The sequence below is a fragment of the Prunus persica genome, chromosome G3 (genome assembly GCF_000346465.2).
Source record: "Prunus persica cultivar Lovell chromosome G3, Prunus_persica_NCBIv2, whole genome shotgun sequence".
Lineage (NCBI taxonomy): Eukaryota > Viridiplantae > Streptophyta > Magnoliopsida > Rosales > Rosaceae > Prunus > Prunus persica.
The window spans coordinates 1,572,348-1,625,689 of record NC_034011.1 but is presented as its reverse complement, the minus strand read 5'-3'; the positions used below and the strand labels follow the sequence as shown (position 1 = coordinate 1,625,689).

The window sequence follows — 53,342 nt, the reverse complement described above, 5'->3', positions numbered from 1 at the left end:
CCACTTGTGACGTTTATGTTGTAGCAGTTCCAGTTCCTGGTTCCTTCAGGGAAGCTCCTTAGAGACCAGTAGGGTTGTTGATAGTCATCTCTAAACTCATTCAACACGGATTTACTTTCACTGGTGTCTATGAAGCTTGCGTCTGAAATCTAGCGAATTTTTGTTGTCGTTTCGGTATAGGTAACTTTCTGCAGGCCACAATCTATGCTAATGAATTCTGAGATAGACACACACATACAAAAAGACAGAGAAGCTTTCATTAGCTATGTATATATTATAGATAACATTATTTCCTTCAAAATATTCCTACCTGATTGTCTTGATCATCCTGGGAATGAACTAGGAGCAGAAGACTAGGACCAAGGTGCAGTGTGAAGAGGAATTGCTTGACTGTACCGACATAATTAAAGTTTGAGAAGCAAGACATAAATGTTGGTCCTTTCTTAACCATATGTAGCTTATCACTGTCAGATAAAGTTCTCTTTACATTATCTCTGTCTGATTTTTCTTAAAAAGAAAATTAATCACTATTTAAATCAGCTCGTTCAAAGCCTTCCTTCTGTGGAAAAACATGTCACATTCTTGGCTTCTTCCCTCCGGTTGTCCTCCTAACCATGGAAATTCTTAAAAAGTCAAATGTATATTTTTTTTTTCACAAAAAAATAAATTAATGACGAAATTTCGGTTACGTCCTCAAATTAGCCATCGATACAATAAAATAAAATCAACTGACAGGTTGGGGCCCAAATACAAGATGTTGACTCAACAACCGTAGTCCAGAACACGGCTGTTTCAGTTGAAACTTGAAATGCATATCCTCCTTGCAAGAAGAGGTCGCTGAAAGATCCATTACCATTAGATTAATCATGACTTGCGTAGGTCAATGAGCTTGATAGATCCATTATTAGTTTTTTTTTTTCAGTCTTAAACCACTACTAATTGTTAATATCCCATCATTTTTAAACTACTAATAATAATGAGTGGATTTATTAATATTGCATCTTCCAAGCACTATCAAGAAAAAGAAAAGCACTTCAAAGGACCCACTAGTGTAGTTATTTGAAGTAATTGTTTTCCCATACAAGGTCCTGAGTTTGAGTCCTAGCATCCGTATTGTGTGTGTGAGTTTAGTGTATTATCGCCCCTCTCAATATACTTTTCTTATTAGTGTGTTTGGCAAAATTGATTCCAATTTTTTATATTTTTACAACTGATAGTCTAATTAATCTAATCTACCAGGAGTATTCCACATATGTGAAAGTCTAATTAATCTAAAAGAACTTTTTTAATTTTTTCATATGTGATGTAATTGGATAGACCCAGGGCTTGTGTTTAAATAGAATGGTTGATGCCTTAAGGACAAACCCAATCAGACAAAAACATTATATGATATTTGATTTTAAAAATAATTCAAATAATTAATTAACTAATCAAGTGGGTCCTAAAGAAAAATTCCATAGAGGGGGAGGAGGAAGAAGCACTACCCCTCCTCCCCCTCCTCTCTTCTTGTCTTTTCCTTTTAGGTTAGTGAATAAGTCCACTTTTCAAAAAAGCCTCTTGTGGTGGTTTCTTCTAAGCCATTGTTAGATTGAAGTTCCCTATCACCCCTTTTAGTCTATATTCTCAATCAAATCCTACTCCCAAAACTCGTTCCCTAGCACCGCTCATGTTCTTTAAATTTGATTATACATCGTCTTTAACGGAGGTTGCTGTAAATTACCCAATTATTCTTTGACAAAGTTGTTTTCGTTCATTTGTTCGCTCTTATGTGCAGGTAAATTGCCGGAAATCATATTTTCCCCAGATCTGTTACGGATGCAGTGGTGGGTGTGGCCGCAACGACGCTTCTTCAGTTGGTGAAGGTAGGGTTCTTTTGGGCTCATGGGTTAATTTAGGGTTTTCGTTATGTTGGGTTTGTGGGCTTTGTTTGGGCTTATGGTTAATTGTGGTGATGTGGGCTAATAGTTTTAGTGCGGTTTTTATCCACGTTAGTTTTGCTTTTAGCATGTTAGTTTGTTGCCCCTCTCTTGGGATTGGTATTTTAGATGTTTTGTTGATGTCTTTGATTATATATTTGAAGTTTATCTAATAAAGTTTCTATTTAATCAATATATATTAATTAACCATTGACACAACTAATTAGGCATTAACCCCAAAGGACATACCTACAAGCCACTCAATTGGTTCACTTGCATAGCCAATCCAAATTATTCTATTTCCAAAAGTTAGTCTTATAAAGAGCTCCAAGAAAACTCTAGTATTCCAATGTGGGACTAATTTCAAATCAAATCAAATGTATTTGCAATAATATGTAAAAATTATGCGTATAATACGTGAATTCTGTGTGCATTATTAAAATTTTTATAAAAAAATATGTGTATTAAACATGAAAAAATACGTATATGCGAATACAATACGAGTATTATACATTTGCTTTTTAAAAAACTTGTAATTTACCGATTCTTTAAGACGTATATAGAGAACGGATGTATTATTGAAAAATACATATGTACGTGTGTATCATACAAGTATTAAATGTGAAAATGCTAAATCCTTTATACTGGTAATAACTCTGGGAAAGTAAAAAATCAAAAGGGGATAATAGAGACTTCTGTAATGGCATAATAGTAATGGATAATGATCTAAACAACTCTTATAAATAGTATAGCCATATTGTTTTATTTTATAAAAAATAGTATAGCCACACGATGTTACTAGGGTAATATAATAATAATAATAATAATAATAATAATAATAAAAAATAGTATAATCGATCGCTATACTCTTTATATATATTTTGAAGATCCTTTTTTTCTTTTAAATTTTTTTCCCGATTTTTGTTTATCGATAACAGTAGTTTAGAGCATTATCTATTACTATTTTGCCAATAACCGAGTGTCCCCTTTCCTTTTTTACTTTTCCAAAGTTATTACCCGTATAAAGAGTTTACCACTTTCACGTTCAATAATCTATTATACATGTACATACGTATTTTTCGATAATACATCCATGTTCTATACACGGCGTAATGAAATTAGAAAAGTCGGAGTATAGCCGTCCGGCTATACTACTTTAAAAAAAAAGAAAATAACCTTGTACATCCGCCCGGCTATACTATTTTTTTAAAAAAAATGGCAAGAAACCCAGTATAGCCGCGCGGCTATACTATTTCTTTTTAAAAAATTCTTTTCAAAAATTTTTTGAAACCCCGGTATAGCCGCGCGGCTATACTATTTCTCTTTTTTAAAAAAAAATTAAAACCCAGAGTTTCTGCTGCTAACTTGCATTTCGCAACAAAGTTGATAGTGGATGTACTCTCACACATGCACACACACACCTTAAGAAGCTTGCAGGCAAAACATAAGAAACTTGAGAAACTGAATATTTTACAGAGGGAATTTATAAACTTGGTTCCCTTTAATCCCTATTAATTTGTGGTGTTTCCACAGTGTTAATACTTAGTAATGACCATCGAGGGTTCTTCTGGCCCTGCAGGTTGTTGGAGCCTTTTGGTACTTGTTCTCTAATAGAAAGAAAAGCAGCATGCTGGCGACAAGCATGTAAAAATCATGCTGGTGATTACCGTTCGTTATATTTTGATGACACATTTGGAAATTGGAGCCATCACACTTGTGTATGACTCTTTCTCTGCAACTGCAGACACCAAATTCCACACTCTCTGATTTTGGAATATACTCGGATGCCCTCAAATATGGTGTCATTGATTTAGCAGATTTTGTACAAAAGATTTCTTACTGCTTTGAGCACATTAGATCTATTCTATACTCTTGCATTGAAGTGCAAATACTTCCTGTCAAATTAAACAAAATCATATAAAATAATTGTTGGCCGGCATAGTTTGAGGTATTGGGAGGATGATGGAGTAAACGAACAAAACTTACAACTCCCATTTGTAGAATTTTTCTTCTTGCACACTTGTTTACTACACTTTTGAGATTAACTTGTTTTATATTTCAATTTCATACTTCGCAGCTCCCTTGGTCAAAACCTCAAAACAAGTACCTATGTGTGGCAAAGCTACTTTTCAGTTGTGATTTCAATTTCTGGCTTGGTATTATTTGCATTTCTTATTGGAAATATGCAGGTAGGTGTTATGAATACGTTTATTTCAGAGCTCTCAGTTCCCCTGCTGCTAAATCTTATATCCATTCATCTAAATGCATTGTTGTTGGATAATACTCAGAAACTAGACTTCTCTGACAAGAATATTTAAGTCTTTTGGGACATCACATGATGAACTGTGTTTTGTTGTGGAACTGACATATTTGCAGTGAAAAACTGCAAGATTGGAGGAAATGAGATTGAAGAGGCAAGATATAGAAATTAGAATTGTGGATGGCTTTCCATTCCCTTCCTCGGAAGCTTAAGCAGTTGATACGGCAACATGAGAAATACAAATGGCTAGAAACCAGAGGCGTCGATGCGGAGAATTTTCTGCACAATCTTCCCAGGGACCTCAGGTGGGATACAAAGCGGCATCTTTGCTCAGGTCCACTCAGCAAAGTGAGACCCGTTGAATTTGTCCCTCCCTATAATTCTCGTTTAAGTTTATCAAGAAGTCTTGTACACGTTGATGATGATATTTTGGTCGGCCTTGGCTTTTTTGAACTTTATTTGATTTAATGTAGGTGCCAGTGCTTCAAAATATGAACAAATGATTGCTGGATGCAATTTGCGAGATCTGAAGCTAGTGCTTTACATAGAGCATAGCTTCATATTTCAAAAGGAAGATCCACTTGATGAGATACTGTGTTAGTATGAAATTTGTATTGTCATTTCCTAGACTTTAGCATAGGTGAAAAATTAGTGTGTGAAGAATTGTTACTGGACGTTTTGGCACAACTCGTTCAATCCCATACTTCCGAGGCATGACTTGACTGATATGAGAAATTGATTTCAGGTAAATCATGACATAATCATGCATTCTTTATAGGATTCCTAGTTGGAGTTTTTTTCACTCAAGTATTTTTATGTTAATCTTATTTTTAATAGGATTAGATTTTATCTCTTAAGATTGCCTTCCTAGTTGGACTCTATGTTGTTTTAAAGGTAAAATATCTTTTATCTAAAACTTGGCAAGTACTTCGTAGTTGTTTCATTTCTTTCATCTTGTTGTATATTGGTTCCTTTTATTAAAAGATGTTATTGGATGGTATTTGGGATACCATGCATAAAGCTGGCGTAAGTGATAGAATCAAAACATATATCCATAATTGAACATTATTTGGTCTCCTTGTTTTGACGTCTTTCACCAAGAGTCCATATTGGACGAAATTTGATTGTGATGATTGAATAGGATTGGTGGACTCTTGTGCTTCCCTCTTACGAGAGAGAACACGGTTTTGTATAAAAGAGGTGTGCCTCTCTTTTCATACAGCGCTTTCATATATTTTGTTTGAGCATCTAAAATTCTTATAAAAGCTACTGTGCATATTTTTGAGATAAATTATCAAGTGTTCCATGTTTACTTGGTGATTTATCATATACTTTAATCATTCATATTGCATTCATTTGCATTATTCGGTGACTCATACGGTTGAGGGCACCAAGACCGTGGTGGCGGTTTTCCTCCAGCGAGCTTGAAGCAATCGTGGTCAGTATTGCGTTCAACATAAGGAGTGTCGAAGATCATCCCGTGACAGAAGTTGAGTTACGAAGAAGTTGGTAAACATTATCTAGAATGTGTCTAGGGTAAGTGTGTGAGTACTTCTTGTAATCATCGTTCTATAGTGGATTTGTGTTGGACTGAGGAGTCCCGTGGATTTTCCCCAGAAGTGGGGTTTTACCACGTAAAATAATTCTCTGCGTGTTCTTTTATTTTAAGCTTTGCACATCTTAGGATTGATAACTCATATCAATCCTGCTTCAAAGGTTGAACATTATTTATTAAAAAAAAAATTCGAATTAGCTTGTTTAACCTTCTCCAGGCTTTTATAGATATCCTACAGGTATTTTCATACTGTTTATCACGCGTAGGAAGGTCTTGGCTTACTCCAGCAGTAATTGTGGTAAATGCGCTAATTCTCTCGAAAAGGGTGATTTCTATGGAGAAGAACTTCTGGATTGGGTGCTCAAGACTTGTCTGGCTCCCACGTTATCCAACCTCCCCCATCTCAAACAAAACAGTCCAAGCTGAGACGAAATTCAAAGTGTTTACTCTCAAAGCCGCTGAGACGAAATTCAAAGTGTTTACTCTCAAAGCCAATGATTTGAAACACGTGGTCTCTAAATTCTAGTGGCTTTTCAGCATGGAGTTGGGGAACTCTAACAGCTTTGGTTTGCAGCAATGGGAACCAAAGGCAGGTTGTGTTTTGCAAACAGCATGGCGCTGCTATAAAAGAGAAGTCTCCCAGGTTGGCTAAAGAGGGTAGTCTTTCTGCCACTAATCACCATGCTGTCTCAGAAACACAGCATAAGTAGGTATGGCTAATAAACTGTTAAAGCATTGATGTAATTCAGGCAGTGTTCGAAAAATCGGTGTATGCGGAAGGACGCTGCTGACCAAACATGTTAAGCTACGGCTTCAACATTGTTATCAAGGCATTTTGTTTCAGACTGCTTGCTCATTTAACCAGCCAGTGTTCCAAAAATCGGTCTAGACGGTGCCTAGGCTCTGGGGGCCCACCTTGGTGGCCTGGGCAGGTCTGACTAAGAAAAATGTGATGATGATGATGCTATGAGAGAGAGAGAGAGAGAGAGAGAGAGAGCTCGTGTTAGACTTGGGTTTGAGAAGGAAAATTGCATTTTTATGTAAAAGGAGAGATCGGCTTTCATTTTTATGTCTTTTTTTTTTCCCCTCATGGGTATGGGTAATGGGTTTAAGAAAGGGCAAGGCGCATAAAATGAGATCAAGAAACATCTTAGGCTTATTGGGCTTCCTTTGAACATCTTGCGACCAGTCTATACCTCAAAGAAGGAACCCCATCCAGTTGCGGCCGAAATGAAAGACAGACAAAAGAGCCCTCCTCCCGTATGCATGGCTCGTGGACGTTCCCGTTCCTGTTCCAGAAGTGAATAAGCTTGCTTAGAATGTTATTGTCTCCCCAAAACCCTAACCCTCTATTCAATTTTAAATTCCCTCACTACAAAACATAATGCCTTTAGCGAGGGTATTTTGTCGTCGCAAAAAGCCTTTTGCCGTCGGAAGTCGTCGGTAAAATGCTGGTTGGAAATACTTCTTTTCCGACCATACCTCAGAAATTATGTATTTCCGACACCCATATTTCGTCAATATTGCTTATATTTTTATCAGAAATAGATTTTCAAAATGACCATACAAATTCATTTTCAACTATAAATGGGGTCGCAAATACTTGGGTACTTGTCGAAAATAATTTTTGATTGAGATCTTTTGTTTTGGCCATGCTATTTTTCTTACCAATGACTCTTTGTTGAAAATAGTATTTCCGACCCACTATTTGTGATAAATATAATTCGTTGGAATTCTGCTTTTTCGACATGGAAGTTTGTGGAAAAAAATAATTTTCCGACTACATTTATAAGCATTAAACATACAATTATTTTGTAAAAAAATATAAATAATATTTCAATTGATAAAAGACAAATGTAATAAATTACAAATATTCATTACAATCCTAAGCTATGTCCTATATTACTAGTCCCAAAGTCTACTTCCAATCGAACATTAAAGAGTTCAAATGCATGCTTCATATCTTCCTTTGAACATTCACTAATGATGGGCTGCTGCTACTTCCCATTAACAATAACATTGTTTGTTAATCTTGCCAAAACAAGATCAGAGCTAGTTCTGTTATCAAAATAAATTTTAGTCAATGTGTTAAAATCAAATATATCAAGTAAGAAGACAATACATGACAGACAGTAATGAAATAAGAATAGAGAAATAGATACAAACTCAAGGCAACTAAAACTTGAGAGTAATTATTAGATTCATATTGAATTGAAACATATTGTTACATTACTGAATACCCCCGACCATCTTTCAGCACTATGTCTCTCAACTTGCTTGATTATGCAATCTTCCTGCTTGGTCGGAAAAAACACTTTTACCGAGGGAATTTCGGGGCCTTCGAAAAATGTTGGTCGGTAATGACACTTTTTTTTTGGTAGTGCCTCCTCCTTAGCGCCCATTAATGCGAAAGGATGCCCTTAGCAAGGTCTTCTAATTTGACTCCCATAGTTGCAATTGATTTTTTCTAAGCTCCATTTCCTCTCTAGTAAATGTATTTAATTATCAACACATCTGTATTCTGCAAGTTAAGTGCTATAGATGCCCAATAATATGTGTTCATCACCCAAAACCTTGAGTATTCAAAGCCTTATTGGCAATAGTCATTTAAGATCTGTCATTACTCCGAATAATCTATTTCTACCTTGAGGCAGAGCCCCAATTGGATAGATTCATTTTCCATACTTAAGGACCAAAATCAGAAATTTTAGATTTTACATATAACATGTAGTGATTGAATGTTAAAGGAAATAGTTTCTTCAGTTTTGTTTGTTGGCATTATCGTGCATTCCTCAATAACATCTGTTGAGCATATGTTTATTTGTCTCCGCTTGTCTCTGGAATTATTTGCTTTAATGACTAGACATGCGCATGAGCCTTTATTTACTTTTTTATGATGGTTTTATTTGTATTCTACAATTAATAAGCTTTATCTGTTGTTGCATAAACCTACCTATAAATGTGAAATTTGGTTTTTCAAATTGAATCTTCTGTTATCTAGGAAATGAGCCTTATAGTGAAGTATGGTTTACGTCCAGGTACTTTGAAGGGTGAATTGTTCGGAGTTCTGCTAGAGTGAGGAATTCATGGGTTGAAAGATTCTAAGTTGGTGAAGTCAATATTGCAGGTAATTTTCTTGAAAATATTGTTATCATAATCTCTCATGTGATATTACACTTGAATTAGTGATGGACCTTGTTTTTGTTTTGCAGATTTCTGAATTGAACCTTTCCAGTGGAATAGAGGAACTAGAGTCTTTAATTGGTTCAACTCTTTCAAGTGATATTACATTATTTGAAAAGATTTCATCATCCACATATCGTGTGCGCATTAATTCTTCTGAAAAGAAAGTGGAGGAATCCCAATTAGATACCGAAGACTCTGGAGCAGTTGATGATGACCTCGGTGACAGTGGTACATGTAGCAATGATGATGATTTTGGGTGCAATTCAGGAAATTCCAAAATGAAAAAGTTGACTTATATGAACCATGGCAAAAGTAAAGATAACATGGTGATAGTATACACCAAAATTGATGAGAGCCATCTAGGAGAAGTATGGTTGTTAGGATTGACTGAAGGCAAATATTCAAATTTAAGCATTGAAGAAAAGTTGAGCGCAATAGCGGCTCCAATTGATCTTCTTCATGCAGGTTCTAGTTTCATAATGGAGGTAACATATAGAATCTTTGCATGGACATTGAAACCTTTTCTTTGTTCAGTAAATATTATTTGAATATTCAATGAGATTCAAGTAGCCGTAATTATTATGGTGGTTAACAAGTTTAACATTTTTGAACCTTGATATTTTACGACTTTTACTTCTGTATTTTCTGTATCCTTGATATTTTAAATAATAAAAAAACTGCTAAAAACTTTTTTTAGTATAGGGCCATTTTAATACAATGTTTAAGCCCATTTTACAAAACCCAACCCGTTAGTTATATTAAAAATTAGGTTATATGTCTTCTTCTTCCCAGCGCAGCCAGCACTCCTTCTCGCTGTTTCGGCTTCATCTCTCTTTCTCGGTCTTTCTTCATGCAGCGCCTCAGTGCCACCTTAAGCGTCGACGCCTCAACGGCAAAACGCCAGCCCAGACCAGCCCAGGAGGTCTAGGCTGGCGCTAGGCGGCCTAGGTTGGGGCTAGGCGGCCTAGGCGGGGGCTAGGCGGTCTAGGCGGTCTAGGCTGGCGCTAGGCGGCCTAGGCGGGGCCCAACTCCCTGGCGGCTACTCCTTACGATTAGGATGAAATCGCAGCGGTGGCCTCCCGCCTAGCACCTTGAATGTATCGGTTTGAAATGCTGATCAAAGCTATGCCCCTTGCATAGGAAATTGACTTCCGAAATATGGCTCTCTCCGGCACGTAAACACATGTTATGCTATCACTTCCATAGTAAATATAAATTTAGAGAAGAAAAAACAAGTTGAAATCCAATAGCTGTTAATTGAAGCAGTTTCCCAAATAATTGATGGCCTCATTCTCATTTCATCCATCTCTCTGCATAATTTCATTTTGATGCTTCTAAAACAAATTAAAGCATGGAGTGGAGTTTGTCACATTCTGTTCTCACATGGCTCCTGGTAATATCCATAACACCAGGGCAGCCACAGAGGGCCATAGTGAGCTCAAACTCATCTTTCAGCATTTCGATAACCCCGTCTCACGCCACATTCTCCATTTGCTGCAAGGCCATAGATTACAGGCCTTCCAACCTGCAGCAACATTAGCCTGTATTTCAATAAGAAAAAGAAGGGCAGCTTTCAAGGCTCGGATAAGGAGGAGAAAAATCTAGCAGCCGAAGCAGCCCTGGCCCCAACAGAATCCTTGAAAAGCAGCCCTTGATGGATGTTCACAGCATAACCCTTAGGATATGTCATTAGTGTTTACTGGTTTATTCCATCTCTTGGAGTCTTTGAGCCCTTATATAACTCGTGCCGCTCCATCATTGAAACACAAGCAGGAGCATCTATACATACTAGAAGAAGTATACTTGTCAAATAAGCAAAGCAGTCATAGGGCTCCTCTTTCTTGGCAGGCACTGGTGACTGATGCAGCTACAAATGTACAATCACTTTCATTGACCTGCCAAAGAAGAGTTGCCCTACAATTGCTTTGGCTTAATGAAATTTGCAGCCTGTCTGATCATGCAGTAGATCCCTGTCATGCAAAACATAGGCTAGCCAAGGATATACGTAGGTTTTGTCATATTTGAAAATAATGGTAGAGGTAGAGGTAGAGCTATAATACTGAAGTTATTTTTGTTGTACAAAGTTGTTCTGCTTTGTGACTAAGCAAGGGAAATAGTGTGATTTTATATAGGTGGAATGGAAGGTGGATGCCTTTTGTCAGTTGTGGCCATATAGCTTTGTCTGAGAGGATGTTCTTGCTATGTGCTTATAGTTTGGTTTGGGATACATAATTGTGATCATAGTTAGATTATTATTTTAACCGTATCTACCTTTCCCAACCAATGACCAGAAGCAAACCATTTTGACCCAGGACATAGAAGGGTTTATATCGAATCTTCAGAAGATGGTCACTGGGAGGTGATTGTAGTACATATTGCTTGACCTTGTTTGTTCATGGTGGTCGGCCAAAGGAGGCCAGATCACCAGTGGTGATATGGTTAGACCGGATAATTATAAGATCACAATTGCCAGTGTCCTTGCAGCTTGTGCTCATCTTGGTGCATATGATCATGGGATATGGGTGCATGGGTACCTGAGGAGAAGTTGCCTGGCGAGTGATGTGGTTATTGTGCGGATGTGTGGACAAAGCGTATGAGGTCTATCAGGAAATGCCCAACAAGGATACTTTGGCATGGACAGCTATGATTTCAGTGCTGGCTCTGCGTGGGTTTGGCAATGAGGCTTTTGATATTTTTAGACAGATGGAAACAACTGGGGTGAAGCCGAACCATGTGACATTTGTTGGGCTATTGTCAGCTTGTGCTCATTCTGGTTTAGTAGAGAAAGGTCGCTGGTGTTTTCGTGTGATGAAGCGTGTTTACTTAATTGAACCGCAGCTCTATCACTATGCAAACATGGTTGATATGCTTAGTCGTGCCGGGTTGATATGCTTATAAGAAGCATGCCAATGAAGCCAGATACATTTGTTTTGGGTGCATTGCTCGGAGGCTGTCAAATACATGGAAAGGTCGAGTTAGGAGAAAGGGTGGCGCAATATTTAATTGATTTGGAACCTCTGAACCATGCTTTTTATGTGAACTTGTGTGATATATATGTCAAAGCTAGTAGATTTGATGACGTAAAGAGAATCAAATCCTTAATGAAAGAAACAGGGATAAAAAAGGAGGTCCGGGGCTGTAGCATGATTGAAATCGATTGGGTTCTTCTTGAATTCTCTGTGAGAGGATCACCAGATGTAAATTGTAATGGGGGAAGTATTGTTGGTCTTGTATCAGTTGAATAACGATATCTAGACAGAAAGGCATGCGCTTTACAGAATCACTCTAATGAGAATAATGAAAAGACAGTTAGGGTGTAGTTTTCATGGGGAAAGGAAGGCGTCTACTTGTTTTCAATGAAATGTTTCATATGTAAGACCATGAATTTTCTTTCCACTCCGACACCTTCCATAGCAATAAGTTTAGCAGTAATTTTAGCTACAATTATGATCAGTCCCATGCTAGAAGATTGGGTACTGAGAGCAAAAAGAGATATCTGTGAAGAAAGTTGGAAGGTTTTGTTATATTGTCAATAGTAGAGTACAGCAAAATATATACTACCAATATTACAGAATCTCCATAGCGTGATCCCCAATCCTAGGGATTGATTTGGATCTGTCTACCTATATCAAGTAACTACTCTATGTATGGTTATAATTAACATATTACAATAATAACATATCAATTACAATATATTATTCTAATACTCCCCCTCAAGTTGGAGAGTGAATGTCATGAAGTCCCAACTTGCTGCTTAATCTGGTATAGTCATTCTTTCCCAAAGGCTTCGTAAAAATGTCTGCTAACTGAGCGTGGGAAGGGACATATGAAGGAGTGATCAATCCGGCAAGCAGCTTTTCTCGAACGATGTGACAATCAATCTCAATATGTTTGGTGCGCTCGTGGAATACAGGGTTCGCAGCAATATATAAAGCAGCCTGATTGTCACAATATAATGGAGCCGGGTTCACCTGAGGGACTTTCAGATCATGTAGTATGTATCGTAGCCAAGTGAGTTCCAAACAAGCGTTTGCCATGGCTCGGTACTCTGCTTCTGCGGATGAACGAGAAACATGTTGTTGCTTTTTGGATTTCCATGAGATGAGAGAATTTCCCAGAAAAATACAAAAACCTGTGACAGATTGTCTTGTGGTACGGCATCCGGCATGGTCTGAATCACAGTAAGCTCTCAAAGCAAGATTGTTTGATGCAGGAAATAATAAGCCTTGACCTGGAGAATTTTTGATGAATCTGAGAACACGGAGTGCTGCATCCCAATGCGGTTTTCTAGGCTCATGCATGAATTGACTCAATGTCCGAACTGAATATACTATGTCGGGCCTTGTTACAGTGAGGTAGATCAAGCGTCCCACTAACCGTCGATATTTCATAGGATCATTGAGTAAAGCTCCATCTGTGGGTGTGAGTCTGAGATTTTGCTCCATTGGAAACTGATCTGGACGAGAGCCTAAGAGACCCGCATCTTGTAATATGTCCAAAGCATATTTCCTTTGAGACATGTAAATACCTTTCTTGGAACGAGAGAACTCAATACCCAAGAAGTATTTTAAATCACCAAGGTCCTTGATGCGAAAATGCTTGAGGAGAAAAGATTTGAGATGCTCCATTTCTTGCAAATCATTCCCTGTGAGAAGTATGTCATCCACATAAATAAGAATAGCTGTAAAAGAATTATTTCGAACCTTGGTGAACAAGGAGTAATCGGATTTTGACTGCTGAAAGCCTGCCTGTTGAATAGCACCAGAAAATTTGGAAAACCAGTTCCTGGAAGCCTGTTTAAGTCCATAAAGGGACTTATTGAGTCGACATACAGTATTCCCCCCCTGTCGGCGAAGTCCGGGAGGAAGGTCCATGTACACGACTTCGTGCAAATCGCCATGGAGGAAGGCATTCTGAACATCTAATTGATGGATGAACCAATTACGAGCAGCGGCAACAGTGAGAAGACAACGCAATGTGGTGAGTTTGGCTGTAGGAGAGAATGTTTCCTGGTAATCAATGCCTTCCACCTGTGTGTAGCCCTTGGCCATAAGCCGGGCTTTGTAACGATCAATGGTGCCATCAGATTTATATTTGAGTTTGAAAACCCATTTACAACCAATGGGTTTGTGTCCAGGTGGCAACGGAACAAGAGTCCATGTATTGTTTTGCGCCAAAGCATCTAATTCTGTTTGCATGGCCTGCTGCCAATTGGGATCAAGGATGGCTTGAGCATAACTGGTGGGTTCAGTGGTGCCTGAAATGTTAACTAAAAAGGAATAATGGGGGGATGAAAGGCGAGAATAAGACAAGAAATGAGAGAGTGGGTATTTTGTACCTGTAACAGCAGATGGCGACCGGGCAGATGAAGAGGCATGGTTGGACATGTGGTAATGTTGGTGCCATGCGGGAGCCTGCCTTGGACGAGTGGAATGACGTGTTGGAGCCATTGGAGATGAATGAGGTGAACCAAGTAATGTTGGTTCAGATGGAAAATGAAGAAGTGGCAAGGTGTGGTCAGATGAATGGGAGATAGGTGGAGTGTTGGGAACCACTTGACTGGTGGTGGCGGGGGGAGGTTGTGGAGAGGAAGGAGTGATGCTGGTAGGTTCTACAAGGGAGGCATCAAGAGGTGGACATGTGGTGTCATGGGTAGGTGTGTTAATGCTAGTTGGGATTGGGATGGCAGGAGGTGGACACGTGATGTCATTGGGTGATGAAATGGGATTTATAGAAAGTGGTGGTTCAATGTCAAAAATTGGGTTAGGAATAATAGGAGTGGAGGAAGCAGGTTGAGGTGGGATAGTGGAGAAAGGAAAAATATGTTCATGGAACTGAACATCTCTATTAACGAAAAATTTGGAGGTGTGCAGATCAAAAAGTTTGTAGCCCTTTTGTCCCATTGGATAGCCAACAAAAATACAAGGTGTGGCACGAGCATCAAATTTTTGTAGGGGATGAGTCACAGTAGCATAACAAAGGCACCCAAAAACTCTAAGATGGTTAAGGGTTGGTGGCTGGTGATAGAGCAACTCAAAAGGAGATTTATTGGACAATAATGGAGTGGGCAAACGATTGATGAGATAGACAGCAGTTAAAACACACTCCCCCCAAAAAATGAGAGGTAAATTGGCTTGGAAACGTAGAGCACGGGCAACATTGAGAATGTGACGATGTTTGCGCTCAACAACTCCATTTTGTTGTGGAGTGTGAACACATGATCGTTGATGTGCAATTCCATTGGTTTGCAAAAACGCTTTCATGGATAAAAATTCTGAACCATTGTCAGTGCGAATGGCTTTAACATTGAAATTGAATTGAGTTTTGACAAAAGTAAAAAAAGATTTTAGAAGAGTTTGTGTTTCAGATTTGTGAACCATCAAGAAAAGCCAAGTGCATCGAGTAAAGTCATCAACAATTGTAAGAAAAAAACGAGCTCCCGAATGAGAGGCTATTTTATGTGGACCCCAAATGTCACAATGTAATAAGTCAAATGCTGAACGCGATGAAATAGAACTTAGTGGAAAAGGAATTCTTGTTTGTTTAGCCATATGACAAATGCCACAATTATTGTCAACAGAAGCAATTTTTGAAGGAAGCAATGAAGAAAGTAATTGAAACCGAGCAGGTGAAGGGTGTCCGAGACGAAGGTGCCATAAATTGGAGGTTTGTGAAACTTGACAGGAAACAGGTATCCTTGGCAAAGGCGACATGTAATATAGACCACCACGTTGTTTACCCATACCAATCATCTTCCCGGTAGCCAAGTCCTGTAAGACACAAAATGTGGGAAACAAAATAACACAACAATTGAGTGAGTCGGTAATTTTACTGGCTGACATTAAATTCAAGTGAAAGGAAGGAACACACAAAACATTATCTAAGGTGATGGTGTTATTGAAAGGAATTGTGCCAACTGAAGTAATTGGTGCGGAAGAACCGGTGGGTAAGTTAACAATGGGAGTGTGAGATGGTTGCGTTTTTGTGAAAAGTGTAGAATTAGATGTAATATGATCTGTAGCCCCGCTATCCAAAATCCAAGGTTTGCTAGAAACAGAATTAATTGAAGGGACAGTAAAGGTGGACAGACCTGCTGCATTCACAAATGCATGGTTATTACCAGAGGATGATGCATTGGTGTTGACTAGTGACATGGCTGTGGCCAATTGTTGATATTGGTCAGAAGTAAGTCCACTCAAGAAGGTTTGAGCTGAAAAGTCTGGAGCTTGAATTGGGTTTTGTGAAGGCTGTGTGACACTTGAAGAGCCAGCTTGCTGTGCAGCGTGTGCGGATGGGAAGGATGAGCCCGCATGTGGAACAAACCCATGTGATTGCTGCGTGAAGGTGCGCGTGTTACCACCTGAGAAACCAGAATTTCTGCGTGAGTTTGTACCTCGATTGGACCCTTGGTTTTCATTCCTGGCATGATTTCCTTGTCCGCTTGATGTGTAGGTTCCGTCCTTGAAACGGCAAGTGTCTTCCGTATGTCCGTTTCGATTACAAAAATTGCAATGGAATTTTAATTGCCTGCAATCTGCAATTACATGACCATTGCGATCACAATGATCACAATGTTTATTTTTGGAATTGTTTGGACGGCTTTGGATAGCTGCAGCAATAGAAAAGTTCTCGGTTGTTCCCGATGTCATCTGTCGTTGTGTTTCATCTTGAATGACAAGTGAATAAGCTTGACGGACTTTGGGCAATGGTGTTATCATGAGGATGTTGCTGCGAACGCCACTGAATGTGTCATTAAGGCCCATGAGAAATTGCATCATCTTATCTTCTTCTCTTTCTTCGTTGTGTGCTTTCATCTCATTGCAAGTGAGAGGAGTTCTGTATGTTTCTAATTCGTCCCAAAGGCCTTTGAGTTTTGTGAAATAGGCTGAGACTGTCATGGTGCCCTGTGTGAGAGAGGCGATGGACTTCTGAATCTGATAAATTGTTGGCGCATTTTTTTGTGAGAATTGGTCTTTGAAATCTTCCCATACTTGATGAGCGGTCTTGGCGTGGACAACCCCTTTGGCTAGATCGGGTTCCACGGAGTGAGCAAGCCATGATAAAATCATACTGTTGCATTGATTCCAAAGAGCATATTCTGTGGGGTTTTCTGTTTCTGATGGCGGCTTAATGGATCCATTGACAAAGCCAATTTTGTTCTTGGCTGTGAGGGCATGAATCATGGATTTATTCCAAGATGGATAATTGGCGCCGTTCAATTTTGTTGGAACGAGCATATGACTAGGGTGGTCTGAAGAATGAACATAGTATGGATTTGATGTATCCATACTAGAATTGCTATTGCTATTGCTTGAATTTTTGGAATTGGATTTCTTGTTTTCTGGTGTTTGTTCTTTGTCTGACATGGTGGTTGCAGGTTTGCTGGAGGGTTTTGAAAAGGTTAGGAAATCAGGCACTAGGGCGTAGCTCTGATACCATGTGAAGAAAGTTGGAAGGTTTTGTTATATTGTCAATAGTAGAGTACAGCAAAATATATACTACCAATATTACAGAATCTCCATAGCGTGATCCCCAATCCTAGGGATTGATTTGGATCTGTCTACCTATATCAAGTAACTACTCTATGTATGGTTATAATTAACATATTACAATAATAACATATCAATTACAATATATTATTCTAATAATATCATCCTGTTGTCACAAACTTCTTAAACACTCTAATGAACTTCTCTAGGTTGCACGATTACATGTCTGACTTTGGATACAAACACAAAACTCATAAATTATGTTATCACCACAGATCCTGCAAATGTTGAGTACATCCTTAAAAAAAACTTTGCAAACTATGGCAAGGTAATCAGACTTAAGCAAGAAGTTTATGTTATTAGAAAGTCTCAAAATAGCTTGATTTTTTTTTTTTTTTTTCACATGTACATTTGAAGAGAGAATGTTGGCGTAAATCATTTAATTGATTTAAATTAAGAATTGTAATCGCGTATAATTATAAGATTCCCGTATTAGATGGGATTGTAATTACTTTCCTTCTGTAAATACCATCCTAGAAAGAAGAATAAACCACTCAACCCTAATAGTATAGCCGCGCGGCTTTACTATTTTTATTTAAAAACAAAAACCGAGTTTAGCCTAGCGGCTATACGTTTTTTATGAAAAACAAAAACCGAACGGCAAAGGACCCGCCTGGCGCTAGCTCACATTTCGCCACGCGTCACAAATAGTATAGCCGCGCGGCCATACTATTTTTAAATAATAAAAATCATTATATTAGCGTCGTCCAGATAATTCTCTCTTCTTCCTCGCGCCGAGTCTGGGCCTCTTTGGCTTTGTTTCCAGACATGGGGAAGAAGACGACGAAGCCAGGAAAAGGCAAAGAGAAAGCATCGAAAGCTGAGGAAAAGAAAGCTCGCAGAGAGACCAGAAGCTCTCACCTGATGACGACATCGATGCCATTTTGGTAATTTCATACTCGAACTATGCATGTATATACACATATATGTCATTTTGTGCTTGTTAATTAGAGTAATGGATCATTTGAGAACAGCTGACATAGTTTGTGGGAGTTTTAAACAGTGTTGGAAAAAAATGGGGCTAGGCGGCCGCTAGGCGCTCGGCGGCTGATTTTCGCAATCGTTGTCTGTGATTCCCATTTGTATGTCATTTTGTGCTTGTTAATTAGAGTTATGGATCATTTGAGAGCAGCTGAAATAGTTTGTGGGAGTTTTAAACTGTGTTGGAAAAATCTGCCTAGGCGGCCGCCTAGGCGACTAGGCGCTCGGCGGCCGATTTTTGGCAATCATTGTCTGTGATTCCCATATGTATGTCATTTTGTTCTCGTTAATTTGAGTTATGGATCATTTGAGAACAACTGAAATAGTTTGTAGGAGTTTTAAACAATGTTGGAAAAATCGGCCTAGGCGGCAGCTAGGCGCTGGGCGGCCTATTTTTTGCAATCGTTGTCTGTGATTCCCACCCAAGATTCCTTTTTTGTTATTGTTTTCTATCTGATAGTTTATTTTCACCAAAGGTATGATGATTGTGGAAATTCAGAATTCCCATATAGATTCATTGCAAGAATTTCCTAAACTGTATGTATTTTGCAAAATTTCCAAAATTTAAGGCTTTAATAATATATGTTATTTCCAAAATTTCCAACAGACCATATGGCACTATCGTGGAGGGTGTCAAGGTGGGAGGGTTGTTGATAAAAGATATTGAGTTCTTGGTATTGATTCTCTGAGGGTTATTGATGGTGCTAATCCTCAAGCTACTGTCATGATGCTTGGAAGGTAAGTATACTTGGAAAACATATCATATATACATAATCTTCACGAAAATCTTATACTAATTGCTGCTTCAACCTGCATTTTGGTTTCGTTTGTTGTGCATGTGGTGTGGGTACATAGGGCAAAGGATTCTGCATGACAGATTAGTCCATGGACCAAAAAAGGAAAATTGATCTGGTCACTTATGTTTCCCAAACATAAAGTCAATTAATGATTACTGGAATATATGTCTCTGAGACATTTGATTAATATTGTAAAGATTGGAACCTAAAATTTTAAAATCTATATAGTTGGTGTCATGTTTATTTACCTATCATCACATATGGTGTTGAATTGATCAGATCTGGTATGGTTCAAGAAAAACTTTCTGTACTCAGTTTGACTAGATTAGCCTTCCTGTGATTGAATATACGCCTTACTAATAAAACTAAATTAGCTTTAAAAATAATTAGTTAGTTTTTGTTTATTTTGTTAAGAGCGTAATTAGGAAGGAAACTAGTAAGGAGGTGAGGATGACACAATACAACTGCAAGCAGTTTCAGAACATTTGATCACATGGGCTGCTCTAACTTCATGAAGTCCTTGAGGTAGGCCTTATTTTTCTTTAGTTGTGATGATTTTTTTGTACATCGTTCGCAAAAGAAAGATTTGAAAAATGATTACCAAATTAACGAATGAGGCATTGCGCACAATCATGGCATGGTTAGAAAGAGATACCCACAGAAGGACTGAAAGTGCAGCAGATTAACTAAAGTCAAACTAATTTGGAGATCCTATAATGATGGCTCACTATAAAAGTGAGACTCCTTTGTATTCAAGACAGAAATTACTAATATACACACGTAGGCAAAAAAGAAAAGAAGACGAATAAGATTAGGATATGCTGTTAGCCCTTTCTTTCTCAGCCCCTTATAATAATATGGGGAGGCATCTCCTTTCATCTACTTCTTTCCTGCTTCAACTTCATTGCACATTTTCATGGACACAGAGAGTGGAAGAATCTCATATGCTAGGAAAGAGCGCTTTCAAGGCTTGGATAAGGAGGAGAAGAATCTAGCAGCAGAATGAGCCCTGGCCCCAACAAAATCCCTGAAAATCAGCCCTTGATGGATGTTCACAGCATAATCCTCAGGATATGCCATTTGTGCTTACTGGTTTATTTTATCTCTTGGAGTCTTTGAGCCCTTATATAACACCTGTGTCGGGCCATCATTGAAAAAGTATCTTGAAGAAGCTATACATACTAGAAGAAGTATACTTATCAAGTAAGCAAAGCAGTCATAGGGCTCCTCTTTCTTGGCAGGCACTGGTGACTGATGCAGCTACAAATGTACAATCACTTTCATTGACCTGCCAAAGAAGAGTTGCCCTACGATTGCTTTGGCTTAATGAAATTTGCAGCCTGTCTGATCATGCAGTAGAGCCATGTCATGCGAACCATATACGGCAAGGTATAATATTAGGCTAGGCTAGCCAAGGATATACGTAAGTTTTGTCATATTTGAAAATAATGGTAGAGGTAGAGCTTTAATACTGAAGTTATTTTTGTTGTACAAAGGTGTTCTGCTTTGTGGCTAAGCAAGCAGGCAAAGTGAGTTTACCATGTGGCTTTGCACAATGCAGGGAAATAGTGTGATTTTGTATAGGTGGAAGCCATATATACAAGCAATTACTAATTTCCCCGATCCCTTCTGTCAGTTGTGGCCATATAGCTTTGTCTGAGAGGATGTTCTTGCTATGTGCTTATAGTTTGGTTTGGGATACATAATTGTGATCATAGTTTGATATCCCCCACTCCAAAGTGTTTTGAGGGCTCTTGTTTCTCGAAATGTCCTTCTCCAAGACTCTACGGTCCATCTTTGAAAATCTCTTTCCTTCATCATTTATTCATCAGAAATGCTATAGCTGGGCGGCTGTACTGTTTTTAATTTGAAAAAACGTAGTATAGCCGCCCGGCTATATGTTTTTTAATTTTAAACGCAGTATATCCGCTTAGCTATACGTTTTATTAAAAAAGAATTAAAGAAGGGACCCTCCTATTTGAATTAGTTTATACTTTATAGATACTAGCCTCTCTGCACGCGCTTCCGTGCATGCGAGAGGTTTTTTTTTTAAAAAATTTAAATTTATTTTAAAATTAAAAAAGATAATGGATATTTGTGTTCCATAAAAATAGGACCCATTATCTGAATTTTCTTTTAATTTTAATTTTTTTAATACGAAAAATTATGAATTTACCATATTATCCTCATTTAATTAATAATTTCAATTCTTAATGTTTGCATTAACCAAGGGCATTTTCTAGTATTTTGAATGTTTCACCATTCTCTGCCTTTTGCTTTATATATATAGATTAATTCCCTAGTTTCAATATATCCAAAACATAGATTTAATAGAGAGAAATTTGACGAAACTTCATCGGGAGAGGTCAAAAGGCAAATTTCGACGGGATAGACATGTGCCGACGACGTTTCCTTTTTAGAGATTTTTTTGTTTAAAATAAATATAAACTTAGTATGTTTATGTTAATTAATTTTTTTCAATTTTATTTTTAGTAATTAAATAATATCTTAGCCTTATTTAATTAGTTAAATTAGTAATTATATTTTAATTATTATTTCTTTAGTGAATAATTAATATTAAATATTTTAATTAACTTCATGAATTACTTAATACATAGTAATTAAAAATTTCTATTTTTTTTGTTTAATAAAATATTTAAACACTAATAATTCACTAAGTAAATAATAACTAAAACATAACTACTAATTAAAGTAATTAAAAAGGCGAAATCCATGTTATGGTACTCAAGGGGTATAGTTGCGCAGCTATACGTTTAAGAGATTCTATTTTTCGAGTATAGCCGATCGGCTGTACGCTTACGCTTATACTTATCAAGTATCGCCGATCAGCTATACTTGTACGATATTATATTTTTGGAGTATAGCCACCCGGTGATACTTTTAAAGTATTCTATTTTGGTGTATAGCCAGAAGGCTATACTCTTAAGCTCCCGTATTTATTGAGTATAGCCGCACGGCTATACTCTTAAGCTATTCTATTTTGGAGTTTATCCGAGGGTTTAGGGCTTGGCTATATGCTCCGCTTTTGATTTGGCTTGGCTAGAAACCCATGTATGCATGACATACAGGAAGTTTTAATCCTGTTATTTGGCAGAAGAATATGTATAGGTACTGCATTTGCTATAATATACCTCAATGGTGACTTACATAAGCACCTGATATGCATGATTTTCAAGTTCACACATCATTGTTTTACATAAGCACTTGGGATTTTATTTTGTTGCAAATTTAGAAAATCTGCCCCCATTTTAATGGAGTTTATTTCGCCTGTGTATGTTCCCAATCAAATGTTATTACGAAGTGTCAAAATACAGATGATCTGTCCACATTCCAGTTTTCTTTTTCCTTGCAAAAGGAATTGAACCTAAAATCTACAAAAATGACCTCATCTAATACTACTTGAGCTGCATCATCATTTGGTTTGCTAATTTACTTCTTTTATTAGAAGATGGTGTCTTGCATTTCCCTTTGAAGAGGAACTAGGAAATATTGCTAATCCCTTTTTTCCCATTGATGGTTACTCAGTTGTTTTTGGACAAAGGAAGAAAGAAAGGATTTCAATGATGTACGAGAGAGAGAGAGAGAGAGAGAGAGAGAGAGAGAGAGAGAGAGAGAGAGAGTTATTTTAATGAGATTAATTAGCTGTTATTCTCCTTCAAATGCATATCACAATCCTGAATCCTCCAAAACCAAAGCAACTTAAATGGCACCAGAAGGTAAAAACTCTGCATGCTGCCATTAGCAGTAGTGAAAATATTGCTTCAACTTTTCTAGACATGGTTATTGGCAAACCTGGAACTCTTACTTTTGCACTATATCAGAAAAAGGGTTAGCTAGATTGGCTTTGTTGATGGTTGGAGAGAAGAGGGTAAGGATTTATATAAGAGCAATAAGCCTGAGCTAAGTTGAAGACTTTGATGCTCAGGTAACTGGGTTACAAATGGAATTAAATTGTATTTAGTTATAGTGCAGTTTTTATTTTATTTTAATGAGCATTATTAAGTAACATTATAACTGTTTGCCATAGTGTTTCTGATCTGAGACCATATGAGCTTCAAAAGTTATAACGACCCTGCAAAAGTTTATTTCAATTAATTCTCTATTTAGTTTGACTCCAACACTACAAGCTCTTGCTTTACTTTTGGCCACATCACAAGCGTTAATGCTCTCACCAAAATGGACTAAAACCCTTCAGTTTGGGACACTGATACTTGTCATGCATGATGCATGGCTTTGGTGCGGGGGAAAAGAGATAGAAAAAAAAAAAAAAAAAGCTCCTAGTATCTAAAGAGTATAGCCGGTGGCTATACTATTTTTTTTTTAAAAAATAAAAGACCAAGGTATCGCCCCTCGGCTATACTATTTACGAAAAAATGAAAAATAAGTATAGCTCGGCGGCTATACTATTTATAAGAAAAATAGAGACCCCACTTGGCGGCTAGCACCCATTTTAATAATAAGAGCACTTCCAGCTGTAGTTGTGGCCCGGGCTGGAGGGGGCCCAAGCCCCAATTCGATGTTCTAGCAAGCAAATGCAGCCCTGGTAGCTGGTGGGCTCCACAAGCCTGGGCTGGCCCAAAGGCAAGAACAGCATGGGTTGTTGCCTGGGTTTGTTAACGTCAACAACAACAAAAATTAATGAAAAAAAATCTTTAAAAACACCAAAAAAATTCAGAATTTTTTAAATAACTACTTAGTCTTATTCTTCACTTCCCACACCAAAAATCTATACAAATTCCTCTCCTCATATCTTATGTGAATAGTGCTTGCCCTTGGGTTTCCATGACAATGGGTGGAAACACCACAAGCCTTTTGCAAGGGCTACCACTATTCATTGCCCCTGCCTTTTGCCATGGCAAATGAGTGGAAGTGCTCTAAAAACTGTAGTATAGCCGCGCGACTGACTATACTATTTGTTTGGTCCATTAGATAGAAGCATTATTACATGATTTTTTTTTTTTTGAATATTTGGGGTTAATTATAGTTGGGTTTTGAATTTTGTAACAATAGGAATTAATTTTGATTTCGTTTCTCTTTGAATTTGGGTGGGTTGAGAAGTCTTTTGAATTTTGTGACTGGGATGCTATGTTGGTGGTGGTGGTTGTCTGGGATAAGGTGGCTGGGTAGAGGTCGGTGATGTGAGGAAGGTGTGATATTGTGCTGGATTTGCTATCACCGACCAAAAATGTATCCCAAAAAAATTACTTTTTTATAATTTATTTTTTAAACTTAACTAACAAAATTAATGGATTTGACTTTATTTGTTAACGACAACAACTATAGTGACAAAAATCGAAAAATTAAAATTTCGATGACCAAATTTAAATTCAGGCCTAACCCCAGTGACCAAAAATGAAATTACCCCAATTGGGGAAAAAAAAAAAAAATTAAAGTATAGCCAGGCGGCTATACTATTTATAATAAAAAAAACCACCCACATGGCAGCTAGCCCCCGTTTCGCCACGTGCTATTTTTTAATATTATAAATAGTATAGGCATGCGGCTATACTCATATTAAATATAATATACTTAAAGAGATAGCCACGAGGCTATACTACCGTTTTTTTTTTATTATAAACAAAATCGTATAACCGCGGGCTATACAATTTATAATAAAAAACCACCCACATGGCAGCTAGTAGGGGTGGGCACGGTTCGGTTTGGACCGGTTTTTGCCTCAAATTAGAACCGATCCGATACTATTCATCCGATTTGGTTCGGTTCGGTTTTAATAAAAAAATTTCAAAAACTGTCCGGTTCGGTTTGAACCGGTTTCGGTCCGGTTCCGGTTCCGGTTCGGTTTTGAACCGGATTATAAAAATTATTTTTTAAAATTATTTTTTAATACAATTCTCAACTGAAATATTATTTTTTTACTTGAAAATTAACAAATTATTCAATTTCATATAAAAAATAAATATTAAAGTGAGAAAAGAGAGATATTTTGACATTGAACTTGGATAAATATTAAATTTTTTTTAGTGAAATTAAAAATATAGCATTAAATATAAATATATATTGAAATTATATATATTGTTAGTTTCACCGGTTCGGTTCGGCCCGGTTCGGTTTTTGAAGACATGGAACCGGATCCGGAACCGGTCCAAACCGGTCCGGTTCGGTTTTTGACCGGTTTTTGACTTTTTGGTCAACTCGATTTTTTTCCAGTTTAGTTCGGTGCGGTTCGGTTTCGATTTCCGGTTCGCCGGTTTGAGTGCCCACCCCTAGCAGCTAGCCCCCGTTTCGCCACGTGTCAAAAATAGTATAGCTGCACGGTTATACAATTTTTTTTAATAATAAAAAATTATAGTATAGCCTCGTGGCGATACTCTTTAGGTATATTATATTTAATATGAGTACAGCCGAGCGGCTATACTATTTATATTATAAAAAAAAAAAAAAAAAAAGAATCGCCTGGCGCTAGCTCACATTTTGCCACACATCACAAATAGTATAGCCGCGGCGATACTATTTTTAAATAATAAAAATCGTAGTATTAGCGTCGTCCAGGTAACTATCTCTTGTTCCTCGTGCCGAGTCTGAGCCTCGTTGGCTGTGTTTTCCAGACATGGGGAAGAAGACGAAGAAGCCAGGAAAAGGCAAAGAGAAAGCAGCGGAAGCTGAGGAAAAGAGAGCTCGCATAGAGACCAGAAGCTCTCACCTGAGGATGACATCGATGCCATTTTGATAATTTCATACTCGAACTATGCATATATATACATATATGTCATTTTGTGCTTGGTAATTAGAGTTATGGATCATTTGAGAAAAGGTGAAATAGTTTGTGGGAGTTTTAAACAGTGTTGGAAAAAAATCGGGCTAGGCGGCCGCCTAGGCCCACGGCGGCCGATTTTTCGCAATCGTTGTCTGTGATTCCCATATGTATGTCATTTTGTGCTTGTTAATTAGAGTTATGGATCATTTGAGAGCAGCTGAAATAGTTTGTGGGAGTTTTAAACTGTGTCAGAAAAATCAACCTAGGCCGCCTAGGCGGCTAGCGCTCGGCGGCTGATTTTTCACAATCGTTGTCTGTGATTGCCATATGTATGTCATTTTGTGCTCGTGAATTAGAGTTATGGATCATTTGAGAACAACTGAAATAGTTTGTAGGAGTTTTAAACAGTGTTGGAAAAATCGGCCTAGGCGGCTAGGCGCTGGGGCGGCCCATTTTTTGCAATCATTGTCTATGATTCCCACCCAAGATTCCTTTTTTGTTATTTTTTTGAAGATTCTGCTCCCTATTTTCTATCTGATAGTTTATTTTCACCACAGGTATGATGATTGTGGAAATTCATAATTAAGGGTTTAATAATATGTGTTATTTCCAAAATTTCCAACAGACCATATGGCTATCATGGAGGGTGTCAAGTTGGGAGGGTTGTTGATAAAGGATATAGAGTTCTTGGTATTGATTCTCTGAGGGTTATTGATGGTTCAACGTTTTATAATATATACACACCCCGAGTGCTAATCCTGAAGCTACTGTCATGATGCTTGGAAGGCAAGTATACTTGGAAAACATATCATATATACATAATCTTCACGAAAATCTTATACTAATTGCTGCTTAAACCTGCATTTTGGTTTCGTTTGTTGTGCATGTGGTGCAGGTACCTGGGGCAAGGCAAAGGATTCTGCATGACAGATTAGTCCACGGATCAAAGAAGAAAAATAATGGTAGAGGTAGAGCTATAATACTGAAGTTATTTTTGTTGTACAAAGTTGTTCTGCTTTGTGACTAAACAAGCAGGCAAAGTGACTACCATGTGGCTTTGCACAATGCAGGGAAATGGTGTGATTTTATTTAGGTGGAAGCCATATATACAAGCAATTACTAATTTCCCTGATCCCTTTTGTCAGTTGTGGCCATATAGCTTTGTTTGAGAGGATGTTCTTGCTATGTGCTTATAGTTTGCTTATATTTTTGTTGTACAAAATTTTTTTTTTAATCAAGTCATCCCACACTTTCTTTTCTATTTTTTTCTGTCTTCTTTCTCTGGATAAACCCATAACTTATTACTAGTCTACATACTCAACGACTTTGTTCACCATTTTTGAAAATGATTTTGAAAAAAATATTGAGTTTGTGTTAGAATTTGGTATTTAGCTTGCTGGTTTTAGTGACTGATTTACAGAACAAAATAAAACCTTTTGTAAGCAACGTATGCAGAGGAGAGAAAAACTCAGAGAGAATGAGAATGTTTCAGTCTATTTTTCATGTATTGCATCAGAGCCAAAAACACACTATAGTCATGACACAAGCTGCCAAAAAAATAGATCCTAAAAACTAGGACACAAGGACTCATCTCCAGCCATTCAAGGTCATTGGAGGCTATGATTCTTACACCTAGGCTAGAAATCGTTACAGCAGAAAGGACTAAGACAGCTAAGAATGACAGCTGTAGAGTTTCTCAAAATAGTAAGAAAACTAGCCGTTGGACATATCCTATAACAGCTATTACTATAACAGGAAAGTTCTTCAGCTCCTTCGATTCTTCATCCTCTTTACTGTCAATCTGCAGGATTAACATCTGCAGCTTGATTCAAGACTAGTATGCAGCTTAACTCTCAACAGCCTCTCCTAAGCTGCTTACTGGTTTAACTCCAAGCTTCAACCTCAAATAATTGAATCGATCTTTGGGCAGAGCTTTTGTAAAAATATCTGCCAACTGTTCTTCACTTCTGCAGAATCTCATGTCAATCACCCCTTCTTGTAAAGCTTCCCTTATGAAATGATACCTTCGGTTTATGTGCCTTGTTTTCTGATGGAAAACAGGGTTTTTGACCATTGATATTGCTGACATTTTGTCACAAAACAATGGTGTTGCATCAGGTTGCATTTCACCAAAATCATCCAACACAAACCTTAGCCAGATAGCTTGAGCAGTTGCCTCAGCTACTGAGACGTATTCTGCTTCTGCAGTTGACAATGCAACTGTGTTTTGCTTGACTGAAGCCCATGAAAAAACTCCACTACCAAAACTAAATGCATATCCAGATGTGCTTCTACTGTCATCTTCACTGCCAGCCCAATCAGAGTCACAAAAACCAATCAGAACAGCATTCTTGTCCCTTGTAAATTCAATGCCATAGCTGAGAGTGCCTTGAATGTATATGAGAACCCTTTTTGCAATTCCCATGTGCTTCTTTGTGGGGCTATGCATGAATCTTGATAACAAACTGGCTGCAAACATTATATCAGGCCTGGTTGAAGTCAGATACAACAAGCTGCCAACAATTTTTCTAAACAAACCTTCATCAGCCAACTGACTTCCATCAACTTTCTTTAGTTTCTCACCAGTGGGTAGAGGAATTGTTACTGACTTACAATCCTCGAGACCAAACTTCACAAGCAAGGACTTTGCATACTTGCTTTGATGAATAAACACCCCATTTTCAGTTTGTAGAACTCCCATTCCCAAGAAATGATGTAGGAGTCCTAAATCAGTCATTTCATACTTCTGCATCATGTCCCTTTTAAACTCACTGAGCGAAGCATTACCGTTTCCAGTATAAACTATATCATCAACATATATAGAGACAATGATCAGTTTTCCTTTTTCATCAGTTTTGGTATATAAGGTGGCCTCACTGGTGCTTCTTTTAAAATTGCAGCTAGTTAGATAGGTGTCAATTTCACTGTACCAGGCTCTGGGAGCCTGCTTCAAACCATAGAGAGCCTTCTTCAATTTATAGACCTTATGACTTGCTGTTTTCACTTCAAACCCCTCTGGTTGCTCAGTATAAACCTCCTCCTCAAGTACTCCATTCAAGAAGGCTGACTTAACATCTAATTGGAACAACTTCCAACCCTTTTGTGCTGCAAGTGCAATCAAAGTTCTAATTGTATCTAACCTTGCCACGGGGGCAAAGGTTTCATTATAATCAATACCAGGTTTCTGAGCATACCCTTTAGCTACAAGCCTAGCCTTGTGTTTTTGAACTGTTCCATCAAGATTCAGCTTGGTTTTGAATACCCATTTGACTCCTATGCCTGTTTTATCTGTAGGCCTTTCCACTAGCTCCCAAGTTCCATTCTTTTCAATAGTTTCAATCTCAGCATCCATTGCTTCCTTCCATCCTTTGTCTTCAACAGCTTCATAATAAGTTTCAGGTTCAATAATTGTCATGTGACATCTTGCATAAATGTCCTCCAAACTTTTCAGCTTTACTAGTGTATTGCTTGGAGTTGACCATTGACTGGTACCACTGCCATTGCTTTCAGAGACATGTTCATCATCTGAGATTAATTGATTCAGATTTGGTGAAGCAATGCTGTGAGTTTCATGAGAGGTTTCTTCTGCTTCAGTTATCTCAGAACTTCCACTTTCAAAGATGAGAGGCACATGGACAGTTTCATATTGCTTGCTTTCCCAATTCCAGGATTTGTTCTCATCAAAAACAACACTTCTAGAGAGTATGATCTTCTCAGTTTGAAGACTATAGATCCTGTAACCCTTCTCACAGCTGCCATAACCCATAAAAATTCCTTTGCTTGCTTTGTCATCAAACTTCTGTCTAAGGTTTGATGGAATGTGACTGTAACAGATACTTCCAAACACTCTTAGGTGTTTTACACCTGGTTTTCTTCCTGTGAAAGCTTCAAATGGAGTTTTGTCTGTTACTGAAGTGGTATAGCACCTGTTTTGCAGATACACAGCAGTACCAACTGCTTCAGCCCAGAACTTTACAGGAATTTTCTTCTCAGTCATCATTGATCTTGCCATTTCACAAATGGTTATGTTTCTTCTTTCAGCAATCCCATTTTACTGAGGTGAGTAGGCAATAGTCAATTGCCTCTCCATGCCAAGATCACTGCAATACTCAAGGAATTCATGTGAAGTGTATTCTCCACCTCTGTCACTTCTTAGTTTCTTTAAATTGAATCCACTTTGTAGCTCAACAAAAGCTTTGAACTTTTTGAACACACTTATCACACTTGACTTGTTTCTAAGAAAATATACCCAACACATTCTTGAATAGTCATCAATGAATGTGATGAAGTATTTATTTCCTCCAATGGACTTATTTTGCATTGGACCACATACATCCGTGTGTATCAACTCAAGTGGATTCTTAGCTCTCCAAGGCTTCTCATTCTCAAATGGTTCTCTGTGGCTTTTACCATACACACAGCCTTCACGTACTCCTTCTTTTTCTGAGAAATCAGGTAAGCCTAACACCATTTGTGTTTGCTGCATTTTTTTCATGCTTGCAAAATTCAAATGCCCCAATCTTCTATGCCAAATCCATGGATCTTCTTGTACTGCTGCTTTCATTCCCATTGAGCAGATAGATTCCATAGACAATGGAAATCATCTATTTCCAGCCATTGCTACTTTGGCAACAACATTGTCAAGACTGCTGTCATCACATATTAATGCATAGTTTCCTCCAAATAGAATGTAGTACCCATGCTCCATCATTTGTCCTATACTCAACAAATTCTCATCTAGACCAGGGACTAACAGCACCTCATTTATATATCTTCTCCCTTTTCTTGTCTCAACTACAAGTGTCCCTTTTCCTGTGGCGTGAACAAGATCACCAGTGCCCATTTTCACTTTGCAGGTCACTGATCTATCAAGATTGATCAACAAGGACTCTTGAGAGGTCATGTGGTTGCTGCAAGCGCTGTTAACAAACCACACAGACTTGCTTGATGCAATTGAACTTGCATGACAAGCATAGAACATTGTTCATGTGGTTACCTCTTCCTCCTTTGCACAATTTGCAACTTGTTTGTCATTGTCACAGTCCTTAGTTAAATGACCAAACCTATTGCATTTTCCACATCTAGGTCTGCCTTTGTGCCTGCACACACCAAAATGAAACTTCTGACAGACTTGGCACTGTGGTTTCACACCTCCTTGACTGCTACTTCCTTGCTTGTTTTGTGAATTGAAACTGTTGTTCCAATTCCCTCCAGAGCCATTATTCCAATTTGAGCCATTATTGTTGTTAACGTTTCCACCTTGAGACCAATTTGAGCCCTTTCTGTTCTGTCCTTGCCATTTTTGATTTTGCTTTCCCTGAGAACTTTTGTTAGCTCCAAAAGCTTGATTATTTCCAACTCTAAGACTGCTAAAAGCTTTCTCAATTCCTGCCAATTTATCTCTTTCATCATGTAGATCCTCTCTCTTATCATAGACTTTGACAGATGCAAGAATTTCTTCAACTCTAATAGTGTCAAGGTCTCTGGTTTCTTCAATGATTGACACTATGGACTTGTACCTCCTACTTAGACTCATCAACAATTTTTGAACAATCCTTTTCTCTGTTACATCTTCTCCTAGAGATTTCAGGTTGTTTACAGTTTCAAAAAATTGAGCCAAGTAGTCATCCAAAGATTCAACATCATTCATTCTCAAATATTCAAAATCAGCTCTAATAGCTTGTAATTTCACAACTCTTATCTTTTTATCTCCTCTGAAATCTTTTCTTAGAATTTCCCAAGCACCTTTTGCAGTCTTCTCATTTTTGATGCATGGAAAGAGTTCATCTGTTAGTGCTCCTTGAATAAGACTCAAAGCCTTGGCATTTTTGATCTCATCTTCTCTGGAGATAGTAGGTGCTTCCACTGGAATTTGCTCAGCCTCACTCTCTTCATCTCCAGTGCCTTCAGAGCCTGCTTCCAGCTCAATAATCGGCTGTGGTTGTATTCCAATCTCCACTGGATCCCATAGATCATATGCCATGAGGATAGTCTCCATTTTTATTGACCAAAAATCATAGTTTGAACCATTGAACTGTGGAGTTCGTAAATCTCCACCTGCAGAACCTAATCCCACCATTTTGATGTGAGTCTCAGTGAACCACACAATAAAAGAGCAACCTTTATCCCTTATAGAGATTTCAGAAAAACCCCCTTTCTCACAGCTCACGTCCCTTCTCTGAAATCAGACCAGGAGCTCTGATACCATGTTAGAATTTGGTATTTAGCTTGCTGGTTTTAGTGACTGATTTATAGAACAAAATAAAACCTTTTGTAAGCAACGTATGCAGAGGAGAGAAAAACTCAGAGAGAATGAGAATGTTTCAGTCTATTTTTCATGTATTGCATCAGAGCCAAAAACACACTATAGTCATGACACAAGCTGCCAAAAAAACAGCTCCTAAAAACTAGGACACAAGGACTCATCTCCAGCCATTCAAGGTCATTGGAGGCTATGATTCTTACACCTAGGCTAGAAATCGTTACATCAGAAAGGACTAAGACAGCTAAGAATGACAGCTGTAGAGTTTCTCAAAATAGTAAGAAAACTAGCCGTTGAACATATCCTATAACAGCTATTACTATAAGAGGAAAGTTCTTCAGCTCCTTTGATTCTTCATCCTCTTCACTGTCAATCTGCAGGATTAACATCTGCAGCTTGATTCAAGACTAGTATGCAGCTTAACTCTCAACAGTTTGGACCTTCACTCTCAGTTCTAGTGTAGTAGTATGTGTATATATTGCACCATTCTAAATGAGTTATATTGCTCACACACATCACCTATTAAGATATAACCTCAGGGACAAAGCCATGAGAATTGTTTCAGTTTTCAGATTTCTAAGCATTGCAACCATTACTACCATTAGCTTATGCAATAGAAATTTGGGTGTGCCTTGTAAACAAAATGAGAGACAAGCACTTCTTCTAATGTTCAAGCAAGATCTTAAGGATCCTTCAAATAGGCTTTTATCTTGGGTTGGTGAGGGAGATTGTTGCAATTGGACTGGAGTTGTCTGCGACAATTTAACCGGTCGTGTCCGTGAGCCGCACCTTGGAAATTATTATTCAGATGAGTATTTGAATTACAGTTTGTATCAAGAAAACTCTTTGGGTGGCAAGGTAAATACTTCTCTACCAAATTTAAAGCATCTGAGCTACTTGGATCTAAGCAACAATGATTTTGGAGGAATACAGATTCCTAGCTTCTTAGGTTCTCTTAGAAGTTTAAGATATCTCTTAACCTCTCAGACTCAAATAGTTCGCTGGAATAATTCGCCATCAATTGGGAAATCTCTCGAGTCTACGCTCTCTAGGACTACCTCAATGGTTGTACACTTGTAGCAATCTTGAGTCCCTATCCATTGGAAACTTGACAGCCATTGTCAATCTTGACTTGTCTGCTAATCAACTTGGAGGGAAAATCCCAAACTCATTGGGAAATCTTTGTAAGTTGACGGTTCTTGGTCTGTCAAGGAACTATTTCAATGGAAGAGTATCAGAAATATTGGGAAGCTTGTCAAGGTGTAGTTCAGGTCAAATGGAGTCACTAAAGGTCCACTGTCCGATCAGCTGGGAAATTTCAGACATTTACGCCTCCTTGCTCTTATGAGCAATTCAATATCAGGCCCAATTCCAGTGTCCTTGGGAAATCTGTTATTCCTAGAAGAGGCAAGCATTTCTGAAAATCATTTTGATGGAACTCTTCCAAAAACTACTGGTCAACTCAAAATGGTAACGGTGTCTTATGTAAAGAGTATAGCCGTCCGGCTATAATATTTATTAAAAAAACGAGAGTACAGCCGGTCGGCTATAAGCTTTTTATAATAAAAAAATCCGGAGTACAGCCCTATCCTATTTATAGAAAAAGGCCCCGCCTGAAGCTGGCGCCCATTTCGCCACGTGTCCAAAATCGTATAGCCGCGCGGCTATGGCTATACTCTTTTTATTTCAAAAAAAAAAGCACGAGTATAGCCGAACGGCTATACTATTTATATTAGCACCCATTCTACCACGTGTCAAAAATAGGATAGCCGCGCGGCTATACTAATTGTTTTTATAGTAAAAACAGTAGTATAGCGGCTATACTCTGTTTATTATTTAAAAAAACCCCTGATGACGGTCTGGCGGGCGACCAATCCTGATGCTAGAGATTTTCCTGTTTACATGGGTTTTGCTAACTTGTGTATCGCGAAAACCAGTAACTAGGAACAGAAGATTGCAACAACAAAAATGTGATTTAGTCTGTATTGCTTGCAGATATGTGAGAAAGTCTTTTGGGATGATCATCTTCAAAGTCGATCTGAGTGGTTACCTTTAGCAAGTTGTCTGACATTTGTTGCCTTTACAGAAACAGGGACGGGTACGAAATAAGGTACAAGAAAAGAGGAAACATTTCATCAAAAGAAGGAAGGTAAGTGAAAAAATTGTTCTTGCAAATATATGGTTTAAGTTAGCAGATTTAGCCACATTCATTTTGCTTTTGGATGCAAGGTGGAATCTAACAATGAGAATCAGACTCTGCCAAGCAAAGAAAAATGTGAACTTGCTTTGGAAGGAGCAGGTTCCCAAGAACACTCGGATAAGATTGCAATGCTTGTGGATGATGAAGAGCTGGAGCTGAGAGAATTACAAGGATGGCCAAATGCACTGGGGTGCTCTGATCATTTTACTACTAATGGAGATCATGCCTGTTCACTTTGCAAAGGTTGGTTTGAAGGAAGAACGGAACAAATTTTCCACTCTAAAATGAAATGCTGGAATATTTATGTGTCTGCATGTGTAGTATTTTGAGCTGTGGATAAGGAATTTTTGGGATTTCAGATTTGCTGGCCAAGTTTCCTCCAAATTCTGTGAAGATGAAGCATCCATTCTGTATGCAACCTTGGGATTCTTCTCCAGAGATTGTCAAGAAACTGTTCAAGGTATGTGAATTGCAAACTGTTTGTGGCCTGATTTTGTTAAGTTCTTTTGCAAATATAGGACATCTATTATTGCATTTGCTTTTTCTTATTTATGAGGTCTGTTTTCTTATTCATGATTATACGACCTATAAAAGCTTGGAATAATTATTTTGTGCTCGCTAATACTGCCTAATGGTCTTTCATTACTCTTACCAATCTTTTTCTTCGACGCTCTCATTGCATAGATTGAAGTCATAGGTCGTTCTTGCAGAGATGTTATGCAAACTATGATATACTCAAGAAAAAGATATATCAAGTAGAGATATACGGAATGTGGTCTAAATTTGATATTGGAATCTACTTGAAAGTTGTAACTCTCTTTTGTGTAGTTCGTACCAAGTGTAGGAATTTATTATTATCTTGTCAACTTTAAGATTCCATATGGAAACTGACAAGTGAAAAGATGTGCAGTGTTAAAGCACCACTCTAGATTGCTGCAGTTCTTTTTTTTTTTTTTTTGGATTTATTAACAAATGTGTCTTGGGGTCATCAATTCAGATTGCTACATTTTCTATAGTTATCGTACTCAAATATATTCTGGGTTGACTTTCTTGGGCAGGTTTTCCATTTCCTTTATACTTATGCCATTATGGTAGGTAGATATAAGCTCCTTAACTGTTGATGAGTTTGCCCAAGCATTTCAGGACAAGGTTATATCTTATCTTTGATCCAACATAAGATTTATTGTGTCGCCTACTTGCTCAACATCTTTGTTTCGTAAAATGCCTTTTAGGATTCCTTGCTACTTGGAAAAATTCATGTGGCCCTTCTAAAGCTTCTTCTATCTAATGTTGAAGCCGAGCTTGGCTGTGGATCTATATACCTCATTGGAGGAAATCATGAAATTTTCTTGCATTTATTCACTAGGTGAGTTATGAACAAACAACATGTAATTGTGCAGATCACAGACATTTACATTTCATTTAACTTATGATAATGTTGTATGGTCATATTGACCATTTCATTTGGGTACATATATGCCACAGCAGTTTTCTGAAGGCTCATATGTTTGGAACTTTGTTGGTAACAAAAAGTGAATGCAATCTATAAGACTGTTAAATATCGCTGAAAGTAGCAAAATGATATCAGATAACATTTAAAGAATATAGGAAAGAAGATATCAGCTAATAATCAAAAGTTTGGTGTGACTACAGAAAAGGTGTCCATTCCAGAATGTCTGATAGATACGCTTAGGCGACAAGAAATTTTCTGAACAAAATCATAATCAGACTATTAGTACTCCATCCATATGCACTTTTAGAAGATCCACTTGCTTTTTGTGGTATAGTTGATTAGAGATACTTATTTTTGTCAAACATTTGAGACTTTTTTGCTCATCTCTTAAATCAGTTGTTTTTTCATATTTTTATGCAAAAATCGAATGGAAGTATTCAATAACTAAGCATCTTTATCAAATGATTTGGCAGGTTGAAAATCAAGAACCCACTCTGGAATTCTGGAAGGGATCACTAAACCCTTTAACATGGACAGAAATACTGCGTCAAGTACTGGTTGCCGCTGGTTTTGGTTCAAAGCAAGGTGCAATGCGAAGGGATGCCCTTAGCAAGGTCTTCTAATTTAACTCCCATAGTTGCAATTCATTTTTCTAAGCTCCATTTCCTCTCTAGTAAATGTATTTAATTATCAACACATCTGTATTATGCAAGTTAAGTGCTACAGATGCCCAATAATATGTGTTCACCACCCAAAACCTCGAGCATTCAAAGCCTTATTGGCAATAGTCATTTAAGATCTGTCATTACCCCGAATAATCTGTTTCTACCTTGAGGCAGAGCCCCAGTTGGATAGATTCATTTTCCATACATAAGGACCAAAATCAAAAATTTTAGGTTTTACATATAACATGTAGTGATTGAATGTTAAAGGAAATAGTTTCTTCAGTTTTGTTTGTTGGCATTATCGTGCATTCCTAAATAACATCTATTGAGCATATGTTTATTTGTCTCCGCTTGTCTCTGGAATTATTTGCTGTAATGACTAGACATGCACAGGAGCCTTTATTTACTTTCTTATGGTAGTTTTATTTGTGTTCTACAATTAATAAGCTTTATTTGTTGTTAACCTATCTATAAATGTGAAATTTGGTTTTTCAAATTGAATCTTCTGTTATCTAGGAAATGAGCCTTATGGTGAAGTATGGTTAACGTCCTGGTGCTTTGAAGAGTGAATTGTTCGGAGTTCAGCTAGAGCGAGGAATTCATGGGTTGAAAGTTTCTGAGTTGGCAAAGTCAATGCAGGTAATTTTCTTGAAAATATTGTTATCATAATCTCTCATGTTTTAATCTTTAAGTTGATACCAACCAAGCACAGCATTCCACTTGAATTAGTGATGGACTTTGTTTTTGTTTTGCAGATTTCTGAATTGAACCTTATTTCCAGTGGAATAGAGGAACTAGTGTCTTTAATTGGTTCAACTCTTTCAAGTGATATTACATTATTTGAAAAGATTTCATCATCCACATATCGTGTGCGTATTAATTCTTCTGAAAAGAAAGTGGAGGAATCCCAATCAGATACCGAAGACTCTGGAGCAGTTGATGATGACCTCGGTGACAGTGGTACATGTAGCAGTGATGATGATTCTGGGTGCAATTCAGGAAATTCCAAAATTAAAAAGCTGACTTATATGAACCAAGGCAAAAGTAAAGATAACATGGTGATAGAACACCGAAATTGTTGAGAGCCATCCAGGAGAAGTATGGTTGTTAGGACTGATGGAAGGCGAATATTCAGATTTAAGCATTGAAGAAAAGTTGAGCGCAATAGTGGCACCAATTGATCTTCTTCATGCAGGTTCTAGTTTCAGAATGGAGGTAACATATAGAATCTTTGCATGGACATTGAAACATTTTCTTTGTTGTTATTTTTCCCACTACTATGAGGTTGCCCTATTAAATGGAACGTGTTCAATCCTTTGTAAGATAATATCATCTGAATGGTGCAAACTGCATTATATATTAAATACTTTGACAGTAAATATTAGTTGAATATTTAATGAGATTCAAGTAGTCGTAATTATTATGGTGGTTTATAAGTTTAATATTGGTTCGTATTATTGTTTTCCTTAAAATTGGATCTACCTTTTGGGTTGCACGTATATGATCTGACTGAAGTCCTGACGGGTTCATTACGGCTACCTTCTTTGGCTTCTCCAAACGAAAACAAGAAAACGGAAACTGATATAGCTTCTTGTTGTCTTTGCTATTGTCATGTATCATGTATTTCCTCGCTGAGTGCTATTGTCAAGTATCATGCATTTCCCCACTGAGTTCTTAAATGTGCTTCAATTGTAACTATAGTTTTCAACAGCATTTAAACATGCATGGTATTTAAGTACTTCTCAGCAGATTAAACATGTCTCTCTTTTTCTTCTTATTCCTTTATAGGATCCTATAAATGCTATTGCTGAATGCATTCCTAGTGTTGTGAAATTATTGCAAGCGCACAATCCATACAAGTAATATAGAAATAAGTAGAGTATCGTTCCCACGAAGACTGTAATTTCCTATTAACTACCAATTATGATTAATGCATAAGTTTATTTGAACAGTTGATTAAGAAGATTGATTAATTTTAAGAAAACTAAAACAATTATGAAAAATAACAATTTAATTAACAATAGAAAATTAAGATGATGAGACACTAGAGCATCCGACTTCACCATAACCAATTCTACTTAATTCTTATAGCCAATTAACCCTAATTACTATCCATGTTGACAGTTGGTTTCTCCTAATTCATTCGATATCCCCTCTCGGGCTCAACCAAAAGTATTCTCAATTAACAACCCATTCTCTCTCGAGCAACGGATTTAGAAAACCAAGAACCCATTAAGTTCTATGAGAACCTACAAGAAAACTGCATGAGTCATGTTAGTCCCTCTCGGGCACTCATTCAAGTCATGGTATTTGTTACAAGAAGCAAACACCAAACATCTCCTCTCGGTCTCCGCTTGGATCATCAATTAAATATTAGCTAGATATTTAAATCATTAAGAACAGTAACAAATACTCAACATGAGATAATAATCAGAAATTAATATAACGACAGAAATTAAGTATTCAAGGTTAGGCTACATTGTAGCCCTAGCAAGGGAAATTAGTTCATGACAGAAGAAAATATAAACAAGAGAATTATTGTCATAAAACCAATTTGGCCGATGGACTTGATCTTCAGAATCTTCACAGGAACACCTTCAAAAGCTCCTCAAATAATGCAGCAGCAAATTCTTGGCTTCCTCTGATATTTCTCTGGTTGAATGAAAGTTGGTGGAAAAATATGGTAGAGAAGACGATGGTGGAAAAAGATGCCCTGGCTATTAGGTTAATGCTTTGTATTTATAGGCCAAGGGACTCCTCCAAAAATAAGGAAGATAATATTTATTTAGGAAGGAAAGGAAAAATAGGAATATTAGAAAAACTAAGACCTATTCTCAAAAGGAAGTAACATGCGGCTTAGTCAAAGAGGGAATTTGCTTTGGGGTTTTAAAGGGAAAATAGGAAAGTATTCTCAAGGGTCCAGCCGATACCCACAATTTGCTCCAAAGCCTTGCTAGGTATGATTTCCTACAAAATCTTCACCAAACGCATTAAACTAACCAATTTCACATGAAAACAATGCAAATAAAGATAGATTATATATGCAAAATATGAATCTATCACCTAGCAGCCTTCCTTCTGGTTCAGGGGCGAAAATTAAGAGGTTATCAACTAAACAACATGGCATGCCCAGGCCAACCTGGGTCCATGCAGGACATACGAGTGGTGCAAAAGAAGATTGTACATTAGAGTTTCACCCTATAGATTCTTCAGGATCAATCTCAGGGGTCGTTTGGTACGGCGGACTGTTATGGACCGGACTAAATCCTAGGACTGTCTTGGATTAGCTCGGATTGGATTAAGCTGGATTAAGTACTGACCTACGTTTGGTGTTGCGTCGGACTAAAAAACTGGATTGTGAAAATAGTGAAGACTTATGTTTGGTGTTGTGTTGGATAAAAATAATAATTTTTAAAATTTTTTAATTTTAATTAAGAATTTTAGCCTAAAAATAAATAAAATTCTAATATTTTTGAAAGACTAAAACTGTCACATTTCTTTTTATTTTTCTTCATCCATACTCTTCTCTCCTTTGTCTTTTCTTCTTTATCTTTTCTGATTTCTTTTCTTCTTTATCTTTTCTGATTTCTTTTCTTCTTTGTCTTTTCTTATTTCTTTTCTTCTCTGCCCCTTTTTTCCCCCATTTCTTCCTTCATCTTCACTCCTCTGTCTTTTCTTCCCAGGCCCGTTTCTTTTTTTTTTTTTTTTCCTTCCTTCATCCTCTCTTCTTCTTTCCATTCCCAGGCCATTTCTGTTTTTCTTTGTTTCATTCTTCCTATTCTTTCCTTTATCTTTTCTTCTTCCTTCCCTCCTTCTGACTCTCTCTTCATGCCACTACAGATTCAACCATCAACTCACCCTCTCTCTCTCTCTCTCTCTCTCTCTCTCTCTCTCTCTCTCTCTCTCTCTCTCTCTCTCTCTCTCTCTCTCTCTCTCTCTAGTTCCACTAATTAATGGTTGTGGTGGTTCGATTGGGTAGTGCTGGTGGTTTAACTGGGTATGTGGTGGCTGGTGATGATGGTTTGATTGACTAATTGGGTGATGGTGATGGTTCGATTGGGTATGTGGTGGCTGGTTATGTGTTTGATGGTGGTGGTCTGATGGTTGTGGCATCGTGGTGATGGTGGTATGTTTGATGTTTCGGGCTCGTGTGTTTGATGGTAGAGGTGGTATTCAGCCGGACTGTGTGTTCAAAATAGCATCCTCGCTATTTTGCGAACTCAGTTTTGGGCTCGCTATATTAAACAAGCGAGTCCAACGTTTTTTTTCCCATTGGACTATATAATCTCATTTAACTTAATCCCTTCCCTTACCAAACATAGGTTTTAAGGACTATTTAACCCAGTCCAGTCCAGTGAGGCTTAGTGAGGCATGCCAAACAGGGCCTCAAAGTTCTCTGACGGGAGATTCTCTACAAAAGAGAAAAATGGAAAAGAAACAGAAGTGCGGTTTGACTTACACCCAATGCAATCTGTGTTTTTGGGGTCTGATCGTAGATACAATAGATATTGGCTTTTCTTGGACCCTTGTAATGCATATTGTAAGATAGTTTATTATCACAATCCTTACAGAATTGGTCTTCTATTCATTATCGGATTGCAAGACTCCAGACTGATCAAGAATTCAACACAACTCTCGACCTGCAGCCTCTGTGTCAATGTTCCATATGGATTACAAGGCTAAAGGGGTTTCTAGTTCTATAAGAATTAGGATTAACAGTTCTATAGCAATAAGGATACCTCAAGGAGTCTCTTGATGGGCAAGACTCCATGAAGTGTTGCATATAAATAGAGCAGCTCCCTCTAAGAGCCGACACACACAAACATCTCATCAAGTAATTCACCCCATCTGGAATTTGAGAATAAGGCAGTCGGTTATCTTAGAGAAGAGTTGTCTCCCAAGTGTTCGATAAAAGACTTCAATGGCAGAACAAGGTTAGTGTTCAAGTTATAATAGCTTACAAAATTTACACATATGACCCAGGACATAGAAGGGTTTATATCGAATCTTCAGAAGATGGTCACTGGGAGGTGATTGATACAGAAGAGGCATTCTGCTGAACTTTTGTTATACGATCAATGTGATTGTGGTACATATTGCTTGACCTTGTTTGTTCATGGTGGTCGGCCAAAGGAGGCCAGATCACCAGTGGTGATATGGTTAGACCGGATAATTATAAGATCATAATTGCCAGTGTCCTTGCAGCTTGTGCTCATCTTGGTGCATTTGATCATGGGATATGGGTGCATGGGTACCTGAGGAGAAGTTGCCTGGCGAGTGATGTGGTTATTGTGCGGATGTGTGGACAAAGCGTATGAGGTCTATCAGGAAATGCCCAACAAGGATACTTTGGCATGGACAGCTATGATTTCAGTGCTGGCTCTGCGTGGGTTTGGCAATGAGGCTTTTGATATTTTTAGACAGATGGAAACAACTGGGGTGAAGCCGAACCATGTGACATTTGTTGGGCTATTGTCAGCTTGTGCTCATTCTAGTTTAGTAAGAAAGGTCGCTGGTGTTTTCGTGTGATGAAGCGTGTTTACTTAATTGAACCGCAGCTCTATCACTATGCAAGCATGTTTGAAATGCTTAGTCGTGCCGGGTTGATATGCTATAAGAAGCATGCCAATGAAGCCACAGATACATTTGTTTTGGGTGCATTGCTCGGAGGCTGTCAAATACATGGAAAGGTCGAGTTAGGAGAAAGGGTGGCGCAATATTTAATTGATTTGGAACCTCTGAACCATGCTTTTTATGTGAACTTGTGTGATATATATGTCAAAGCTAGTAGATTTGATGACGTAAAGAGAATCAAATCCTTAATGAAAGAAACAGGGATAAAAAAGGAGGTCCCGGGCTGTAGCATGATTGAAATCGATGGGGTTCTTCTTGAATTCTCTGTGAGAGGATCACCAGATGTAAATTGTAATGGAGGAAGTATTATTGGTCTTGTATCAGTTGAATAACGATATCTAGACAGAAAGGCATGCGCTTTACAGAATCACTCTAATGAGAATAATGAAAAGACAGTTAGGGTGTAGTTTTCATGGGGAAAGGCAGGTGTCTACTTGTTTTCAATGAAATGTTTCATATTTAAGACCGTGAGAGCTGTAATTTTGCTATCTGTAATTTTAGCTACAATTATGATCAGTACCATGCTAGAAGATTGGGTACTGAGAGCAAAAAGAGATACCATCCTGTTGTCACAAACTTCTTAAACAATCTAATGAACTTCTCTAGGCTGCACGATTACATGACTGAGTTTGGATACAAACACAAAACTTATAGGGCGCTTAACTTGTTCATAATTTATGTTATCACCACAGATCCTGCAAATGTTGAGTACATCCTCAAAAAAACTTTGCAAACTATGGCAAGGTAATCAGACTTAAGCAAGAAGGTTATGTTATTAGAAAGTCTCAAAATAGCTTGATTTTTTTTTCACATGTACATTTGAAGAGAGAATGTTGGCGTAAATCATTTAATTGATTTAAATTAGTAATTGTAATCCTGTATAATTATAGGATTCCCGTATTAAATTCGATTGTAATTACTTTCCTTTTGTTGTATACTTGTACACATAAATACCATCCTAGAAAGAAGAATAAACCACTCAACCCTAATCGTATAGCCGCCCGGCTTTACTCTTTTTATTAAAAAACAAAGAGTATAGCCGAACGGCTATACTGTTAAAAAAATGGGAAATAGCTCTAAATGTCATCATTTTTATAATTTTAACTGAAAATACCACCTATTCCCAAAAAATTTGCAACTATCACCTATAAATATATATTTATTGTCCACTTATTGCACACATATCACTTTTGCTAAAATTTTGTTCTCTCTTTGTCGCTCAGCTCTCTCTGTCTCTATTGCTCAGGTCTCACTCTCTGTTCGATCAGCTCTCACACTTTCTTCTCTCTTTTACTATCGCGGGAAGCTCTAGGGGCTCTCTTGCACAGCTATCTCTCTCTCTCTCTCTCTCTCTCTCTCTCTCTCTCTCTCTCTTTGTGAAGCAGTGGTCTTCCTCTTCCATCGTTCACCTGCAAAAGATACTGTTCATCGTCAATTTGAATTGGTTTATGGGTTTCTCTGAAGTTGGTTTAGGGTTTATGGGTTTCTATGAAGTTGGTTTAGGGTTTATGGGTTTCTATGAAATTGGTTTAGGGGTTTCTTCGAAATTGGTTTAGGGTTTAGGAGTATATCTGAAATTGGATTAGGGGTTTCTCTGAAATTGGTTTAGGATTTAGGGGTTTGTCTGAAATTGGTTTAGGGTTGAGGGGTTCCTTTGAAATTGTCTGATTATGATGATTCCGTATTTGAAACATTGAATGGGTTTATTCTTGTGGATTGATTCTTGCATTTTTGGGTGTCATTTGAGCATGGTTCGAATGGGTCATGAGGAGACTTGTTTTTGTAGCTTGTTGATACTGCTCTTTGACTGATCATGTCATGGGTGCATGAATAGGGATAGAATTCAAGGCATGGAAGGAAAGAAATTTGAGGAAGAGGAGGGTTAGGGATTAATGTATTTCTTCTTCTTAAGGACTAAGGTGGCTAACGATGAATGAAGAAATTCTACCTCAGCCCATGAACCTATATGTTGTTTGTTCAATTTACCCATTAAATGCTTCTGTGATTGAAGAAATAGATTTGCCCATCCTGGTTTCATTTAATTTCCAGCTCCTTTGCTTATTGCATATGTATCATGTAATTAATTATTCCTTTAGCTACAAAGTTCTATTTGATGAGACATCCACTTGTTGCAACATCCACTTGTTATGCATTATTTGTCAGCGAAGTCCAGTACTATGGTGATAATGGCTGAAGAGGTTCATAATTTTATATATTGAAATGCAAGGCTTAGAATAGTGGATGTGAGATTTTATATTCTCAACAATTTGACTAATGTTTTAACAATTTTGCTGATGTTGTTTTCTCTTTATTTATTCTAAAAATATGGGGTTTCAAAAAATATCTTCCGATTCTTGTAGGCACTTAATAGGATGCTGCAGTTTAATAATACTAAAGCTCATAAGAGAAAGCAAATCAAGTCAATGTTTTCTTTGTATCCATGAATTAGATTACTAAATGTTGTTGTAAGTTATTGTGTTCAGTTTAATTATCTTTTTGGTTTTTTTTTACATGTAGTATTTTATTTTATTTTTCGCAGAGTTTGTTTATCATTCCATTCTTGAGAAGTTTTATGCGTACTTGCAGGCTTGAGAATTTTTCCCATGTTTGGAGGTCAAAACAACTTGTGTAGTCAACCATGCATAATTTCAGAGTTGAAGCTGATGGTGTCTTTTGAGCCAATGGATTTTCCTAGATATCAGAAGTGCAATGGCAAATTAATGAATTGATCTAGACAAAGAGAGACCTGAAGTGATACACATCGACCATTTTCTGTGAGCTGATTCAATAAATAGAAATTGTCTGGTGCCTTTTGTCTTAAGAATGGTGGTTTAACTTTGCCTTGTTTGCTTTTGGTCTGTAACATTATTTCTCATTGGCTGTTCTTGGAAATATTTTTTTCTTTCTTTCCTTGTGTATCCCTTAGAACTTGCCTTATGCCTTATGGAATTGTGGATGTTTATTTGTATGTAGTAATGGTGGATTTATGTGCAGTGAGAATTTCTAATTTCAAGTCATGTGGTTGACTTTTGCATATATGAAGAATTATTTGTTATTCATACATTAATCGAATTCTTTGAGTTTGCATACAGTCAAGTATTATACATAAACTTTGTGGAATTTTCAAAAACCTTTGGTTTGGGGAAAAGAAATGTACATGTCAATTTCATAACTGTAAAGTATAGAGATGGTTACCAAATATCATGTTGAGCACTGTGACCCCTAAGTATAGAGATGGTTACCAAATATCATGTTCAGCGCTGTGACCCGTGCAAAGTTAAAATGCATAAATTAGTTTACTAGTTGTTCTTTATCGTTTTGAAGATTCATTACTTGTTCCCAAAATTTGTTATCCCTATTAGATCACATAATGTTTGAACTAATGGTCATCAACTCAATCCTGCCTTTGCTTGCTAGGAGAAGCTCTGCTGTTTACTTTTTTTGGTCAAAAGGTTTAATGGAAAGCTATCTATCCATTCCAAATTAAATTCATGTGTTCTTTGTTTTCCTTACAGGAAAATGGAGGTCAAACAATGGACATATGTCAAAAATAAAAAACAGAGGAAGTGCATAATTTGTTTCTGCCTAAAACGCAATAAACTGATGATAGGTTGGTGATACAGTAGTGATAGAGAGGCGATAAAAGGGTGCTAGAAATTGTTGTTTCTGTTTATTTTGGGCTTCTTCTTTTGTTTCATTTCATTTACTTAGCTTTAATAGTTGGATGATTACGAGATGAATTTGTGTGAATTAATAATACAACAAGTATATATATGAAGAAGATTAAGATGAAGAACATATCGTATCACCAAACATAATCAAACCACCAAATGTAATCATCCTTTTCTTCAACCCATCACGAAGCATTTGCATATTTATTCATACGTTCCTTTTTGTGTACATTATTTTTAAAAATAATTTCTTACAATGTCTTACGGTGCAATTATTATGCATCTGATTGCCTGTTTTTGAAAGGCACGTTGTTTCGTTCTCGTCCTCGTCTTCTTTTTGAATGAAATAGGGCCTAAACTGTAAACCCATTGATAAGCCGTACTCAATATACATACAATATAATGGCAATATGTGGCCAATATACGTGCACTAGAGAGGCAATATTAGAGTTATATAACAGCAATACAACAGCAATAGTAGCACAATATACATACAATAGGGTGGCAATATGCATACAATATCTATGCAATACAAAGGCAATATTAGTACAATACACATGCAATAGGGTAACTGACATGCTCGTTTGGAGGGGGTACATCCGACATCTTTAAGTATCAGTGGGGACATCCGACATCTTTAAGTACATCCGACATCCATTACAGACTACAATTTAAAGAGCCTATTGCTCTGCATTTCAAATGAGGCAAATATATAGGTTTGATTTTTGTTTAAACCTCCCTAGGCTACAGCCCACTGTAGCCTTTGTCCTAGTTCCGCTAGTGTATTCTATGGTTCTTGTAATGATCTATTGACTTTGTCGAAACTATGTTTTCTTCTTTGCCAATCGGTAAATAAGAATTTCATAGCAGCAGAGCAAGAGAGAACAGTATCATGCACGCTATCAAATTGCTTTTACTTTGATTACAATGATAATTGAACCTATAATTTTTCTAATACATGAAGCATGATGAAGGTATTGAGATGCAACTCTCCAAGAGGCTTCAATCGGCGGCAGAACGAACATGAGCACACACCCTTACTTTAGCACAAAAGATGCGTCGGTGTCCTCCAACGTTCCAATAGACTCCTTGAGAAGTCTCCGTGCTTCTTCTCTCCTCCTAAACAAGAAAGTGAAGCAAATAGTCACAAGCAATTATGTAACATCCAATCCACATGGCAGATTGATTACACAGTCACAATACCAGTAGATTTAAAGAATTTATATGCATCTTCGAACTCTTACACTGACCATGCACACACCGCAGTTTACTTTTAACCTCATAATTCAAGGTTGAAAGAAACTAAAAATCAACATTTCGATGCCTCACATACAAGAACAGGGGAGTTTTCAACAACTTCTACAATGCACCAAAAGAATAGCCTAGTAGATTCAAGTACTTTTACTCTAAATAAAATGCTATATAAGCGATTCATTTCAATGATCGAAGGACAAAGAAATTTTCTTTGAACTATTTTGGAAAACAAAGCAAAACATTTCAGCCTCAGACCACAAATATTTCCAGTAATTGTTGAAAGCATACCTCTTTATATCCTCCACAACTTGTTTACGACGTTGTATCTGAAGTTCTAGAATGTGAATTAACGTTGCCCTAGCCTGTTTGATAAAATACATTACAAAATAAAGTACCTTAAAACACAAACCAATACAGTGCATTCTAAGACCCAAAACTATCTTACTTGATGGGGACGCAATGAGTTGAGAAGATGATGCAAGTTCTTGAAGACAAGAGATATATCTTCCAATCTCCTCGCGTACTGTGAAGGTTTCTCTACAAGAATATCAGCCAGCTCCAAAATGTGCAGCTGCAATTCTCTGTTAAGTGACCTCAGTTCCTTCTTAAAATCTAAGAAGGATCACAATTTTTGTCAGAGAAGCATAAAACATTTTAGAGGCGGAAAACAAACACATGCATATGCACAATATATATATATAGACACTAGAATAAACAGACATACACGTATGTGCACATGCAGTTCTTATTTGTTTCTTGTTAGTTATTATCAATAAAATCATGCTCTGCAAACCAGATGATACATACCCCCTAACACTCTTCTCCTTTCTAGAGAGGACATTTGTATTGCACTAAAGAAGGCTCATTAAGGGTTCATATTTTAGTCGTAATGTCGGATTTATCATGCATGACAACATTTTCTAGTATGGATTGGATATACGCCATAGCCTAGAAAACTATGGCAATCAATCAGAAATTTCAAGAGCAGTAATTTCACATGACAATACAAATAATTAAAACTAGAACGGAGGGAGGCATACCAATGTTTGGGCCTTTTGGATACAGTTGATGCACTCCCTGATCTTCCAAGCTCGGAAGAATGTCATCAGTCTATATAAAATAAGATAAAACTAATTAAGAAGAGATTACAAGGAAAACAAAGAAATCATACATTGATAACATCAACACAGTAGATTATAGAATTACACATTTTCCAAACTCAACATTCAAAGCCAACAACTTTAAAGGTCATATATGACATTCCTGGCTAAAGCAACTGCTATAAAGGATAGATGGCATTCTTCAAACAGTAAAGCAACTACTATAAAGGAGAGATGGCATTCTTCAAACAGTAAATTCAACAAACTTTACTTTTCACAAAAACTTCTAGCATCTAGTCATTAGTGACAAAAGCAATTTTCAGAAATCAAATTACACAGTTTATATAAATTTTGACAGGAAGAATGCAAAGAATGAGAAAAGCTCATAGTGTAATTGTCACCATAACAAATGCATGTCCTTTAAATCGGAGAGGGCGGCTCCGGAGCTGATTTGGGATCTTGCAAGTAATCTTTGTAGAGCTTATAATACGGTGGTAGTGGTGGATATGTCGCTGTAGCCATTGCCAGCACCTTCTGGCCAAACCTAAATCAACCAAGTTTAAAGAAAACAATCATGCCAAGCGCAGCTCTCCAAATCAAACAGAAAACAAACTGAAATAACCTAATAGAAATATTAAGAAATCACCTAATTATGTACATAGAAACACTGAATTTAAACCTAGAAACACAGTCTCCTTTGCATCACGATACTGACACCTAAAGCGAACACACAACCACACAATTGTTTAAACCAAACCATAAACCTGCAATTTCCTTTTAACAGAGACAAAGTACCCACACCTCCATCTGCATCTCCACCACTCTATCACCCAAACCACAATCAAATGCATTCTACCAAACCAAAAATCAAGCCCATTTAAAAATGCCATAAACAAAACATTCTCAAAAGATTACAGGGAACCCAAAACCATCCCATAAATCCATATGCAAAATTTGATTATAAGCATGTAGATTCCAGAAGTCGTTTTTGACAATTACCCATCCATAAACAACGCTCCTTCCTTTGCTTTGATTTGAACAATTAAATCAGAATATTGTGGAATTAATTCTTGTAGAAATCACAGAGCCCAGAGCTTAAAATCTCATCAAAAAATATAGATAGTTGGGACTTACCCAGACAAAGGTGAACAAAGTCCAAACTTTCTGTGACAAAATGAAGAGTTTGATTTTTGTGAAGAGTGTCTGCGAGTGAGTGAGAGTGGGTGTGAGTTATTACCCAGTTCATGGAAACCCATAAACCCTCAACCCTAGAGAAATCCCTAAACCAATTTCAAAAGAAACCCATAAACCCTAAACCAGTTTCTGAGCAACCCCTAAACCCTAAAACCCAAAACCAATTTCGAAGAAACCCCTAAATCAATTTCTTACAAATTCATACACCATAAACCAAATTCACAAACCCAAATTTCAAAGACAAGGAAGATGAACAGTACCTCGTGGATGTGAACCGTGGAGTTAAGCTTGGATGAATAGCCACCGCTGAGGGAGAAAGACGATTGCGTCGGAGAGAGAGAGAGTTACACGAGGGAGAGAGAAGGGCTGAAGAGAGAGATAGAGCCAAGAGAGTTGAGAGAGAACCCAATTTCTGAAAAACTGAAATGGGTACAATCATTCCACAATAAAGATGTATTTATATGTGGTAGTTGTAAAAAAATTGGGAAGGGGTGGTATTTTTAGTTAAAATTATAAAAAGGGTGGCATTTTAAGCTATTTCCCTAAAAAAATACCGACCCGCCTGGCGCTAGCTCACATTTCGCCACGCGTCACAAATAGTATAGCCGAGCGGCTATAGTATTTTTAAATAATAAAAATCGTAATATTAGCATCGTCCAGATAATTCTCTCTTCTTCCTCGCGCGGAGTTTGGGCCTCTTTGGCTGTGTTTCCATACATGGGGAAGAAGACGAAGAAGCCAGAAAAAGGCAAAGAGAAAGCAGCGAAAGTTGAGGAAAAGAAAGCTCGCAGAGAGACCAGAAGCTCTCACCTGAGGATGACATCGATGCCATTTTGGTACTTTCATACTCGAACTATGCATATATATACATATATGTCATTTTGTGCTTGGTAATTAGAGTTATGGATCATTTGAGAACAGGTGAAATAGTTTGTGGGAGTTTTAAACAGTGTTGGAAAAAAATCGGGCTAGGCGGCCGCCTAGGCGCTCGGCGGCCGATTTTTCGCAATCGTTGTCTGTAATTCCCATATGTATGTCATTTTGTGCTTGTTAATTAGAGTTATGGATCATTTGAGAGCAGCTGAAATAGTTTGTGGGAGTTTTAAACTGTGTCAGAAAAATCAGCCTAGGCGGCCGCCTAGGCGGCTAGGCGCTCGGCGGCCGATTTTTCACAATCGTTGTCTGTGATTGCCATATGTATGTCATTTTGTGCTCATGAATTAGAGTTATGGATCATTTTAGAACAACTGAAATAGTTTGTAGGAGTTTTAAACAGTGTTGGAAAAATCGGCCTAGGCGGCTAGGCGCTGGGGCGGCCCAAGATTCCTTTTTTGTTATTTTTTTGAAGATTCTGCTCCCTATTTTCTATCTGATAGTTTATTTTCACCACAGGTATGATGATTGTGGAAATTCATAATTAAGGGTTTAATAATATGTGTTATTTCCAAAATTTCCAACAGACCATATGGCTATCATGGAGGGTGTCAAGTTGGGAGGGTTGTTGATAAAGGATATAGAGTTCTTGGTATTGATTCTCTGAGGGTTATTGATGGTTCAACGTTTTATCATATATACACACCCCGAGTGCTAATCCTGAAGCTACTGTCATGATGCTTGGAAGGCAAGTATACTTGGAAAACATATCATATATACATAATCTTCACTAAAATCTTATACTAATTGCTGCTTAAACCTGCATTTTGGTTTCGTTTCTTGTGCATGTGGTGCGGGTACATAGGGGAAAGGATTCTGCATGACTGATTAGTCCATGGATCAAAAAAGAAAAATTGATCTGCTCACTTATGTTTCCCAAACATAAAGTCAATTAGTGATTACTGGAATATATGTCTCTGAGACATTTGATTAATATTGTAGAGATTGGAACTTAAAATTTTTAAATCTATATAGTTGATGTCATGTTTATTTACCTATCATCACATTTGGTGTTCAAGCAAAACTTTCTGTACTCAGCTTGACTAGATTAGCCTTTCTGTGATTGAATATACGCCTTACTAATAAAACTAAATTAGCTCTAAAAATAATTAGTTAGTTTTTGTTTATTTTGTTAAGAGCGTAATTAGGAAGGAAACTAGTAAGGAGGTGAGGATGACACAACGCAACTGCAAGCACTTTCAGAACTTTTGATCACATGGGCTGCTCTAACTTCATGAAGTCCTTGAGGTAGGCCTTATTTTTCTTTAGTTGTGATGATTTTTTTTGTACATCGATCGCAAAAGAAAGATTTGAAAAATGATTACCAAATTAACGAATGAGGCATTGTGCACAATCATGGCATGGTTAGAAAGAGATACCCACAGAAGGACTGAAAGTGCAGCAGATTAACTAAAGTCAAACTAATTTGGAGATCCTATAATGATGGCTCACTATAAAAGTGAGACTCCTTTGTATTCAAGACAGAAATTACTAATATACACACGTAGGCAAAAAAGAAAAGAAGACGAATAAGATTAGGATATGCTGTTAGCCCTTCTTTCTCAGCCCCTTATAATAATATGGGGAGGCATCTCCTTTCATCTACTTTTTTCCTGCTTCAACTTCATTGCACATTTTCATGGACACAGAGAGTGGAAGAATCTCATATGCTAGGAAAGAGCGCTTTCAAGGCTTGGATAAGGAGGAGAAGAATCTCGCAGCAGAATGAGCCCTGGCCCCAACAAAATCCCAGAAGAATCTCGCAGCAGAATGAGCCCTGGCCCCAACAAAATCCCTGAAAAGCAGCCCTTGATGGATATGCCATTTGTGCTTACTGGTTTATTCCATCTCTTGGAGTCTTTGAGCCCTTATATAATCTGTGCCGGGCCATCATTGAAAAAGTATACTTGAAGAAGCTGTACATACTAGAAGAAGTATACTTGTCAAGTAAGCAAAGCAGTCATAGGGCTCCTCTTTCTTGGCAGGCACTGGTGACTGAAGCAGCTACAAATGTACAATCACTTCCATTGACCTGCCATCTTTCCAGTTATAACTATCTTTTAACTGATTGTATAATATGTTCTTGTATAAACACATTGCTTATTGTATATTCTGTTTCAATTATTATTTAATATATAAAAAAATACATAAAATAATTAATTACTATTTATTAAGTCATTTATGAAGTATAGCCGTGGAGTATAGCCGTTCGGCTATACTTTTAAAATATTCTATTTTGGAGTATAGCCGTTCGGCAGTACGCTTACGCTATTATATTTATCGACTATCGCTGCGCTGCTATACTGATATGATATGCTAATTTTTGGAGTATAGCCGCCCCGGCTATACCTGTAAGATATTATATTTTTGGAGTATAGCCGCCCCGGCTATACCTGTAAGATATTATATTTTTGGAGTATAGCCGCCTGGATATGCTTTTAAAATATTTTAGTATAGCCGCGCGGCTATACTGTTAAGCAACTATATTTATCGAGTCTAGCCGTACGGCGATAATACCGGTATTACGTATAGCCGCGAGGCTATACTCTTTAAATATATTTCCGTATAGCCGCGCGGCTATACTAAATATATTTCCACATTACACCAACAATAAAAATATGGATTTCTCTTTAGGCTTATCTTTTGAGGTGCCCTTTGTGAAAATCCCACATCGAAAATCCACACTCCAATGTGTTAAGTGTGATTAACATTGTAGAGTTGGGGTAATGGGCCTGACTATATGCTCCGCTTTTGATTTGGCTTGGCTAGAAACCCATGTATGCATAACATACAGGAAGTTTTAATCCTGTTATTTGGCAGAAGAATATGTATAGTTATTGCATTTGCTATAATATACCTCAATGGTGACTTACATAAGCACCTGATATGCATGATTTTCAAGTTCACGCATCATTGTTTTACATAAGCACTTGGGATTTTATTTTGTTGCAAACTTAGAAAATCTGCCTCCATTTTAGTGGAGTTTATTTCGCCTG

At 37.4% G+C, this 53,342-nt stretch overlaps 1 protein-coding gene, 3 long non-coding RNA genes and 4 pseudogenes across 4 annotated transcripts; 5 read left to right on the top strand and 3 right to left on the bottom strand.

The window, feature by feature from the left end:
* Nucleotides 1-241, bottom strand: part of LOC18783757 — a 3,652-nt pseudogene extending 3,411 nt beyond the window's left edge.
* LOC109947827 lies at nucleotides 10,857-27,112 on the top strand. The gene is made up of 2 exons (XR_002270598.1): nucleotides 10,857-11,061; nucleotides 27,074-27,112. It is a non-coding gene; the product is annotated as an uncharacterized LOC109947827 (long non-coding RNA).
* Nucleotides 18,187-20,879, top strand: LOC109947825. The gene is made up of 4 exons (XR_002270596.1): nucleotides 18,187-18,353; nucleotides 19,055-19,185; nucleotides 19,659-19,769; nucleotides 20,171-20,879. It is a non-coding gene; the product is annotated as an uncharacterized LOC109947825 (long non-coding RNA).
* Nucleotides 30,965-32,059, bottom strand: LOC109947881. Its single transcript, XM_020559229.1, has one exon. The coding sequence runs from the start codon at nucleotides 32,057-32,059 to the stop codon at nucleotides 30,965-30,967; it is 1,095 nt and encodes a 364-aa protein (XP_020414818.1).
* LOC18784259 lies at nucleotides 32,792-39,847 on the top strand (annotated as a pseudogene).
* LOC109947880 lies at nucleotides 41,482-42,536 on the top strand (annotated as a pseudogene).
* Nucleotides 46,705-49,145, bottom strand: LOC18784110 (annotated as a pseudogene).
* On the top strand, nucleotides 50,101-52,097 carry LOC109947826. Its single transcript, XR_002270597.1, has 3 exons — nucleotides 50,101-50,249; nucleotides 50,874-51,594; nucleotides 51,996-52,097. It is a non-coding gene; the product is annotated as an uncharacterized LOC109947826 (long non-coding RNA).

Coding starts and splice junctions, on each gene's coding strand:
- LOC109947881 (XM_020559229.1), bottom strand. CDS start 32,059: ATGGTGGGATTAGGTTCTGCAGGTGGAGATTTACGAACTCCACAGTTC.